The sequence below is a fragment of the Coloeus monedula genome, assembly GCF_965178545.1.
Source record: "Coloeus monedula genome assembly, chromosome: 5".
Lineage (NCBI taxonomy): Eukaryota > Metazoa > Chordata > Aves > Passeriformes > Corvidae > Coloeus > Coloeus monedula.
Genome location: NC_138785.1, coordinates 30,672,958 through 30,745,046, shown reverse-complemented (window position 1 = coordinate 30,745,046; position 72,089 = coordinate 30,672,958). Strand labels below are relative to the sequence as shown.

Genomic DNA, 72,089 nt, shown 5'->3' with positions numbered 1-72,089 from the left:
TAAAGAATATTACCTGTGATGAGAGAGGTACCAATTTGGAGAAATCTGCTTTGCCATAATGGGTTCTCAGAGCTGCTTTAATGGAGAGTCTAAGATTACTCCTTTAAAACATATAGAGTTTATTACTACCTGGCTTTTATTTATGCTTTTGGCATAAAAATGCTAATGCACAAACTGTAAGAAATCCTATTTTTGTCCAAAAAGAGCCTGAGCAACAGTGAACTCTTCTCAGCAAATAGGCCCATACACCACTCCTGACTATAAAAACAGCCATGAACAGCAGGCAGTTGGCCATAGTTTATTCTTCAATAGATTGTATCTGGGAACAAATGGCTTTTCAAAAAGCAGGAGTTTCAGGAAACTTAAAAGTCTTTTAAAGCAGGATTTTCTATTTTCCATCTTTCCAGCACTGCATTCCTGCTCAAAAACTTGTTAGCACAGCTGAGAAAACATGCTTGTTAAAAAGGCATAACCCATCAACTCTAAAGATGGGATCAGGTCTTAGCATACGGAAGTGAATTAAGAAAAAAGCTTCCAAAAATATTTGTGGGAGACACTGACTTTCTGTTTCTAATCTTCTTTCAAGGCTTATCATGAATCTCTTCTTTCTTGCTTATTTGCATGTCTTTCAGTAATTACCTCTTTCCATCATATAGTTTATTGCTAAGCTCCATATTATTTGATATTATTTCCCCCTATTATTCGATATAATTTCCTCTTATTATTCACCTAGCTTTTATTCTTCATTTCCACCTTGTGCCTGCATTTTTAAATGTCCTTAGGATTCCTTGAGGGTTTATTCTTCCAGGCTGCTCACACCCTGAAATGTTAGACCTGACAGTTCAATGTGCCTGTGATCATTCTTCGCTGAGACAAGATGTCTTTTCTTATCTTCCCAGCTTCCCCACAGATGCAGAACATCGTGTGTCTTTCCTTATTCCCCTTCAGAGAAGAGGCAAAACAGAGTGCTTTTTTTTCTTTTTTTTGAAAGAGGGAGAGAGAGCGAACAGGTACTGTTCGTGTTTCTTCAGCTACCTCTCCTTCTCCTGAAGTGATGAGCATCTCGGCCAGGCCCCAAATCCTTGCCATTTCCTTGTAGTCTCTACTGCTGGTAAATCTTCCCGTTTCAGCACTGAGGAAAGGAACACTTCTGTTCACAGATGGTCAGACAAAAAAAAAAAAAAACAAACCACAGTAGGATTAAATCTACTGCTTCTTAATTATTTTAAGATTTGAGCAGTTGGTGCTGCAAGAAATCAGCCACATGACCTCTTGCCTCCAAAAGAGCCTCTTGCTTCCAAAAGAGTTTCCGCTTGAGTGCTGAGCACAACTTCATCTTCAAGCAGGAGTCTGACTTGTCAGGTTTCAGAGGAATAAAATACTTTAAAAGTCTCCTTTCTACCTCCTAGACTGTCAGGTAACAGCATTTTGCAGAGGTAGGTGCAGAAACAAGCAAAAGAAGCAGCCATTGAGTGGCTTTGTACTGCGCCATTGTGAAAGAACAAACAGCTTTTTTCGAACAGACTTCCTGATCTGTGAGTCTCTCTCGCCACACACAGACACACATGAGAAATGCCTGTAGGCTGCCATCACTCCTGGTAACACAAGGCAAATGTATTTATGCTTGCACTGTTGGACAGCGTGTTATGCATCGTGACACCATACACATGCCTGGGAGAAGAGTTTAGAGCAAGGAACATTTTGCTATGGAAACTTGTTTCAGTTGAAATGGCAGAGCAGAGAGATCAGCAGAGCAGTGCAGTTGGATGTAGCTGCAGAGATTACTTGTGACCCCTGTGACTGGTCAATCAGGCAAATTCCTGCAGCACTCAGTGAGGGACAGCCACCACATCTCCTGCAATGCCTAGCAGGAAGCATTTTGTTACAGTGACAGTGCAACTCTTCTGGTATAACATTCTCCCCCTCTGCTTCAATGAAATACATCACTGGCGGCTTTTACATAGAGAGATGTGTTCTCTCCCACCTTGCCTTCTACTTAATTTCCCCACTAATATCAACCTGGAGACTTCTTATTCATAGGTACTTATATTCCAGGTCCAGAAGAAGTCTTAAAGCTAAAACTTTATGTCCAAGATTAAACTACCGAGATGAAAGTAACCAGTCCAAAAGTCCTATGTAGCATCTCAAACCAAAAGTCAGTAGGTAACTTCAAAAGACCAAGAACTGAAAACATTATTGTGGTGGGAAAGGGCGGGAAAAGTTAAAAGTGGAAGAAGAGCTCAGGGCACAGGCCAGCAAATACATATTCTTACTTTAAAGTCATTCCCACCTTAGGCATACTGAGATATATGTTACTTAATACAGTGTCATGAGGATGGATGCACACCTAACTCCTTCCAAACTTTTTGCTTCCTGTTGCTAAGTGGTTACTTGTTATTAAAGACAAACAAAACACATTAGCAGTATTTGCAATGCAATACAGTCATGATCTGTTAAGTGAGGTAGGGTCTGGAATGTTCTGCTGGCTTTGCAGTTGCCACAGTGTCACCCCTGAGGCTTTGCTGTACCTTTCATAATGTCACAACTGCCTACTTGCAGACAGAGAGCACTGAGGAAAAGGATGATCCATGACCTTGTCTCACATCAGCTGCTTTCTATCTAGCACAATGTAGGCCTTCTCTTACTTGAGAACTCCTGGTATTCCTGGAGAAAATTGAACCAGAAATAGTTATAATTCTGAAAATCTCCAGACTTCAGGGCTGCTTTTGCTGGATTCAGAACACTAGGGTTAAGGCAGACCTAGCAGGGGAATGAAACCATCTGTGTATTGACTGAAGAGTGTATTTTACATCATCCCTGAAATTAAGGATTATGAAACTGACAGGAGAGGGAAATCCATGGTGTTAAAAATAGGATATTCATTAACGTTTGAAAAGCAAAAAAATATCTAAGCTCATGATTTCCCCTCTCCATCTGTAATTCCTATTGTTTATAGACTATCTTAATTAATTTTTTTAAATCTTGCAACCTTATGAACATAACTGAATCTAAAGTCAGTCTTTGGAGACTTTACTAGCACCTAAATGCTTCTGAATCTCAAGAGACTTCCAGATGAAACACTTCATCTATGTCACCATATTTTTATTTTCCTGAAAGTGGGGCTGATATTTTTTCCCTGTGATAGATACCAACAATTATCTTTAAGAGAAAGATTGTTCCATGGTTAAAAGTGTGGCCCAGGACTCTGGAAACCTACATTTCCATTTGTATTCTGCTCTACTACAGGTGATCCTTATGATGTTGGGCTATTCATTTGATCATTTCTTGGCCCATTTTCCCTTCTCTAAACTGAAGAAAAGAATATTTCCATGCTTCATGGAAGAGTTATGAGCATAAATTAATTCATATTTATGAGGTACTAAAGGGATACTGATGAGTACCATTAAAAGGCTGACTTAAAAATAAAACCCTCTCTGTGTTCTGCATTTCCCCTGATATAGCTGTTTTTCTTTACTTCTTAAAGCAAGGACTTTTTTTTTCAGAGTAGTATTTTTTACTTGTGACATTTCTTGACTTGACTTTGGAACAATAAGTACTTGTACATTGCAGTTCCAGCAATTATTTTTATGCATGATATGCTATATATGAAACTTCCAGTGTCCTTTATAGCCAAATAGAGTAGAATAGTTTCTTTTAAGATTTCTTTTTAAAGCCCGTGAAAAAGCACCAGACTTGCAGCTGACAAGGCAGAAGCATAGCACCTTTACACAAAAAGCAGAGGGAGGATAGGAAGCAGAGAGAAGAGCATCTTTTATGATTATCATTCCATCCTCGGGAGGGCTGACTCATGGGTGAAACTGCAGAATAAAACCCAGTATGTATAAACTCCTCTTTCTTACTCCATCTGCACAGTAGAGGTTTGCAAGGTGCCACCCAAGATGTTTTCAATTTTGGTGACAACCAAAAAATAAATCAGGCTGAAGTCTCTCAAAAGAAAGCAGAGGAGACTATTTTTCTGTTCTTGATAGGTAAGCTTGAACCACTTTGTTGGCATAAAACCCAGGAAACATTTAGCAGAATTTATCCCTGCTGAGAATTTAAATACCAGCTTTGCAAAGGAAATAATGTGTTCAAGTTTCTTTTGTTGACTGAATGTACTTATTTCTCTAAGTATATTTATGAAGACACACAAGCATTATGTAGAAATGAACCACGCAACACTATTCTAAAATTCACACAGGAAATAAAAGCTTTCAAAACATGCAGGGAAAGAAATCCTTTGACTACTATAAAAAGCAGTTTTAAAAGCTTGAGAAAAGAAAGCAATTCAAAATCTTTTCCTATGCTTGAGCAGTATTAGGAATAATAGGAAGCAGTGTGACACCATTCTGACAAGAAGACTGTTTAAGTAAGCTCCTAGTCAGGGGAATTCAGTCAGCCCTCCAATTATCCTTCCCTCTGAAAGTCATTGAGCTGCATGAAAAAGAGCCATAGAAGAAGGAAGCATTTTAAGCCACATAGTGCCACTTGCAGGTCAAACAGTCCACGACAGCTACATAAGGCAAGGATAGAAGCACACAAATCCATAGCTGTGTAATACAAGCTTCAGTGTGAGATTTGGTAGAGGCACTCTGGAAGAATTTACTTGACATCCTCGAGAGAGAGCAAGTTTGAACAAAGTTAGCTTTGTCACCACGGAAGAAGTTCTTAGCATGTATCTGAGAGTAACTGGGTTGCATGTCCAGGTGACTGGCAGCACAGCAGGATGTCCTGGTTTTCTCAACACAGTTGTAGCTGTACAGAACAACAGCTGTACATCAGCATGTTGAGTAAATGCTCTTGGATGACAGAAACAACCAACGACACAGCATGTTGTCAGCTTGGGACTGTACCACAGTGAGTCCTGGCCTTAGGGAAAGGCACATGTACTTTTAAACCATCTTAGTCACTCCTCAGGGTTTCTCAGGCTCTTGGTGCCAGTCCATGCTGCCTTGGAACAGGTCTACACTGCACTGGCAGCAGCATTCCCTCTGGGGTGGCTCTGTTGCATCCTGTTCTTCCCCTTTGCTGAGGGAGAAGTGTAGATTTGATCATTTAGATTTCTGTCTGCCACGAGCTATTTTTCTGTAAAAAAAAGATGTCTGTGAGGCTACTCAGGCCAAGGGCTTGACTCCTCACCTGGAGAAAAAAAGAGCAGTTCAGGCTTTAGAATTCTCCAGACATCATGTACAGAGGAATCAAGGGAGAACCAACAGTCAGGAGGGAAAGGAGGGCAGTAGACCTGCCATTCCCTGCACAATATGGTTCCTGGAGCCTCAGAAGCAGGCAGAAGAGCTGGAAGGCAGCGCAGCCATGGTGACACTAGTTCAGTGTGTTCCACTTGGCACGTTCCCCAGGCCGAGGTCCAGCAGAATTCCACCTCAGGTGGCACTTTAAAGCTGCTGGCTGCATTTGAGCAGCAGCACAGCCCGCCGCCCCCCCCCCCCCCCCCCCCCAGGGCTCCTGTGCTCTGCAAGGTTTGAAAAACGAAATACAGGAATGTTGGCCTCTGGGTCTACATCCCAATTTGTATTTGAAGGGAAGGGGATTCAGAGACTTTCTGTTGAGTTTGGAGGAGGCAGGGAGTGGAGAAAAATGAGTTCAACACATATGTAAGGGGTGGTCTTCATCTCGCAACAGAGATACATTCCTGCTGACATTTGAAATTAGTAACTTGTCAATGGCGCCTGAATTATACCCTAAATATCATATTCTGGCACATCCATATTGCGCCTGCATGAGATCATCACTATAATATCCTAGCCCCAACTTGGGCTGATATAAAAAGGAGAAGTTTTAAGAAGTCAGAGACTGTAAATATACTAATTACTTTCAATCAGTAGGGTGATAGAGCACTTCAGCGAAAGAAGACAGCCTGGGATTTGTGCTTTGGCTCATATGCTGCTGGACTCTGACCCACTCAGAGAAGTGGGAAAGAGAATTTTTGGATCTTGAAAAGGCAACAGAACCTTCTTGGTTTTGGTTTTTAGGTGCAAGGTCAGTTCATTGAATTGTTTCTATGAAGTATTATGAGTAGATGAGACGCTGGGAAGATTAAATAACAGTATTCACTAAATTAAGTGGAAATAAGAAAAATGCTGTGGAATTAATGCAACATACTCCTTGAAGTAAAACTTAATTGCTCTATTTTAGTAGTAGATTATAAACATTTCACTCATTGACAGAGAGATAATAATCATAGAACCTAAGCTCAAAGTCATTACTTACTATTTTCTGATCTTTACATTTTTGCAATTTTTGTAATCGAGTATTTTGTTTTAAGCATTCTAGAGCAGTTATAAATATACATATTCGATACATTTGTATAGGATTCTCCAAGACAAATTTGCTAACTTACAACGAGTTAAAATTCTGCTGAAAAGGTCTGAACCTAAATTATTAAAAAAAGAAAATGTGCTACATGTATATGCATACAGCATTAACTTGGGGACTCAAAGCATTGTGTATCTCCAGATTTACTTTGTTTGTTTATTATGACTGTAGTACAGTATTTAAATGTCAAATTTTGGCAAGTCTATATTAGAACAAGTACAGCAGCATTCTAGGAAAACTAACAGTGTATTAACATTGTATATTTGGGCTCTCCATCATTTTCTACCATTGGACTTTCCAGAACAAACACAAACTCGATGTCTAATTGGAATAAATGTATTAAATTATTATTTTTAAAGTCTTGCAAGAGCCTCTTCAGGCTAATTCTTGTAGTTCAGTTTCTTTTTGTAATTACAGAGTGCATTATTTTCATTCTGCATCCAGCAGGACAAGAAGACTCATTTGCAGCCCACTGCTTCTTTCTTTGGACTGACAGGGAACCAAGTCCTCTGATTTCTTCTCCTGTGCAGTTAGCACAAGAGCACAGGCCAAAGACTGAGTCTCTCTGCACCAAACCAGCTGACAGCTGGCATGGCCAGCTCCAACCCAGATGTACCACATCCATCTAGACTTGTTCTGACTTCTGAAGAGCCCTTTGGGTACAGCTCCACCATGCTCCTCCAGGTTTGAGATTATGCTCCCTTAAAGCCAGCTTTGGACCAATGCTGCTTCATTTGATCTCTGTTGAGGCTCAGCTAATATGCCTAACAGGACCTGAGCTACTCTGCACAGGTTTGCATCTCATTTATCAGTCAGGGATTTAACAACTGCAATGGAGAGCTGAGTGTCCTGGTACTAAATCTGGTCAGGTACTCAGCACCTCCTCTCTCAGACACTGTTTTTGAGGCCCCAAATATTTAGCTCCTTAAGGAACAGGACAATGTCCCATTTATTTTGTTCCTCTAGTTTTAAATCCTGTATTAAGGCTGCACTTGTTACTTGGCCAGCCAAATAAGACCGTGACTCTTATAAGTCAACGGCTCGGAAGCCTGGGGTTTAATACTTCATATAAATTCTGGCACCACTCAATTTCCTCAACAACATGTTCTCAGAGTTAACTGAAATTCCAAGGGGAAAAAAGCATTTCCATATATTAATGGGGTACAGAAAATGCTGGTTCTGCCTTTGACAAAGTTTTAAACAGATGTATAATTCTTCTCATTAACAAACTAAAAAGGTATGCATTTTCTGTCACAGATGCAAATGTAACATTTGTATGGATCAGTAAATACTTTTCCACTGCAATGTAAATAGGCTTGACAGCTTGAATCTGCCACAAATCTCAGTGATAATTATGCAAATGTCATACAATACCAAAGGAAAACAGTTTCTTAAATATTCATGTAGGAATATTTGTGCTTATAGCAAGATACATAATATTCAAAGTGTACTGACCAAAAAATATCTGTGACAGCTCTATTGTGCATGAACAGTAAGGAATACTCAGTGCCATCCTTCATACTTGTGGTCACAATAATTATTACAAATCTTTCTTGCTAATCTGCCTCCAGGGGTATGGCTGTGTAGTCCACCCACAAGAGATCCAACAGCTAAGTATGCACTGCCACATAGACTGCCAGAATATGCCACTATGTCACCACACTGTATGCCACAGAGGGCTGCTTGAGGACATGCTCGCTGTCATATGAAGGAAGAGGCATTATCTGTGACAAAAGCATCTTTCTTTTACTGGGCCTTTCAGAGTTCTCGGGAAAATTCTCACCTCATTTGTATGTCTGCAGATTAGCAGCAATTACTATCTTCAAGGGAATTCCATATATAAAGTTTCACTTTGGAGGGTGATGAAATCCACTCAGTCCAGTATTAGAATTGTAGCATTTTTGCTATTGTAACAGTAGGCCTTCAGACTCACTCTCTTAGAAGTTTGTATCTTACATGACCACCAGGTCTAGACTGGTATTGGGCACAGCATTAACCACTTCTGCCTTTGCACTATTGGGAAACCCAGTGTCTTCAACTGGCAATATCTGGGGATACACAAGAACTCTGCTCAGTCCTTTGTGACACAGGACCCTTGGCAAAATGGATTCCTGGCATTTCGACAATTAAAAAAGTATCTTCTTGACAATGCACCATCAGTTGTTGGCTCCCCTTTGGTGTTCAAAGGGCCTGGATCTTTCCTAGTAAGGTCACAGTGCTGCCTATTTCAATGAGATCTCAGTATGAGTCCATCTGGAACACCTACTAAAGATATGGAAGCCTAGGAGATGCTAATAACCCCTTTGAAGATAAGGAGAGTATTTTTCTCTGAGGTCTGTGGAAACACATGCAAAAATATACCTGTAATTCCTTTTCTGACCCTTTCACACCACTATGATCAGGATTCCAGGTTTTAAGATTAACCCATGATGGACAATAAGAAGGCTGGCCTCTACACCAGGCCATGACCACAAAGAAAGTGGCTATAAAATGAGTGATGTGAATGAAACTTGTGCAAGCCCTTGGACTGCAAAATCAGTGATTGGTAAGAAGAAAGTGGATTGAAAAAGAAATAGACCCTTGCCTCAGAATATTTCCTGCAATATTCCTCTTTTATCTAAATTGGTCTTCACCAGTGGAAATTGGTTAAAGGTTGTCACACTAGGGGAAGAGTAATAAAGTAGCATATAAATGGTATCATCTTTATTGCATTCATCCTGTTAATGATTATCTCCCTGCCAGCTGATGTCAGCAGCAAATTACAGTACAGATGAAATCTCCAATTTCTGATCTGATCTCACCATTTCCTCTTTATTTCATAGTGTTACAATAGTACAGGCTATACCTGAGATGAACTTCCTGCACTTCTGTTAAAGTTTTTATATCTGTGTTTAAATTTTGAAAGACTAACCTGTGTTACCAATAATAATGATCTTTAACACAAGGATATATAAGAAATGGGATATACTCTGACTGAATTAAACATCACTGCATCCTTTCAGCCTAGAATACATCTTGGTTTAGACAGTACAGAAAAATTGACTTGATGCTATGAGTATATATCTTCCCTCCTACCGTACAGAAAATATTCTTCTGCATCTCCAAATATCTCTGTACTTATTGTGCTGTAAGAGTGTCTAAAGAATCTAACAATAAGCCTTAGCATGGCAACAACTGTACAAATTCAAAGCTCTGCCTCCAGAAGGTCTTCTCGCTACCCATTTGGATTCAGGGTTAACATTTCCCTCAGCTGGTCTAGTGTAAGAGGGAGGGTAGTGTTCAAGAGGAACACAACGTACAGACAAGGGCAATAGGTTATTTTGATCTCTTGAGGAAGCCCCTGTTTCACCTTTTCCAAAGGAGCACATTCAGTGCTACTCCACAGCCATACTAATAATCAGCAAGTCAGTTTTGTTGGCAAGAAGGAAAAATCCCCTGTACCTCTGTGGCATCCACCTCTATTCAGAGATCATCCTCCCCTCTGGATAGTGACCTGCACCAGCAAAGAGTCTCCTCAGCCCCTTCTCAGCCACACAAACAAACTCAGTACTCATCTTCTGCTGTTCAGATTGTCAGCAAAGCACACAATTCAACTCTTAGGCAGGCAGCAAAGGTCAAATAAGAACCCTTAGGATCATGCAGGATCCTCTTCTTCCCTCTTCTTGTTTTCCTCTTCTTCCCTCTGCTACTGCATTTGGGTGTTAGAAATCACAGCCCCCAGAGAGCTCCTTTAAAAGAAATGATCCATGTAGTCCTTTCTTCCCACATGTAGCAAGAGCCGAACAATTCCCTCCTCTCCAGGTCATGTTGTTAATACTGTGTGTGCAGTATAGTTCCCCAAAAGGTGTCCCCCACACATAGAATTCAACAGGTCTTACTGTACCTGTGCAGCCTTTTTTCCTGTGGCCCTGAAGTCTTAACATACTCTAGAGATTAAAAAGTGTTCTTCTCCACAGAACAGATGTCTCTAGTTATGTGGTGTACTCACAGAAGCTCTGCAGTAGTTATGTCTTCCACATGCTTTCAACATCCTCACAACTTCCCAGGCTCCCTGATGAGACATACCCTGTGAGCAGCCCTCGGCCAATCCAGACACTTCTGCAGCCCAACAGAAATTGTGGTGTGAATTTACACACTTTTCAGCTTCACTGATAGGAAAAGCAGAGTTGGTACCAAAACTGGGAAGTCAGTTTCTCAGCTGCTGTATCCAACTCTTTGTACTTTCCTACAGAATCAAAGCCAAACCACACTTCATGGCGATTTCTAGATCTACAAAGATCACAAGGCTACAAAGAGGGAATCCTGAATTCTTATTTTCACTCTGACACATCTCTCCTGGCTGCATTGTTATGCCATAATCAAGTAGTTAATTTGAAACATATTACTGTTTTAACTAATACACTACGTGTAATAATAATAATAGTAATAAAAATAACAAATACAGCAATGTTAACTAATAGGGCATATTAGGCAGGTGATTCTGACCACCACACTATTCAGAACTGGCTTGAGTGTCCCTATGCAGCTGTGTCCAACCCACCACAAATTATCACTAAAGTGGGAGTGCTAGGTTCCCAAGTCACAGTGTCAATAGGGAGCTGAATCCTTTTGCAATGTTGTTCCATATATACAATAACCATGCTATAACTATCATATATTTTTCAAACAGTTAACTAAGTAATTTGCTTATCATGTCTTTTACTATCCTTGCTTTTTGTTATCTTTGGTGTGTGTCTCATCTATAATTTAGATCTTGGCAGGTGCTGCCTGGCTAAAGGTACTTTGAGTTTCTTAGGTGAATCTCTTCCTAAACACATTCTTATTTGCAATTTTTTACCTTCCTTGTTTAGAAGCCACTGCTGCTGATCATAATAATTTTGGCAAAGCTTCTCTTCTTATTCTTCCTCAAAGAAAGTCCTCCTCATTCAAGACCTCATAGCACTGTTAGAAATGTTGAGTCTCACCTGCTTTGCCATGCCATGCTATAACACACACTAGCCATTTCAATACTTTTCAAGACACAAAAGCCCTTTTTTCACCTCTATGTCAGCTCCTGAGTGCATTATCTGGCCTTTAAGGCCCTGACCAGCCTCACCTCAGATCCTCATCCATCCCTACCTGCTGGGGCCTTTTTAGGGTCAGGTTGTGTTTTTCCCTTATTCCCTTTTTCAAGCTCTGTCATAGTCTATGCTTGGCCAAGGACTCTCAAACTCTGGACTGACTTCCCAGCTAGACCCTAGCCCTGCCTCACCCATGTGGTATCCTGGTGCTCTGTCAGGAATCTCAAACCTTTTAAGGGTGAGGACTTTCCTCAAGGGATGGTAAGTTTTTGGTCCTATAACCAGGAAGTCTGTGACTTTCATTGTGAGGAATGACAGCTTCTTCCTTGACATCAAAACCAGCCTACACTGAAGACCAAAACTGTAGCAAAGGAAATAACTAGGGTTTGAGGAAAAACTGCTAGTCCTGCAGTGAGCTAAATATCTGTTCTGTGGCCATGCAAAGTTTTGCAAATCTTCTAGTAGAGATGGAGTAGGGACAGAGATTTCAATCTTAAATCTAAGGTGCTTCCAGGATGAAGAAATGTTTCCAGGAATACTTAACATGTAGTCAAACTCCAAGGCTACGCTCTGTTTTATTGTACAATATAACATTTTATTGCCTTGTCTTCAGTTGACACTACTTAAGAATTTGGAGCTGTCATTGGCTTGCTTGTTTTTAAGTACCTTGCATAAAAGTATCTCATCTCAGCACAAGTTTTCATCTTCTGAGCTGTAAGATGCCAGTAGTGGTGTGACATCTCATGATGCTACCACATACATACTACGGAAAGACATAGTAATTCAAAAGTCACATCGCTGCACCAATTTTACAAATGGCTCAAAGCATGTTGACTCCTCTGTTTATAATGTTAATGGGAGCTCTTATACCCTTCTTTTTGACAGAAAGTTATCCATTGAAGGATATTGGGATGAGGTTAAATACTAATCCAGTTACCTTCTCATCACGGAAACGGAAGTCTTGTAATATCTGTCTTGCACCCACGCATAGTAAGAACAGGAGAATATCTTATGGGAGCACTGGATTTGATTTTTTGTTAAGAGGTTACGGTATTCAGGTCTCCTGAATTGTGAATGTTTTTCTAATAACTGTCAATATACTTATGGCAAACTCATTCTTTTTGCACTGAAACTTGCAGAATACGAAAAATAAGCATGGTTCTAATCACCATTAGCATGACTTTAGAAAAAAATGGCATGTCAAGTCATTTCATTATTTCTTTAAAGCAGCGCAAGACGTTGCTTCTATGAAAGGTACATTGCCTTGTTCATGGCACTCTTTCCTTCTGCTCATTGCTCAGACTATATTCTCATTCAGTGTCCTATTATCTGGTCAATATGAACATGAGTCTTTCTTGATTTGACATCCTTCTTCTCCCAGTAGAAAATTAATCTACTTATGATATTTCTGATTTGCTAATCCAGAGGAACAGCACACTTTGCCAGCTTGGAACCCAGCATTTCATGTCAGGGCAAGCTGTACTACCTCCTGTGTTGCCTGATATAAAAAGCCTGCAGGCTCTTCCTATTAACTGCTCCCTAACGAATGAGAGCTTAATCATTGTACTGCTCACCAGTCAGAAACTGCCACTAAAGACAATACTTTAGCCCTGGGCATGGTCAAAGGCTTCTAAGCATCCCCACTAAACAACTCGCTTCTGCAACTGCTCCCTCCTGAAAGCTCATGCAAGAAGCACTAACACTGCCTACTGGAAAACACACAAAAAAAGACAAAATTAAGACCTTCACAATAAGTACTGTACAGGTATATTATTGACCAGGACTCAGAGGTTGAACAAAGGCAGCCATGGCATAACAGAATTGAGGAAAACTGCTTCAGATGACATAAGAAAGCAACTGACTAAGTTGCTCACTCTCACTGCTTTGTAAAAATGACCACAACAGGAACAGTGTCAGCAAAGTGTGAACTGGAACCTCACAGTCCTATGCTAGGAAGTGCAGCACTTCTCTTAGATAGCACCAGAATAAGTACTGAGGCTCTGAACAGCTAAACTTTGGGTGCCTATATATTGTCTTGTAAATTGCCACAGCCTGTGGCGTAAATCAAATCTCTCCTGATGGGAGAGAGTTTTTAAAGTCCTTGCCAGGAGTTAGTTCGAGAGACAAACGGAGACTTTGAGCCTTCACTGCTGCTAGATAGTTGTTTATTAAGTCTTATCAGAGAAACAGAGTCACTAGCATCACCCAGACACAGCAGAGCAGAGAATGCAGGAGAAAGCCCAATTATCAAGATTTACACAGCCTTTTAAAGATAATTTAACAAATGGTTACTAAAAATGTTCATTATTTTTACTTTTCCACCAATTATTCAGTAACACAGCCAGGAACTGCGAAATTTTTTGTCCAATCATCCCAAATTACTTTTACTGCAGAATATGGAGTAGTAGAAGAAGAAGAAGAAGGTTTGGAGAACAACAACAATCCTCCATTTTGATGTTTTTTTGTTCTTACCTATTTACTACAAAGAGAAGCCCAAAACCTGTAAATTTTTCACCCTGTGACAATCTTACATAGTAGTCTATCAGCTAATTCACACCATTGTATTTTCTAGTTCTTGTCTGATAGCTGGCAATTTTTTCCATGGATGAAGGTCAAAACAGTGTTGTTCAGGGGGGTAAAAACCCTTCAAAACAGGCATAGAAATATTCTCTACATTCTGGGTTGCCACAGTAAATGATTCCTGTGTACATCAGGTTTTTGAGAATTTTAATAGAATACGTTCCTTCTTCATTACAGCAAAATAACTTGCAGATATCAGGCACAAGCAATGGTGCAGTTCAAGTTATGTAGTAATGAAATGTTGGAGTCTGGCTCTAAAAACAGCTAGGTAAAAAGAAGTACCATAGTTCACTTCATAAAAAGTACATATGGGAACGAGAATGACTGAGTGCACCTAAAGTATTAGCACGATTAAACGCCTAAATTCAGAATGGGATGGCAGGGAAACATAATTCTGCTGTTTATATGAGAACATGAGTTACAGGAGAGGTCACATAGATGCAGTAAGAGCCTGTCCTTTTAGCCTGTTGGGGTTTTTTTTGGAAAAAAGAACTCCTGAAGGATGTACCTAAAACACAAAAGTTATCAGGCACGTGCTGGGCAATCTCCCAAACAAAACAGCATTCGAAACTTGGGGCCTCGTTCCTACAACTTCGAGATTATTTAGCTGAAGGTTACTTTCCAAAATCTTTCTGTGGTAATAAATTCATATCAGTCTATTTTTTATACTAGCTCATTTTTCCATATGTGAAATGCTCTAATTGCTCTAATGCTCTTTCTGTGCAATTTGACAACCATTAAAGCCACTCCTGATGAAAGAATAAAGTCCAACTAGATGTAATATCATAGAACCATTTCTAGCATTTCAGAATGTACTGCTGAATCCTGAGTAAACTATTAACCTGTTTAACTGGAAAACTAATTGCAATAGCATAGTACAGGGATCCCTCTGAAAATGAACACCCAGTTTCCATCCAAGCAATGTGCTGCACTTAGAGCCAACAGCTGTGGCTACCTATACTCAAAATACTTCAAATCTATCAGCCCAATCTAAAACAGGACAGTACCTTGTAACTCTTTGCATAACCAGACCCACTGATTAGGGTTCCCTCACTGCCACCTTCATACAGCTGCAGACTCATCTGTTCTGTACTTCTGGGCACGAGAACAGGAGAGTTAAATCCAGATGTCCTCAGGGCAACATGGACAGGAGGGAGCACAGACTGGCTTTTCCACTCCAGTCTGAGTGACTGGCCAACAGTGGAGTGGATTATCTTCACAGTGAAGCTAGTGTGAAGAAAGAAAAACAATACTGAATCAGGAGGAAATAATTTTATTCTCCACACCTGTTCTTCATTGGGATGAAAGTGAAACATCTGTTCCTATTTATATATGAGCAATGAAGCTGCCACAGAGTAAGACAATGGAAGCTTGTCCTCATGAGATAGCAAAAGTACCTTTTCAAGATAGGCAGCTCAGGAAAGCAGCATGCTTTCCACATTCTGGAACAGGAAGGTAAATCATAATCTGATATAAAAATCCCTCAGAGCCGTATTTCCAACACTGCTGGGTTACTTAACTCACAACTTTAGGAATTCCATTATATAAGTTGTCGAAATAATCACACAGCTCTAGGGACAGGCATAAACACAGGTCTGGTCCTGGCTGCTCTTACATTGATGGGAGATGGACACAAGAGGCTGCACATGGAAGAGGAGATTGAATCAGAGGTGTTATACATCTGTCATTGAGTCATGAGGGTGCCAAAAATAAACTAACCAAAGCCAACCAGATTTCTTCATTAACTGCCCAACCAGGGAAATATTTTTAGATATATCCATTCTCCACAGCATAAATACAGAAATCTTAGTCATCACACCTCACCTTAGAAAGCAAGTTCCTTTAGCCATCACCTCCTTTGACCACTCTCTTCCCAGCGCTTTTATTCAGAGCAGTTGAGGCCATTTCCTCTGCTCCCTGGTCATTGCCTGGCTTCACCTCTTTCTTTCTGGGTGAGGTCGTAAATCCCAGCAGATCAAGGGATTTAGAACTGTATTTAAGAGACTAGCTCATGCTGTTCCCAGGCGGACGGCGGCTTTAGTGATTTGCTGAATAAAAGCACTTTCTTTCCCTTGCTACAATGATTTCTGACACTACTAAAGCTGTGAACCTGTGCTGGAAAACACCTGAGAAGGTGAATTTTATAAAGTTTCTCCTGATAAAAGGCACTGAAGTGTGAGGGGCTTTACTGGCCACAAAAGAGAAATCCAAATGCTTTGAGAAGACATCATATTTAGTGTTGCAGAAGCAACTCAGAGACAGTAGAAACGATGGTCTGTCTGAATTGAGCTAGTTCCCTTGACTAGCAAAGAGTATGACCAGACTATCCCTTACTGGGACAGACAGGAGCCCATTTAGCTGCTCAGAGGGGCTGAGATATAGGGCTGAATGTGGGATCAGCACTGCTTGGAAGAACCACTCTAATCCCTGCTACACTGGGTGCTCTGCCCTGGGTGAGGCTGTGGGATTAGTGCTAAATTTTATTTTCTAGAGGAATGAGAGAGCCCTGCATTTACACTCATCAGATAAAAGGCGCTAGGCCATAGAGAGAATCTGCTTGGACACCACTGCTGGTCACGTGCATGACCTGGAACAACATAACAACTCCCTTTTTCTTCAGGACTTTTTCAGTATATTTCAGGAGACAAAAAGTCCTGAGTCTTACTACACTGCAGGAAAGGGCTGGCACAAGGTGACTGCAGACACCTAGCTCAGTGTGGCAGTGCCAATGATCCAAATGATCAGAGGAGCATAACCAGAATATTTCTGTTAAAATGAGGCTGCAAGCCTGCAAGCCTAGATCTAGTCAAGGGTTTAACACAAGGTTTAATTTCGTAGGATTCCAGGAGTGAAGAGCTGCAGCACATAATACATACAAGCTTTCAGGATAACCCTGAAAAGCATGTACTGATTTTTCTTTCTACTACTTACATTTTCTCGTAAATTAAATTACAATTTTACTGGTTTGGTGGTTGGATGTTTTGGTTTTGGTTGGGGTTTTTTTTTTTGTTTTGTTTGGTTTTTTGTTTGTTGGGGGTGGGGTTATTATTTAATTTTTTTTCCTGGAGATTCAGTGCTGAATTGGATGCTTGAGTTCACTAGGAAGCACTTGAAAAACTGGGCTGCTTGTTAAAACGGTTCATGTGAATCTGGGAGTCTCAGATGAGTGTGTGCCAAAATAGTGCCACAGGACAATAGGGAACAGCTTGTGCAGCATGTTAAACTCCAGTGAGTCTGTCTGAAGGCAAGGCTCTCCAGTACTAAATGTGCAGCTGTCTCTTACAGGAAGATAAGAAAACCAAACTCCATCTTGGCAAAGCAGAAAAAGGCCTTTCTATTTCTCTGTCTTGAACATTTGGAGGTTTTTACCTGGTATAGATAAAACAGAACTACCAAAATATTCCACATAGTCAGAAGCATTCCTTTGTAATCTAGGTGAAATATCCCCAGAATATCAGCAATTCAGATACCTGTCCTGCACTGGGACAATGGACAATTGGAAAATTAAGAAGGAAGGACTGGGGGATGGAAACAGAGTTCACTGTGCTTTTACATTAACAACTTTGTTACAAAGACAGTACAAAGACAGTTTTCTTTTGAGCCACTCCATATCTTGTGATTAGCTTTAGTTTCTTTTCCCGTTTTTCTCTCCTGTGGTCCATGTGTGAATATTTGAACATCTTCGTCAATAACAGAGATATTACAGACCAAGTTACATGGAAGGAAGAGGGTGGCGTAGCTTTAGAAAGAAAACAGCTGACCCTCTGGCTAGAGTAGACAGACTCAGATCTTGTACAGAGATGCTCTTATAGTCAGCTTGATGTACAAATTTTTATATAAAATTAAGAAAATTGTTGCAGTTTTGTCTTTGAGCTAGCTTTTGTTGACGTGTACCACTGTAGTAGTGTATCTTCCTCAAAAAACTTATTTCCATTCTAAAGGTCATATTGAACTTAAAGGTGTGAGAAGGATTTCAATAGATTGCACTTTGCTTTATTGTTATCCTAAGTATGTGCTTCAGAAACAACCTTCTAATCTTGGAAAAGTATGATATGGACATTGTAAAACTATGCTGAACAACTTGTCCTTTGACTTTTAATCTTTAGACTGATTCATCAGTATTGAAAAACATTTTTGACTGCATAGATACGAGTTCTGATCATTCAGTTGGGGATTGCTTTGACTGAGAGTCCAGTGCTCTTCTCGGCTGAACAGACATTTTAATTTAATTTAAAATAACTTCATTTGAAGTTGTGTCATTATGAGAAGGAAGGCAACAGAATGAGAGCCTGTCATATAATATGAATTATGTGTAATCCAAATGACATATGTTGGATTACAAATAATCACAGTGAATAGCACATACCTACCTGCCCACATGGCTCTGCTGATAGAAGTGTCCTTACACAACATTTCATACTCCCCCTTTCATTTTTTAGTGCCCTACTCTTCTGTATCTAAAACCAGCAGATACAGTCTCTGGGCAAGGACCAAGCCTCTGCTCTGTCTAAAACCATTAGGCTGCTCTTGAATGTACATAAATAAATAGGAAAATGTTCTGTGAGGAAGAAGCATCAAACATTCTATGTCTAAACATTGCCTTTAGATCTAGTAATATCTAGAGGCATGCAATTCTATGCTCTACTTCTTGGTCCCTCTGCAGTGAATAGAAATGATATTATTGACTTCAGAAAGAACCAGAAATACCCTAAAAACAGCATATACAAACTATGGTATGTGTTTGTAAAAGACATTAGGACAGAGGCTGAAGAGTTGGCTTTTTTATTCATATATATCATGGATATTAATCATGGATAGATATCTATAATTCATATTATTTTGTTGTGTAATTTCTGTTTCTTGGTATTTTTGTGGTTTGTTTTGCCAGAAGCTCTTGGAAGGAATTTCTCTATAGTAAAGGTAGGTTCCTCTTAAAGTCTATAATAGAGATTTGAGGAAAAGAAAAATAAAAATGTGAATTAAAGTAAGAAAGGAAAGAAGGCCCTGCAGGAAATACCTGGCTGTAAAATACCCCATCCTGTAGTTTATCCTGTAAAACACCAGTATTTAAACTTCTCCATGGACAGCAGAGGCAGCAATCCTACAAAATTAAAAGTGAATTGGTGCATATGATCCAATCTCATTTGGCATCTGACTATCAGTGGAGAAAGTCTTGGACAAGAGGTTAAAACCTTGAATAGAATCCAGATAGCCCAAGACACTATTTGGTTATTTTCCCAATGGTAAGCCTCCTTGGCTCCATTTGGTGTTGGATATAAAGGATGCAACTCCGCATTTGGTTTTAGAAGGAAGATGAAATACTCAACATCTGTAAGATCTCAAATTCCTGTGTTTCTTTGATTTTGCTTCTACTACTTTTTCTTCAGTGCAATCTTTACCAAGTGCTAATTTTTGCTGGTCTGTTCATTTATGTCCTTGGCAACTTTTCTGCTGCACACAAGCTCAAGTTATATACCTGAAGAGTAAAGATGTCCTCATCTTTGTGTGGGAGCACCTATTATTTTGAATGCTGCTGGTCATATTAAAAATTAATTTAGATATGAGGACTTTCTGTTGGCCAAAAAAATGTACTCCCAGATCAGCTTGGCTTTGCTAAAATAGAAAAGAATACTATCCTTTCTGTGTGAAAGCATTTGGCTGATTCTTGCTCTGAAGCACTGCTTTTTTCCTTTAAAAGCAGGGGGAAGTTCAGAGGCAAAAAAATAAAAATGAGGCACTAGTCAGGCCAGTAAGAGTGTCTGCTCAGCCTGCAGTGAAGGACACGACTCCCAAATGATATCAAATAAATACTGTTCACTTCACAGCCCTCTTCCTAATGTGACACCTCTTTCAAGCAAATGTGCTATCTGGTACTCCCAGTGCATACACCTCGCCACCCCTCACATACACCCCTGCTTGTGAAAGTGTGTGTGAGGAGCAATTTAGGGACTTGCCTGGGAATCAGTCCACTGATCGCTGTCTATCTCCTGCTCTACCCCATCACTGCAGCATCTCTTGCCAGTGGGCATGGGAAGGTAAGGACTGATGAAAACAGAGCTAGTCCGAGAGAGAGACATATTGTATGCAGGGCAAAAGAGATGAAGCAAATGCGGTGAAAGTCCCAAAGACATAGCTTGTTCTATTTCCATTTTGCACTCAGAGAGATTCAGCTGGGAGGGAGGAAGGGAAGAGAGCCAGATCTATAATTGTTGACTTTCTTTCATCCCCCAATCTCTTGATTCATTTTGAAATGCCTTAATACAACAACAATCCTGTTTGCAAAGGGGGGAAAAGAGGGTTTTTTTATATAATAGTAAATGAAACAGTTTATGCAACTGCAATTGTATTCTTTTTCATCAGCTTCATCACCCTGGCCAAGAAAATGAAACAGGTAACAGACTTGGAAGTAACTTAAATACATGCTGACAGACAATTGCCCTGAGATTACATCTCCAACCAAGCAAAAATGTTAAACTATTGTATCCTCTTTCACTAACTTGGTTTCATTTAAGAGACTTTTCTAGTGCTGGAAATGACACAAGCAATTATTTAGCTGCAACTTGGAATAACTTCTGCTGCAGCTTCAGCAGTAAAAGATCATGTGAATTTATACAGCAGAAGAGATAAGAAATCTTCTTGGTCTGCTGTTCTGCTTCTAAGTGGCTGGCATTAGATGCTTCATAAACAGCATCTATGGCCCTTCACTATGAATGCTACCATGAATGAGATATATGTGATATTAGCATGAAAGGTTTCCTTCTAATTTGTGCCAAATTTCCTATCTTTGAAAGTCCTGTAAGTTTCCTTGCTATTATATTATGGCATAGTCAAGCTATCTTAACCTAAGCTACATATTATTTTTACACTGTTATTATTTATCATTGCTCTTTTTTCAGATTCTCAAGCACTTTGCTACTGACTGTTATGGAATTACCCCCAGTCCACACAGTTGTAAGATTCAGTGTCTTAATCTCTTTTAGTAATTAAAAGGATTATTGATCCTCCCATTCTGCCTTGCCAGTTGGTTTGATGACTTCTTTTATTTCCACTGTACCTACTCTAGTAAGATGAGAAACCCACAATTTACTGTAAATGAAAACATGCGTTCAACTGAAAATACTGTTTTCCACAGTAATCTCCATTACCTGCTCAATGAAGCCAGTATCATACTTGGATTTAGTACTGTCTACTCCATGCTGAGCAGACACCACTGCTGAGCTGACTGATGATTGGTTTTCACTCATTTGGCCACTGAACTTCCCCTGACTTTCAAAGGAGAAGGCAAGTACAAATAAGTTTGCCCTGTAGGTTAACAGTTTCAGGCTGGGGCCAGTCAAAGTAGGAAGGAAATTTTACATGTCTCCTGCATCAAAATGCTTTCCTTCTTGTGCTCTGCTTTCTAGACATAGAAACGGATCAATATAACTGCATACTGAGTGATACAGTCGTGCTCGAGGGCAAAGGTGGCACCTCAGGGAACTGCAACTCATATCATGTAGATTAAAAGTAGTGTCCTGAATTGCAAGTGGAGAGAGGAGGCCTTGTAAGACATCACCCTCACTCACAAAATGAAGTGAAGAGAGTGGAAAGCAAGTTTTTTATTCTATGAGGATAAAATGCATCCAAAAGTTCATCAAGGAATTTCACATGGAATTTCTAAAATGCTGTTATTTCATTTTTCCTGTGAATCTGCTAGTATGCCAACGCATCTTGGAAGTCACATCGTAAGAGCTTGTTTCTCACGTTTGTTTAGGAATTTGTTAAACAAGATGCATGTTGAGTGATGAGGAAAAATTTTCTGTATAAGTTAAATCATGTTTTGTTGATACAGTGGAATTCCCCTCAGGCATGTTTTTAAAGACACTGGAAGGTGAAGAGTGCATAGCCATAAACTGTAACTATTTTAATGACCAATGTTGAAAGAAAAAGGGTACCAAGAAAAAGGATACAAAAATGTAAAAATAATATAACATGGTAGAATTGGAAAGTTGGAACTGTATTCACCAGGATGCAGACTATTCTGGTTTTGTATTAAAGGCTAGTAATTAGAATGAAAGAACACACAGAATCTCATCCTGGTAGCAATGCAGTGGAAGATGAAGTTATATAATAGAATATCATACAATTTCACATCTAACGGTATCATCATGATTAAGCTGCAGAGGAACATCTTACAGGGGCATATAGGGATAGGATAAGGGGTAATGGTTTTAAACTGGCAGGGTATGCTCAGATTAGATACTCGAAATTCTCCACTGTGAGGGTGGTGAGACACGCCCTGTTCCTGCAAGTGTTCAAGGCCAGGTTGGATGGGGCTTTGAGCAACCTGATCTAGTGAAAAATGTGCCTGGCCATGGCAGGAAGGTTGGGACTAGATGATCCTTAAGATCCTTTCTAACCCAAGCCATTCTATGATTTTATGATAATTGTTCATTTGATAAGATACATGACATGATCTTATCATGGACGTGATATGATAGAGCAAATCAAATGAATGCAATTTGACTTACTTTGTTTACATAAATGGTATAAGAGATGGCACTCACATTTCAAGGCACAGAATCTACATCCAGGAATTTGAAACATGAAAAAAAGAAAGGAAGAAAACAAAGCCTCTACTAATGGCTTGACTGAGAACAGGCTTTGAGGTAACTCCCCTCAGCCTCAGTCCTAGTGATAAATACAACATCTAGCACTGACCTGCTGAGGGAATACAGAAGAATAAGTTGTAGGGCTGCACTGCATTTCAACTGGTGCATTACAGACTTGTAATGCAACTTGTCAGTCTGCAGCAGGAAATAATGCAGTCCTGCCAAGGCACTGCATCCAACAGTATCCTACAAACTGAATCCAGATTTTAAAGACCTAAATGGGAAAACAATTATGGATGAACAAATCCTGAGTGTCTTTCCTGATTGTCTCAAGTCAATTCAAAACATTTGCACTTTCAAACAACAGAAACCCAAAAGAACTTGTTTTGGAGTTAAAAACTGTCATAAAAAAGATTGTGAGTGGAACAAGTACCACTGCAAGCCAGTAATTACTAATACTTGTGAACTCTAGGGGATTAGTGATTACTAGAGGATTAAAAGCCAAAAGATGGAGACAAAATCAGTCATTACAGACACAGGAAAACACTGGACAAGGGAATTATTTCTGACAACATTCATTTCTGACCTGGTGGAGCAACACTCTAACCAGTTTCATATTTCTCAAATTAATGTCCTAAAGATTTTTTTGGTAGGGGGCCACAGGGGAGAAATCTACACGTGCAGCTCTGCCAGAAAGCAGTCAGTACAACAGATTGCTTCATGTCTTCTTATTTTGCAATGAAAAATCGAAGGAGTGTTATTTTAGCATAAGGAGAGACAAATTCCTCCTCATGGAGGCAGAGAGGATCCATTTATTATTCCAAAAGCTTGCAGCAAGGGCAGCTCAGAGAGCAGAAGGGAATCAGAGGTCCTCAGACTCTGCTGCCCTCATGTTGCCTTAAAGTCCCTGGACACAGGGAGACAAAGAGCTCCTTGGCATAGACCCAGTAAGTGTTTCATGTTATTCCAAGGATGACTTGGCTCAGAGGAGTTTCATTTGTTGTGAGTGGCAGTGGAGTTTTTTTGTTTTTTTGGTTTTTTTTGTTTTTTTTTTAATATACTTAATTTATTTTCATGTCCTTGATGCTTTCCAGAGCAGTTCTTTTCTCATTGTCAGCTTCAATTAAGGACATCCTGGGAGTATGTGACATCTCCCTGTGGGCCTGGAGCAGGCCTTTCCTAGTGTTGATCCTGGCTGTCACTTGCAGAAATTTTATTCCACTTTCCATAGTTAAGATTGGAAATTACATTGGAAATGAATGGCTGACAATTTGTGGATAAAAATTAGCATTCATTACATTCCTGGTAGTTGTCTGAAAAGTTATCTGGATATTGTTCCTACAAGCATGTACATGTCCACACCAGCAATGTCATGGCAGAGCACGGTGATTCCATACCCCCCAGCATTTTAGGTATCCAAAGGGGCAGGGTTAAGCTAGTTGTGGTAACTGGTGCAAACTGGGAACTAAAGCCTAGCTTGAAGTGAAATTGATTGGATAAAAAAAATCAACACCAAACAAATTATAACAGGTGCTAGCATTGCCCAGGTGACTGCAAAGACTGTTTAAATCTCTTTCTAGGAGCTGAACTAAAGCAATCTAATCCAATCCAAGCTTGGCCAACATTTGCCTGCAGTGGTGCTTGTAGTTTGTGCTGGAGCAGCTTGGCTGGGGGCTTTCTGTGACTTTCCAGACGGTTATCCACAATCTTATGTGGGTGGGGAGAGTGTAAACACAGTGTCATAGGTTAGCAAGCATAGTCCCGGAAGGGACGTCCTTGCTAAGGGGTGCTTACAGCTTCCTCTGGGAACTGATAGAACCTATCAGCTGGCCAGTTTGAATATGGACAATTCTCTAAGCCACTTAAAGTTGTGAACACCTCTGTGATCCACATTTAAGAATAGGCAAACTCCCCCTCCAAGCTCTCTCTCGTTTCCGGCGCTGGCACAGGTGGCTGCAGGCCCCGTGTGGGGGCCAGCGGGCCCGGCCAGGCCCTGCTTGGGCCAGGCCGGGCCGGGCCACGGCCATCCTGGAGCCATGGACCTGTTCCAGCCGTGGAACCCCCCCACTGCCTTGCCGTGGGCAGCCGGAGCGGCTCGGCTCTCCCCCCTCTCCACTTCGATAAGAAACATTCAACATTCCAGCTGCAAAGCTGCAAGGCCGAGGTGAGATTAACCCTTTTACTGCTGTGAAGAGCTGAAAACCTGAGGGAAGAGAGAGAGAGGAGATGCTTAAAGCTGAAATTCTCTTGTGAAGCTATGATATATCCGAGTATCCTGTTGTAATTTCATGAAGATATGGGGGGTGGAGTGTTCAACTCGTAAGCAAAAGCACCTGCGCCGAGATAGGCAGATGCTGACACAGCTGTAATTTCATGAGAAGTTTGGACAGGGAAAGGAGAAAACCTCAGTCCCTAGAGATGAACCAGATGAGGACTTTTGCTCCAAACGGGAAAGGAGAAAACCTCAGTACCTAGAGATGCTCCCAGAGATAGTCTTAACAATGAAGATGATGAAGACCCTTCGCTCCCAGGGAAGGAGAAGGGCCTCTGTTTTTGTTTCTGAACGGCTCAACCTTAAAATTGTACCCCAAAAAACTTCAAGAGTGGACCCTCGAAAGCAGTTGCGGGAAAAGCTGCAAGTCGGGGGAAAGGACTCACACGCAGGCAGAGAGACTCCTCTTCCTAAATGGACTGAACGATATTTGGAAGTGGGCGGCTGTCTCGTTGTGATAATGTTTTCATAGCATGAGCAAGAAGAGACTTCTCTTTCTAAATGGACTAAACAAGGTTATTATGGAAGTGGTAAACAGACTGAACATCTTAAGGGTTGTCTATTTACATTGTCAGTGGGAGAAGGGAGGAAGGTGGGGGGAGGAGGAGAGTTCTGAAGGTGGTATAATTTTTTTTTCTCCCCTCTTTTAGGTCTGTTAATAAACTTTATATTCTTTCAAGTTTGGTGCCTGCTTTGCATTTCTCCTAATTCTTATCTCACAGCAGATAAACAGTAATGAGTATTTTGGACCAAACCACTACACTAAATTGGTGTTTCCGCCCGGTTACAAACCGAACCCGCGACACACAGTATCTATACTTTGCCCACGAGGATCATGGTGCTCTCCCCTCTGGGGAGGCAGATTCTGTTCCCTGCCCTTTCTGCATGGGGACAGCCAAACAAGGGGAGTGCTGGCATTCCTTTTGGGAGCTCTGCCCTCCTGCATTGCTCCTGTGTAGAGGAATTAATAGTTTGGGCCCTGTTTATCCTTGGACATGTATATTGGGCCACTGGCAGCTGGGAGGCTTGTTAGCACTGCAGGCTGACTGCAGGAGTGTCAGTAACCACGCACGTTTCACATGTGGGAGGAGTAAGTCTGCTCTTAGCTACCCATACCAGAAATATATTACATTTCATTTTGGCTGCAACTAGGTTAGAACCTCAGTTATTACAATGAGAAGATAAATGCCAGAACTTGTGTATAATTACACTACTGCTCTTGACTGACAGCTTGTAATACACTTTACTACTAGTATTGTCTTCAAGGCTTAGGATAAGAAATACATATATATCTGCTGTTTAGGACTAGCTCATTCACATTTGTTTTCCAGCTCTTCTTGAAAGAGGTAATTGTTACCAGTGAAGAAATCTTCAAGTCTCTTCAAAGCTACAGTAAATAACCTGCTCTGCAGACTGTAAGCTCAAACAGCATTTTTCATCTTCAGATTAAAAATGTAACAAAAGATTGTGGCTAAGGAAAATGAAAATGGGAGTGATGTAAAAACCATATCTGAAATGAAGACAATATTTACTAGCTCATCACTTAGGGCCTGTTTTGGCTAAAGATGTCTTTTTTTAAGTCTACTGTAACTTTTTTTCTTTGTCTTGCCCAATCAGAACAAAAGAAAAGATGAAATGGTTTTAAATGTTAAGACTATGATCTTTGGTGCTGGCTCTATTGCTAGAAGTTGAATTCTTACTCAATCCATTAAAGGGCACTGGTTTCCCATGTCATATCTAGTTTTGATCACAGCAGAGAAATGGGAAACAATAAAAACAGGCATAATGTGAAACAGATTTTTAGCTTTCTGCTTGATTTTTTTTTTTTTTTGCATCAGTTTCTCACTTTTGAAAATATGTAAGAGTTAATGTGATGATCTGCAAAAAAAAAAAAAAAAGCCTTTTTATTTCTCTGTTCCTGTAGGAAAGCCTTTCCTTTAAAACAAAATAATATATAAATAGCAGTGTGCTGGAAGAGTGCTGATGCAAACTGGGTAGCTGAAGTTCCCTGTGGTGACTGACAGTATTTTGAAGTGTGGCTTATGAACAGATCCATTTCTAAACAGACTGGGTGAAATTCCCCAGTTTAGTAGTTTAGTGCATCTCACTTTCTCACTTGAAGCATGTGTCAATCCATTCAGGTGAAACTTCATCCATCTGAAAAAAAGGGAAAGGAAAGGGAAAAGAAGGGCATGGCTAAGTAGTCAGAGTTGTAGTGTAAACAACTTTGGAGGTTTGATGTAGAGAGTGATAATAATCTGTCTCCTAATAAACTAAATCAGGAGGCATAAAACCCCACTGATGAGCCTGATTAAAAAATCTCCTCAGCTAGACTACATAAGTAGAGAAATAGGGTTAAAAGATGCAGGGACTCACATTTCTATTCTACACTATTTTCCTTTGGTCCAGTTTCAAACAAGGTCAAGACTACTGCTGTGCTCAGTTTCATACTGCATTAGCAACATCTTGCTTGCAGGCTTAGCAAGGCCTTACTTACAATAAGTTCCCTCAAGCAGAATCAGGCTCTATTCAGTTAATTTGCTTCAATGAAGTGCCACATTGTGATGACAAGCAATAAATGCTAAATTAGATCTTTAGTGCATAAATCATACTTAGAAGTGTCCCTCACAGCAAGGGTTCACAGGCAGCACTGTAATTGTGCTGACCAACAAAGCAACGCTATCCCAGGCTACCAGCTTGCATGCATGGTTATGGTCAATCTCCTGGAAAACTGGCCCTGTGAGGGGGAGAGGAATTAGACAACTTTTGAAGTTTGAAGCAGTGATCAAAAATTATTGTTCCACTGTGCATTCATCTGTCTGTGAGTGCCTTGAGTTACTCGGCAAAGGTAAATGAGCCCAGAAAAAGAGAGGAAACAACTGAAAGATATATGTGATCTTTGCAAGTTTTGAGATGTCATTTCACAAACTATAGGGTGGAAGTTCAAGGAAGTCTTTGTTAGTAAGAGGAAGGGAAAAAACCCAACCCAAACCTCAAAAACCTAAACAAGACACAGCAGAGGAAAAAAAGGAAGAGGTAGTGGTGAAGGTTGAAGGTTTGGAGCAGTTACACCTCTATCTGCAAGCTCCTTCTGAAAGCTGCTGACAGAGCTTTGGCATCCGATCATCTCCTGACTGCTGATTAACATAGCACTGTTTTATATTTAACTCAGGCCAGAACAGGAGGGGCTGGGGGGTGGGGTTGCACTGCTTATAAGGGGAGCACGGCAGAAACAATGTTCTTCTGTGTCAGTTCCCTCTGACTCCCAGCCCAGCTGCACTTCTTTTGATCATTCAGATTTCCTCCAAATGCATGTTGTCTTTAATTAATTGAGTGTCCTGTGGAAAGCGAGGTGCAGGAGACAGGCAGAGAACAGCTATAGCTACACAATTAAAATACAAACCAAGACTGCTGAATTTACTGAATGCAAGTGCTGAAGTGACTAATAACCTTTTTTGTGGTTAATGTTTTGCTCTGAGAACAGACCCAGGAGCAGAGATGGAGGGCATGGATTTTGAAGATGAAAAGTCCAAGAGGTACTGCATGAAGACAAAGCACGTGGCTATCATCTGTGGAGTTGTGGTCATTGTAGGACTTGCTGTGGGGCTTGGTGTGGGATTGAGCAGACCTAAACCTCCAAAGGCAACAGAGCAACCAACAACAGATCAGGCGACAACAAAAGATCAGACGACAACAAAAGATCAGACGACAACAACAGATCAGCCTCCTCCCCCAGTGGATTTGGGCCCCTGTCCTTCCAAGAATGATGAGACTGGAGACTGGAGAGATTTTAGGCTGCCCACTTATGTCAAGCCTGTCCACTACGATCTGGAAATCAAGCCTGAAATGGAGAAAGACACTTACACTGGGACAGTCAATATATCTATTGCTTTGGAAAAACCAACCAGCTCCCTGTGGCTTCACCTGCGAGAGACCAAGGTTACAGAAATACCCACACTCCAGAAATCTTCAGGACAGCAGATTGTTCTGAATGACTGCTTTGAGTACAAGCCACAAGAATACATAGTGATGAAGGCAGCAGCAGAGCTCCCTGTCACTGATGAAAATGATCCCTATGTACTCACCCTGAAGTTTCAAGGCTGGCTGAATGGTTCCCTGGTTGGGTTTTATAGGACCACCTATACTGAGAACGGAACGATCAAGTAAAGCCATTTTATTTATTAAACTTCCTTCTCTATTTTTACTTCCTGAGGCCTGCTCTATTCCTGTTTCAGCTTTTCAGTCTTGTCTCACCAACTTGCTGACATTTCTGGGCTGTTCTTTAGTTTTCTTATCCCCCTAAGGAAGATGCTGTATTCAAAACCCTTTGGCTGCTGACTAGTGAATGTGGGGTGGAGGGATGAGGGGTTTGTTATTATTATTATTTTTATTCTGGAAAACCTTTTCAAACTCTCCTGGTACGAGCTTTGAACTGAACAGCTACCTCAAAGAGCCGGAAGGATCAAGGTCTGTTTTTATCTCTATAGTACAATAAATAGCATACAACCATCACCACTCTCTTATGTTATCTCCAAAGTAACAGTTTTGGTGTAAAATGTTCTTCTGATAGTTTTCCTGATAACATACCTCCTTGATGTTGTAAGCCTGAGGAATATTCAAACCAGAGCTTCCCTGTCTCTCTTGCAGCTGGTTTAAATTATATGTAGGAAAGTCCAAACAATTAAGGTTATCTTTTACTTTTTTTTGTGCTCTATCTCTTCCTTATTAATACAGCAACAGTTATTGAAAGATTGCAAAGTCTCTACCAATTCAGCTAACCCATTTCACTTGCCAGGTTTGCACTGCTTCAAGGTGGAAGCTTGAAAAAGCCATTGCCCACTGCTGAAAGGCTTTTCTTTTCAGTTAATGTATGAAGAGGACACTCACCCATTTTCTGATATTTACATTTCTGAAGTGACTCATTCCAGCCTTTACAGCTGGGAGATAAACTTGGCTAGACTTTTACAAGGTCTGTAGCAGGAACATGGAGACAAACACTGATGCGTTTTTATGGCATTTCTTTGCCCTTCTGGGACAATGGTGTCATGAGTGAGAGTCTCATCAGCTCCATTCAACCACTGACAGGCAATGCCAGGAGTAGCAGCAGTGACAGGCACCACCAGCAGCAAATCCAAGAGGTAGAGGATAAAGCAAGCATTGATTTTTCCTGCGGAGAACAGCAGGGAACAGCTCAAACACCAGGCAGCTCTTTTCCTCTTGTTTTCCTCCATCTATGACCTCACCATTGCTCTGACTTGAAAGGTGCTTTGGTTTTACACTTCGAGCAGCTTTGATTTCATACTCAGAGCATCTGACATCTCCACAGCAGTTTTAATGTTCAACCTCCTAGCATCCTTCTAAGTTGAGGTGTGTTACTTCCTTTTCATTGGTGAAGGATATCTAGATATTAAATTTTTAGCCCCAGGTCTGTCACAACACCAGAACAGCAGGATCAGAACACAGGTCTTCTGAGTTGCAGAGCAGGAGAGGTGCGAGCCTGTCCCTCAAATCCAGACAGTATAGGTAGACAAGGGCCAAGCATGTGATGCCAGGAAGAAAGGTGAACTTTAAAGAAAGCATAAAATGTGAGCTCACTTTGACTGTTCCTACTTCTTGAATTGGATGCTGGAAGCTACAATTGCAAGGATGATCCTAGCCAGCAATCTGAAAACTCTCAATGCAGGAAGGAACTTGAGGGTGTGAGTTTGTTAGGCTTGAGATGGGATTTAGTAAGAATGAGTGAATGGTAAATTCTCAAGTATTTTTCATGTGATTGAGTTTGGGAAGATTGTTTGTGGGGGTGGCTGAGGTGGTATACATGATAGTGGTAAGTACAGCTTTGAAAGTAAAGCAACCACCAGCCAAGTTGCTGCTGTACAGCAGAGGAGAGGGGATAGGATGGGGTGAGGAAGCACAGTGAGGGAAGGGTTTCATTACTTATTAAACATGCATTTTCCCCTGGCTTTCTACTCAAAAACAATGCTGACTGGAATTAGATTTTTATTTTGCCTTTGTCTGAGGTAGACACCACTTTTGGAAAATTTCAACCCAAATAGTTCTGTTTTTGTGATGTTGCAAGTAAATACAAATCAGACTAGGTAATAGCAATGATCAAACAAGTCTGTTAATAGTGGATGTTAAAGAGAAGGGGGACGAGGTGAAAAGGAGGTCCAATATGTAATTAACCTACTCTGTTATCCTTTCTGTACAGTGCTAGAAGCAGCAGGACCTTTTGAGAGACTTAATAACATTGGAGAGTCAGCTCCTAGGGGTGAGCTGCTCCCCAGCTGTTTATCTGTGAAGGCAAGGGTTTGCCAAAGCATTGCTATAAGGCCTTTTGTTTACAAACTGGGCATATGTCCAGGCTCTGCTGTTGCTTAGATTAAAATCTCCACCACACTTTGTGGAAAACAGGTAGATCTGTGCTGAACATGCCTCTAAGTCTGGGATCCTTGAGAGGCTTAGGGAGAAGGATGCCTCATTTGGGAATCCTGTTCAGACAGATCACACAACCCCCATGAGGAAAAAGGTACTTTTGGACATGCCCTGAAGCAGATCTTGAGATACCTTGGAACCATGACTATTTAAATTGATGTGCACATGCAGGTACAAGAAAGCAGAAACTTTGAAAATGTAGATTTTAGACATAGACCTGCCTAGATGCTCCTGTGGGTTCCCAGATCTAGCTGTAAGCAATTAAGTCCTTTGGTAAAACTATTCCTCTGTCTGTGCATTTCATTTCCCCATTGATGAAAAAGGAGTAACAGTCCTTCCCTACTTTGCATGATGCAGTGAGCATAACTACATTACACTTGTATTGTTTTCAGATATTATGGAAAGGAGCAAAAGAAGAGCCCTTGCCTGGTGTAATGGGTTATTCAAGTCATTAGTTTCTGTCAAGGAATGTGCTAAAGCCCCCTTGTATTTTTTCCTTAATATTACAAATAATACAAACATGTCACTGCAGCTGGCTTGGATTTTGCACTACTACTAGTGACAAGGTATGGGTTTCCTTTTGTAGGAATTCTCTCTGTTGTCTGTAAGAGAACAAGAGGCTGGGACATGGCTAACAGGGATGTATTTAGGATTTTCTTGAATACAGTAGGGCAAAATTTTCTTCTGTGTACAAAAGTAACACTCCTGATTTTCTTCCTCAATAAGAAAGTTTTCTCAGAAGAAGAAACAAATTGGAATTTAAAGACTAGGAGAAAATGCTTTAATTAGTTCAGGGAGGAAGGCTTTGACACTAATGCCTTGTACTTTGGGGGAGGGGAAAAAAATGAAAATTCATCATGGTTCTAAATACATCGCTGTTTTATTTTGGGAACAGCTGGATGCAGTCTCAGCCAGATCTCCACTTCTTATTACTATGATGTTTACAACTGCCATATTTAAAGGTCTGGACATCAACTTCAAGAGGAGAAGCCACCAAGAAGCGAAGAAAATCTTATCTAAAAACTACATTATGCAGCTTGAAAGTGAATTACCACATTTCATGTTTCTACTGCCACTTCTATGCATGCCAGGAGTTCTCATCATCTAGCCTGTAGGAAGGGTAGTGCTAAGGTTTTTCACTCCTAATGTCTGTCTGCCCCCACAAACATATGAGGATAGATGGATTATCACTTTATAAATCAACCGATATATCACAATGTTATCAGTCTGTAGGAACAAGACGTAAATGTGTCAAAATATATAGCCAAGTTTTTAACCAATAGCTGTGAAGCATTGCCCTGGAGGCTTGGAGTTAACTCAATTGTGAAATAGCTTTCAAATCCTATGAAAAGTAGAGAGTGACAGCAAAGAATGCACCAAGCAAAAGAAACTCAATATTGAGTCTAAAATTATGTTAAGGTGAATGTTCATTATGCTTTCTGCCCATGAACCTTTGAGCTCCTATTCCAAGGAACATGAATGGAGAGAACCCAGACATATTACCTCCGTCAGGCTTCTAAATGACCCTTGCTGCTACAAGTTCCTAATGACCAGTTTAGTATTTAACCGTCACAGGGAAATGCCAAGGGCAACAGAAGCATTGAAAAATTGGTTGTCAAGTGAGCTTGTAGGATTGCTGCAGATCTGTAATTTATGATGTACACTTTTAATTACTTTTTGGAAAGAAAAACTACCTTAATGTAGTTGGAGCAGCTGTAGAAGTGCTGTCAGAAAATGCTCAACATTCCAGATTAATTGAAGGAGCATCTGTGATCCCTTTCACCATCAATCACTGGAGAATATGCTCTGCCACTGTGTGGGTCATTAATGGGGGAGCCCGATGTCACTGAGAGAAGCAAGCACAATATGAACACTCACAACCTTCACCTTATGTTTTTACATGACCCCTATTGTCTAGCTCCTCCAGTTGGTTTTGCGAAACTGAGATAACTTTCTAGCCATCTCAACACAGCTTGCATAGCATGAGTTATGTACTGGGGTGTTCACCTGAACTTTCTATGCTTTCTCCAGCAGTTTCACTAATGGAATCAGGGGAGCATAACAGCACCAGGAGAAAACTGTATGTGGTAAATGCAGAAAAAGAAACACACAAGCAGGATGAGATTTATTGGCATTTACACAATTTCAAGGTGTTGCTTCAGGAGATGTTCAAGACCCTAATACCAATATATGCTGTAGTGGGTAAACAACTCTTGGAGTGACTTGTTCCTTTCAGGTGATATCATCAGTTCTTTATTTTAGGGGCATAAACCAATGGGAAGGCTCAGCAGGAGGATGAGCAGAATTTTCACTATCCATGAGGGGTCATGCCTATCTTATTGCCTGGCTTCTAAAAATGTTTGATGATAAGCAATTTGCATTAGCTTTTGCTCTGAAACATAGAGGATGTTGATGACAGACTGACTGTGATGTCAGCTCATGCATCTCTGATGTCACCTGCTCTTATGAATGGAAAAATACGCACAAATATTTGTAGTTGAATTTAGTTTGTGAAATCATTAACAAAATATGCTTAGAAATTATAGACAAGATTTCAAAGCTATGTAATGAAGTCTTGCCAATGTGTCGTTTGTTTCAGGAGCATTGCAGCTACTGATCATGAGCCAACAGATGCACGGAAATCATTTCCCTGCTTTGACGAGCCAAACAAAAAGGCAACTTACAACATATCCATCATCCATCAAGATGTGTACCATGCACTTTCAAACATGCCGGTACAGGTATGTCTTTCCCAACTGCTGCCTAAGTGGAATGGTTCTGTAGAGCCACTGAAAAGTAGTGTGGGTCACCAGGTTCTTGCACATTCACAGACTCTGCCACTCAGGCACTGTAAAACTCATGGTTAATAAATATTCCATGAACAGAACTGCTTGGCTGGTTAGGACTTGAAGTGCTCCACCAACACACAATATGGCAGCACACAGTCAAATCCAAAGCAAAAATGAAACATCTCCTCTATCATTAGCCCGCTGACCCTCTGTTCAGATATTCTGGGTGAGTAGCCCCTGCTAACTATAAATAGATATTGGCATGTTTTTCAGTCAAATTGGGTAGGCTTGGAGAATGGGTACTCTGAAAGACAGCTCTTTCCCAGATGGAAAGTCTAAAATAATCATTAAAACTGCATACTGGTCCAAAATGAGGATCTACTGATCACAATTTAATGGCAAAGAATCCTGCTAGCCAGAAAGACTAGGATTATGATTTTTAATAATGGAGGATCTGAAACCCCATCTGTCAGCTCACGGGTGTGGACATTTGTCATTCCACCATGTCTATAATTTCCTAAATAATCCATTTCTAGACCTAGTGTGTCAAATTCCAAGTTTTGTATGAAATTCAATGGCATCAATTATCTACCTCTAGACCTTCTGGAAGAAGACTGAATGGCTTTCAGATGAGAGAGTTTCTACTGATTAGTTCAACTGAATGTGTAGTCTATTGTATAATTTCTACTAATAAGTTCTGAAATGGGAAATAAAGTGCCAAGTTTACAACAAAGAAAAAAGAACTTCCAGCCTCCAGGCTGCTGGCATTTGCATTTTTCCAACCACTCCCCCACCCAGAAAACAAAGTGTGTACTGTTTAGAGTGTTTACTGTGTACTGTTTAGAGTCCCCCAAACTTATTCTCCTAGCAATGCAGCTGAGATATCTATTACCAAGCTGATACAGATGCATCCATACCCTTTGCACATTTAAAGCTCTGACCCACTGTTATTAAAAATGTTTCTATGATACCTGGAAGAGCACCAGGCACTTTGATGAACAACACATGAAAGGAGAGTGCTGTACCTTTCCTCACAGACCTCAGATAAGTGAGGGTACAAACAAGGAAGTAAGGGGATAACACTGTATGTTATCAAGATTTATTGTGTTTTGAGGTTTACTTTACACCTTGACATGTGGACCTTGCCTCTAGTATGGACCTCCAATAATAAGCTTGCAAAGGGCTAACTACTGCTTCTTAATTGATTTGCTAAAAAGCAAGTACAGATAAGAAAATGTAGATTATGCTGAATTCATATTGAGGTTTGACTAAGGGATTATAGCAAGGCACTTTTTTATCTGGTCAAGGTCAGTAGCTCTGTTCTTAGTAGGGAAAGAACTTTGGGAAAAATCTTTTTCCACAGATGGAAATGTAACAGTTTCTAAAAGCAAGACACATTGTATGTTATATGTCCTGTAGTAGTTTGGGTGGTGTGGAGCTTTATAATCAACATGGCAAAATAAGATCAGCAAAATCAGAATCTTGTACATTTCATTTGCATTTTTCACTGGAGTTGAGTTTTTTCAGGTTTTTTTCCACTCAAGTCCTGACTTTGTTGAAATAACAAATGATATCAAAATAGAGTCAAAATGGGTAAAATAATGGAAAATTAGATTGTGAATACCTTTGTGAAAAGGGGTTATGAATATATCTGTGAAAAGGTTTGTTTGCTCATGGAATCATACTACCTGTAACATTAACTGTCTGTGCTTTATTGTGTTTATAACAAACAAGCCTCATAGAACCCCTGTATCTCTAGAAGGCTAATGTCTTTTATATGATTTTGGCTTGTGTTCTATTTAAGTTAGTCATCCAGTCAGAAGCACAAAAAATATCAGACTGTAGCAGAAAAGGAATAGAAGAAATATATATTTAGAAGAGAATAATAGAATAAGCTGAGTTGTAAGGGACCCATCAATATCATTAAGTCCAACTCCTGGCCTTGCACAGGATACCCCAAGAATCACACCCTGTGCCTGAGAGCATTGTCCAGATGCTTCTGGAACTCTGTCAGGCTTGGTGTTGTGACCACTTCCCTGGGGAACATGTTCTGGTTTTCACCCTCTGGGTGAAAACCCTTTTCCTAAAATCAAACCTAAACTTCCCCTGACTCAACTTCATGCCATTTCCTTGAGTCCTGTCACCGGTCATGGGAAAGAAGAGGTCAGTGTCTGCCCCTTCCTATTTAGTGTTGTCAGCAAACTTAGAGAGAAAACCATCTGGGAAAATCAGGAATGTTTCTTAATTGATTTGCAAAATAAAAACTATGATCAGCACTAAATTTTATCTACATTTAAGCAATCTACCAGTTAGCAGTGCTCATTTGTATTTGAATGAGTTCAGGATAGATTCATTAGACTGGTCTTTATCCCAGGTAGCATCCCTGCTTCATGACTTAAATACGTGATGCATGTATTTAAGAGAGGAGAGAATTTAGTCTCTTCTCTGCTCTGTCCAAAGTAATGTTATTTTATGCTACTATTGCAAGAACAAAACACAGCATACACCAGAAAATTCCTGTTGGCAAAATTCCTGTTCATGTGAACGATTTCAAATCCCTGATGAAATTAGAACAAGGTAAACGTGTTAAGTGCCAAAAAAGCAAAGTACCATTTTATGTATTGCAGAAGAAAACTATCTTGTCTGTTCTCATGCCTTCAGTAATGAAATGCCAGAAGACGCAGACCTGGAGAGGTGATTTGTTTTTCCTATGCAGTTGCAGCCTTCATACAAATGTTGTACTTTTATGTGTGTGTTTGCAATTTCAAAAATCAGTTTGATTACTTCTGTATTTCCACAGAAAACTGTGCGGCTTGGCGATGGCTGGAATCGAACAACTTTTGAGAAGTCAGTCCCCATGAGCACTTACTTGGTATGCTTTGCGGTGCACCAGTTTGACTGGGTAGAGAGAATATCCGCTAGTGGAAAACCTGTAAGTCCTTCTGCAGCCTGAACATGGTTCAGATAACACATGTGCCTTGATTTGCTTTTTTTTTTTAATCTCCTTTTATACAAACAGGGACATATTTTTTCTTCTTCTCCTATAGCTTATTTTATGCAGCCTGTTTTATCAGATTAGGTGTTCACAGTGGTCCTTCTGACCTTGACTACATACAGTGTTTTGCAGTCCTTCCCTGTCTCCCATCTTTCTGAGATCCCAGTCAGTACCTCTCACACGAGCACACAGGTGAGAAAGGAGCACTCTTTCTCCAAACTGATCCCTGACTCGAAGCCCAGTGACTGAAGGAATGTACAAGTTAGGGGGTACAGGAGAGTCACAGGCCATGAATACAAATACTTTATAGTTTTCTGTGGGTTAAAAAGTGTGAATCTAAGCACTTGGTGTTATTACAACCGTTGAGACATAGGACTGCAGTGCTGTGTGCTATTATGTACTGGCTTGCTTTATTTTACAACAGTGGCAACAGGCAACTGCCCAGTGTAAGTTCTGTAGAAATAAGTATAGAAGTGATAGTGTCTGCCTAAACAGATGGATATTTGGTAGATGCCCTAAAGAAGAGAATAGGTTTGAATCTGAATCCATTAAATTAAAATAGCTCCTTCACTTAGATGCAGTGGGCAGGCCAATCCACTTCTTGCTTAGATTCAAATCTCCTGAAGGTGTAAAGAGATCACAAGACATTATATTGAATTACAAGCTGAAATCCAAAATACAACTTGCCCCTCAGCAGAAACTCCTCATTTAGCCTAAACCTAATTTGGGATACTCAACCTGCTGTTAATTATTTATTGGTTTAGATCTTTTTCTCATCTGATAAAGACAGTGGTCCCTAGGGCTGTATGCCCTTGCTTCTTCCTCTTCCTTTCCCCTTATGTAACACATAGTCATCTTGTTCATATGAGCTGGCAGTGCTTTCCTCATTTTCTGGAGACAGTGTCACAAATGGACAGGGAACCTAGAATAAAACCCCAGCCAGGCCACTGTTCCCTTAGCAAGTTAGCTGTTCCTTAGTTTCTTTAACTGAAAAAGCTCATCAAATCCTTCCCTACTTAAGGCTGTTCACTGATGTTAAAATCTGTCTTGTAGAAATCTCCAAAGTTCTGATTCAGCTCTTAGCAAAGACTTCCTGTCAAAGCACTGTGCTGAGGCCTCCCTCTGTGCCCTCGCTAGTGTCATGCTGTATGCTTATATTATTACTTGACAAATAACTAAAGATAAATTACACTTGGACAAGCAAATGGAGCCTGGTTTGAGATAGAGATGTAATATTCTTAGTTCCCTGCTGTTTGGCTCAGTAATTCACAGGAGTACATTTTTAGGCCACCCAGTCACACAATTTTGTTAACCAATTGCTCTTCAACATAGCTGATACACTCATTATCAGGGACAGGACTTTGACTATTTGGTCTCAATAGATATTCTCTAGAGTTTAGTTTCTTTAAAAATCAGATTTTGTCTAGATTTTTGTGCAGAACATAGTGTGGTAGGGAAAAAAGTGTACTGAAGAAGTGTGTAACACTTTTTTCTACATGCAGAAGTTAAACATTCACTACTTATCCATGCCACGCTCCAGAATATGGCCCCGAGGTCACTATTTGTTTTTTTTCCCCAAGCAAAACAGTACAGCCCACAATGTTCCTGACTGGTTGTAGCTTTTCTAAATAGAAGGGAGTGTTCACTGAAACATGGTAATTAAAGTGTGTGTGTGTGGAAGCAGGGGTATTCGTGTCAGTACAGAGGTTGCCTGAAGAAACATCTTCTAATTCAGGCATTGGTTACTACATATTTTGTTAATGCTGTTCACTAAACAATGTCTGAGGACTTGCCTGCACTAGAAAACTTGGGGTTTAAGTGAGGTTAAAATCATAACTGTTTCCTTTTGTCTAACATGAACATAGCTGTACCAATATAAAATACATGTGTAAGATCCATCATTAAAAATTATCTTTTCCCCAGGAAAACCAGACTATCTTTAGGGTTTTTAATCACATATATAGAAAGTTTTTCTTCTAACCTTTCCAAGGCTTGCTGTCCGAGAACTTGGAAGACCAGCTGAACAATGAGGTATTTAGATTCAACCAGGTACTGAAAAGAACATTGCATAGTTTGCTGTGTAAATTTCTAACAATAAATCCCTCATCTGACAGAAAGTATCCACATGATCCATAAATTACTTTCATAAACAACAGCAAGAGCATACAGTTCACATGACATATTAAATTACTTGAAAACTCTGCCATTCACTCTGAAAGCCCTAATGAAGACATTCATGGAATCAATGGTGGGAAATGTGCCTACAGCTGGAAACAATGCTCCTGAGCTGATTACCTGTCAGGTACCACATGTCTGGTTTGGAAAATCACAGAGGAGATTATACAAATGAAAACCAAAGTCAGTTCTAGTGCGGGCTGAAGGTTTTGGAAACCATTAACATGGATCAGCTAGGGGACTGAAAACTGCTAAATTGGGTAAAGAGCTTACAGAAGTGGAAATTGCAGACTGTAATTGCAAACTGACCCTGGGGGAAAATCCCCTGGCTGGAATGGATTCCCAATTGAATTTCATAAGCTTTTTTTGGTTTAGTTTTTTTTTGTTCCAGCTTTATTTCTGACCGCTTTCCCATCCTCCCCTCTCACTGGAGGAAGTGTAATTTCATGGTATTGAAATTAATGTGTTGTCAGACTCCAGAAGAGTTCTTGGAATAGACCAGCTCCTTTGCTCAGCTTGGGCCCTGAACTGTAAGACAGCACTGAAGGAGTAAACAAGCCACACCAGCATAGCCAGATGAATGTGGCCCATTCATAAGAGTCATGGAGCTGGCAAAACAAGATGGATTGGTTTTCCTAAAACCAGGAACTTCACACCGTATAGAAATCTCATCTGCATTGGAGATTTTTGGGGATAGGGAAGAGAACAGGTTACATACAGCTCCAGCAGGCTTTGGGACAAAGAGATTGAGGGAAAGATCCCCAAAAGACTCCATGAATTCTGAACTCAAACTTTGTCTTCACAATGTGAAGATAACTTCTCAAAAGGTTTTGTCAAACTGCAGGCCTCCTCATTGTGGGCATGGGTGCCATAAAGACTCTAGTCCTCTAGAGCTTGTTTCCTACTGTTGACACCAATAGCCAAATTGGTCCCAGACACCAAGCTTCAGGGATAGAAAGGTCAGCATTCAACATATCATTTTTTTACATTCAGATATGAAGAGGAGCACAGAAATGGTCACTCATCAACACACAGGGCTACCAAATGTGCCATTTTTCCTGGACATGCTTGGCTATAAAAGAGAGAGCTGATTTTTGCCTATGATTTCCTGGGGCACAGCAACCCAGAAAGCAGCAGAGCAGTGACTGGGTGGCTGTGTGGCCCAAGGTCCTGGTCAAACAGCCACTCACCTGCATGGGCCAGCATGTCTGGGAAGAGTCACAGATCTGGTAAATGCGCTGTCTTCAATGGGTTTGAGATCTTCAAACATACAAGGACAAGAGGAAACTATGATGATAATACGTAGGAAAGGTAGGAAGAAGTTGAATAAAATAAGGTGCTATGGACTTCTGACACATTTCAATACAGATGTGCTCCTAAAGATTGATCTGATTGGATCAGTCAAGATCATTGAACTGCTCAGAACAAGTGGATCCCCTTTGACTGTGCTTGCTCAGGTCTCCTTCTGGAGAAAACCAGGCAGTGAGGAAGTAGGGGCTGGCCTGCATTCCAGTCCTGCTCCAGGCTTGGCCACCTTGAGCTTCTGGACATGGGTCTTGCCAGTTTTACACTTCAGACAAACAGTGGAAAGTGGGCACAGATTATGTTGACTTGGTTTCTCTTACGTACAACATTTGAAAAACTTTGTTGAATAAATGTGATAGGGAACAGAATTCAGTGTTCAGACCAGTCTCAGAGAAAACCTGCAGTGTTATAGATATGCATGCTAAATGCCTTTTCAATGTTTGACAGTTGTCTCTCTGTATTTTACAGCTAAGAGTTTACGCCCAGCCACAGCAAATACACACGGCACAATATGCAGCAAATGTAACAAAAATTGTATTCGACTTCTTTGAACAGTACTTTGATTTGAACTATTCTCTTCCAAAACTAGGTGATTATTAACATTTATATTTTTCGTTTTGTTAATTCAGTGTCATGGTTATGTTGCTCCTACAGATCTCTGTCCTTTGGTGGAAAACAGCATGGAAGCATTTGGTTGCTAACTGCTGATACTTATGTCAGGATGTTTTAAAACTGTACCAATGTAGTTCAAGATGTTTCCAAATGTCATGATGGATGAGTTGGTCTCAGTTACTGTTTAGTTACCAGTTCTTACAGTTCAGTTTGCTGAACTGAAGAATTGGTCCTGGCATGTTTATTTTAAAGTGTCTTGTGGAAAATCAAAGGAAGCATTGGTGTCATCAGCAAAGAACCATCATGATTTGAAACAGAGCCAGAAGTTTCAGAAAAATATGTACCACTTCCATGTGAACTTCTGGACAAAAAGTCAGCAGTGAGATAAGTGAAGATGTAAACTGCCAGAGAGTATGTCATATTGTTTATTAACCTTAGCTCAAAGTGGGTGTGCATCCACTTCCTAGAAAGATGAATGTGGTCCAGCATATAATTTGTAGTTTCTACTGCTGGGCTAAATAAAGATCTGGGACTAAATAAGAGCAGGCACACTCTCAGTTTTTGCCCACAAAATTTGCCCACTTTGTTACAAAACAAGCAAAGAGAAAGTAGTGCATTTGGGCATCCTTTAGCTTGGAATATCTGGACTCTGGATCTGATTCACACAGTTTAAAATGCACAATAATCAAGCTGGGAATGCAATCAGAGTTTTGGAAATTCTCGCCCCTAAGATGTTCAGAGAGGTAATTCAGTTAGGTTCCTGAACCTAAAAAGATGGTAAATACTAGCTGCAAACAAGTTGAAACAATATAATGGGGGAAAAAAATCCCCAAAACTGTGAAGATAATAATGCTGTGCAAACCTCTTGTTGGCTATTTATACCTGTACCTATCAGGCTAACTTATATTACTTTAACGAAAGATTTTTACCTCCTCCTTTCTAAACAGCACCTGAGTTTACTGTAAATATCTGATTGCATTTCAATGACAACTGAATTAGGGAAACCAGTACAGTATGTTTTTCTTTCACACACTGGTCCCCAGTAATAATAGGTACTCACCTGTGCTTTATATTCAAACTTTTATTGTCATGAAAGCCTGATGACTTTGCCATGGCAGCATCTGGATAAAGGCTTGTCTGTGTGACAGGGTGGACTAGTATCTTCAGGTCAGCAGTGTCAGAGGATAGATGCTTTTGTAGATTCTATACTGTTTTTCACAGAATGTCTATTTGTTGGATCACTAGTCTTGACTTACCATGTTGTTCCCTCATTATTAAGATTATCCAGGTCAAACCTGATGAATCAAATATGTTTCTGCATAATGGTTTATTTAAATATTGTTTTTCACATTGATTTATGGGTTCTGGCATTATCTTTCTCCTTGCATCCTCATTTTGACTGTCAGTGAAGCCCTTGCGAAACTATCAGCTTTGATTCTGTAATTAAGTTGTTTAATTTAAAATAAGTAATTCCTATCTTCTGTTGGTGTGGGGCACGGGTTTTTCATTCTATTCAGTTTTAAATCCATCTGTACTTTTTCACTAACCCACATAGAAAGCCTGTGGTCATTATTTGCAGAAGAAAATGCCAGTTCAATTGAGTTTGCAATTCTCATTTAAACCTGTATTGATTACTGACCATAAATGAGTGACCCCCACAAATTGCCAGGCGTAGAAGCAGATGTTGTTCACTGCATGGGGGATTTACTTCAGTTAACATGTCAATAAATATTTTTAATATGACAGTGTGACAAACAATGTCATGCCTCATTATGCTACAAATAGTTTCAGGAGGTTTACTGCCTACAGCACATCACCAGACAACAGTATTAATTTCTGGAGCCAAAATTAAGTAATGATACATACGTTCCCAGGAGATGGCACAGCATCACCTCCCAGGACAGATCCTCATCTAGTGCAACTGATCCTACCTCTGTTAATCTGAGCAGAGCCAGGGCACTTGCTATCAGCTGCTGTAGGCCAGTTCTCTTCTTAAACACAGATCATAGCCTGCAGTCCACAGAAGTAAGCCCAAATCACAAATGGTAAGCAAAACAGGCTGTAAATACACAGAGAGAGGACAAGCTAATTGATTTAAAGGATACAGTAGTAATCATTGTCTCTTTTTTTCAATGCAGATAAAATAGCTATTCCAGATTTCGGAACAGGTGCTATGGAGAACTGGGGGCTGATCACATACCGAGAAACAAACCTGCTCTATGATCCCGAGGAGTCAGCCTCATCCAACAAGCAGAGAGTAGCTGCTGTGATAGCCCATGAGCTCGTTCATCAGGTATATTTTAGGACATGAGTCACTTTTACAGTGTTTCAAATATATAGTCACCACAGTTTAATCTTGAAAATACTGTCATTAACTTTGTCTCAGGATCTTCTACACGTGCTCAAAATCTGATTGCAAAATACCATGTTAAAACTGATCCCCATCAGAACTTTAAAATACCATTACTACTGCATTGGAATTTTTCTCAAGAAGCTAGATGCTTGGGCCCAGACTGTCAGCCAGCTTATGAAAATCTCTCTAAAATGTCTTAGAGAAACTAATTTACGTATGCAGATGTCTCTTTTGGGCAGGCAAACAGGGACAGCTATACACTGTGGAGGCTGTCTGAAAACATATCCTTAAAAACACAAATCATCAAATCAAGGGGAAGAAGCTAAAAATATTTTCAGTGGCACATGAATCATTAACAATCTCCCTGGTAATATGTAATTTTATAATAAAAGTGATGTGTTAACACAAGGCAAGGCCTTAATTCCTATTCAAACCCCAGAATTATGATAATTTTCATCTGGCAGCAGGAAAAAAGTAAGCAAATGAATGTTCTATATGGAGACGTGAGATACTGAAATGTACATGTACTATTTATCTAAATTTACATCTTTATGTTTATAATTGTAGTGGTTTGGAAATATTGTAACCATGGACTGGTGGGATGACTTGTGGTTAAATGAAGGATTTGCCAGTTATTTTGAGTTCCTGGGAACAAATGTATCAGAACCAGAGTGGCAAATGGTAATTATTTCTGCCTTGTGGAGGGTTGGCGGGGCTGGGAGGAATGTTTTGGAAGGGAGTAAAATTTATACAAGGATGATAAAACCTTAAAGTATATTTATAGAAAACTAACATAGTGTGGTGCAACATAAAGAAAAAGTTGGTTTAAGTTTTTCTCCTACCTATATTATGGTCTGGAACTAGTCAAAGTAAACTTTATGAAGTTTTAGTCTACAGGGAAGAGTTATTATTTTTTAACAAGTGAATCAAGTGTTTGGTTATTATGGCAAAATAACACCTAGGTGGGTTCTGGACCGAACCTTAACAATTTTGCAGAGTTGCTGAAAGGTCTAACTCTGAAAGATGGAGATTATCCTGTATTTATTTAGTTGGGCTGTACTTTCTTCATGGGACTTAGGATCATTATCTGCTCTGGTAAGGGTTGGGAACCTGGGCCTGTCTCCACATCTTGAGCTATTATCAAGGAAAATACTGGACTCCCATTCAGCTTCTGCCAGCATTGTGTCATTTCAAATGCTCCAACTCAGACAATCTCTACTCTGTGCAGTGCAAAAATAGGTAGTGACAGTGGATGGCCGAAGTGCTAACTGTGCCAACTCCAGAGGCTTTAAGGGTGTTACAAAGAAGTAAGCCTTTAATTTGCATTATACTCTGTGAATAAAGGCAGTTTTCTTGCTCCTTCCTTCCTCCCCTCCCAAACAGATGTGATGGCACGTAGCACGCATATTTTCCCCCAGCTGTCCAGGTGCTGTGAGGTTCTGGGTACTGGGAGATACACACCATATGCCAGTGGAAGGGAGCAGAGTGGGTTTTGCATAGGTTGAGCCTGTTGAAATCTGCTATCCCCTGAGCCTGGTGACTTCAGAAGCAGGCAGTGCCTATTTGCTGCTTTCCCTGCCTCTCTCCCTGCAGACAGGCTGAGAACAGAATCATTCCTGGGTCACTTTTACACTTTAAAGTAGAAGATCTGTGGTCCTAACTATGTAAGAAAAATTCTAATTACTGAGTTTAAAATTTAAAAGACGTTTTTGTATCTAGATACTATGTTCATCTAAGATCTAAGACATTTCAATGTTATCCTAGTGAGTATTAGAAGAGGAAAGCTAAATGGAATTTTAGTCTTTTTTGGTCAATATCGATTAGGAAGTAAGGGGATTTTGACTGCTGGCTACTTAATCTTTTTTTAAAAAATTTAAATCGCTTAAAAAAACATTATAAGCCTTGGGATGGGGAATGCTGCCTCCTTCTTCCCTCCCTCCCTTCCTACCCAGTTCCATTTTTGCAAGAGGAGATCATAATGCTTTGTGAATATTGTCACATTTCTGAAATTGGTAACACAGGCTACTCTTTTTGCCTACTGGGGGCAAGGGAGGGTGGGATGGATGCGTCTGTGTTATGATACACAGGAAAACAGGATCTGCAGAAGGCAATTTATCTTAGTTAAGGAAAAATTGTATCCTTCTCCTCTTAGATGTAAAGAGTTTGCAAGTCCTTCTCTAAAGGGCATGCAATTTCATTCCATTTCAAATTGCCTAGAGATGTACAGTTCAAGCTACTTATTTGAGAAATACACATATACTCCTGCCTTTGTTTCTATTCTAATGTCTTCTCTTTCTCAGCTTGACCAGGTTTTAATTGATGACGTGTTTCCTGTACTGAAGGATGACTCTTTGCTGTCTTCCCACCCAGTTGTAGTCGAGGTGTCATCTCCAGCTGAAATTACCTCTGTGTTTGATGGGATATCCTACAGTAAGGTAGGATATCCTCCCATTGTGACTTTGGATGCAAAGGAAGTGGCGACTTTGGAGAGGAGATAAAAGTCAGGGGTGCTCATAATTAGGACTCCTAATTCACTTGAGCTGTGTCTGTGCAGATCTTTGTTCTAGGACATTCCCAGCTGTTGTCAGGGCACACAGAGGCCTTCTGGAGCCCATGGCGTCTGGCAGTACTTGCTGTGCGGGGTGGCAGCCTGGAGCTCAGCACTTGTGGGAAAGTGCTGTGAGGTCCAGAGCGTGAGGGACACCAGCAGCTATGCTGAGGATCACCACTTTGAAGACCCAGCCTATGGTCTCCCTCCATATCAGATGTAGCCAAAGCCACTTTGTCCTTAGAAAAGCCTTAGACATGGAACAAAGCAGGTGTCCCCCTGTATCTAACCAGGGAGTCTCTTGACTCAAGGGCCCCAACAGCACTGTTCCCTTCCAGTTATTTTCTGCAGTACATCAAGAGACAAGTCCAAAGGAGCACAGGAGGAGCCCTGTCCCTCTTCCCTCTCACCACCACACCAAAGCAAGGAAGGAGCTGGGCCTTTGTTCACTCTTCTCCTCAAACAGCCATCTCCCATGCTGCTTCTGAACCTGATACACAATATTTTTATTGGCAGCTTTTTGTATGACACTGTCAGTATTCCCTCTATGATGCCATAACACGCTTCCACTGAACACACAAAGTCCACCATTATTAAATACAGCTTGTTGCTTTCCCTCCAAGCTCCCATTATCAGCTAAACATAAAGTATACATTGCATTGAGTTTAGCTTTAGCTGTGCTACAGTCTGTAACCGTAGATACTACTTTTATTAGCTAGACTTTATCCATCCATTTCCATCAGTTTTCTGTTTTCAATTGTTAAATCCTCTATCCAACAATACGAGCAGTATTTATTGCATCATAAATGCCTCACAGTCAAATCATAAACCATGTAAAAACCTGCATTGTGTAACACTGTTTTTAAATCAAAGTAACAAAAGTCATGAAATATACAGAGCTAAATCAAGTACTCTGGATCAAAATGTATTTTAGTGGTGAGCTAAGCGAGAGACATACTTTTGCAGGGTCTGAAAAACAATGGAGAAAAAAAAATCCTAGCTTTTACTCATCTCTTTGTGCCCAGATAATTGCTACATGAACTCATTTTTTTAAGGGAAAACACTTGAGGACTTGTGCATTGTTTGGGAACAGTTTGCTTGGGATATAATTTGGCTTGGGTTATAATTTGGCTTGAAAGAGAAAGTCTTTGCGTAGATTTAGCTCAAATTACTGTTGGTATTTATATATAAGTGCGTGACAAAATTAACTTGTTTCTTTTTGGCTTTATTTTGGCTTCTCTTTTGCATTTTTCTTATAAAAACAATCTTCTCATGATAATATTCATCACTAAACAAATAAAGCATAATTTGGAATGCTCTTTGTTAGTCTTACCAGAACAACCAGAGGGCTTATACAATCCTAAAACTCTAATGAATTGCCTAAGGGTCTATGGAGTCATTGCAGCATATTTTGTAAGAGATCCTCTAACTGCTGTGTGATTGGTAGGGCATTACATGCCTAGGAAAGCTCTACTAGAGCAGAGCTGGTGAGTAAACAATTAATGTATATAATTGTTTTAATCTGCTTTTAAAAAGTATTTGCATTTCATCTCTTTAATCCTCTGTCTTAATTTGAAAGGTTTTATTAAAGTAGTAGTGATACTTTTTGTCTTAAATAAGTTCTGTTAGAAATTTTCTCTTGGACCCCCACATTTTTTGAACTTCCCAGCTACAGAAGTTTAGGATTCATGTTCCACATTTCTGCCGCAAACAAATCTTGTCATGTACTTGGCAATTGCTATGAAATTATGTGGGTGTTGATAAAAGACTCCCCCCTATACCCCTCTCAGAGAACGTCAGCTATTCAAATTAAGGTCACTTTCCTGAGCCTCCCCAAGTAGCTGTAAGAAAAGAAAGTTATTAAAGCAGTGGCATTCCTATAATCAGTGATTTTTGTTAGGATGAGTTTTTCTCAAACAAAGTCCATCACAGACTACAGAGGAATGACAGGAGTAGGGGGAGAGACTGAAAAACAATAGTAGAAGGTGCAAGTGACTAACTATACATTACAATTTAAAGCAAGAGAATTCTCCACTGTCACCAAATGCATGTATAAGTGTGTATTTCTACTTTGGCTTTTAATATAAATGGGAGGGGATGGTTTATGTGAAGTGATACCAGATAAGAAATGGCTGATAGACAAAGCTGAGGAACTGAGGTTCCCTCGTGCATACATGTGGCTGCATGATCACCATTGAACATAAGCAGCCTTATGACTACCACTAATGGGTATCTGTTCTAAATATTACTGAATTGTATTTGAACATATTCCATGGCAAATATATCAGATTTCTGTATCAGAAAACAGTCATCTGCTGACCACCTTGACTCTCCAACAATAGCCTGGAAAGCAGTTTGAGGCATATCTGTTCAAACAGTCCCTCTGCCATGACTCATCTAGTCATTATTCTCAGACACATAAATAGAGGAAACAGGATTTACTGAGAATTCAGATAACATTCTTGTTTTCATGGGACAACTGGATTTTTAAACCTTCATAGCATTAGGCTCTCAACTGTCTCTTGATTTAGTTCAGAAAATGAAAACATGCTAATCCTAAAATCGTATTTTGAATCTTAGATTGAGTTTGCACTGCTTCTTTTTTTTCTTCATCATTTTATGCACACTCTGTTCTTTGTTGTACATGGCTCTTCTCTCTCCTGTCTTTCTTTTCTTTCTTTCTTCCTTCTTTTGAAGTCCTAATTGTTTGGTTTTCTTCTGTGACAGCCAAGTAACTTCTCTGATCCCAGTTCTACCCTGCTTCAGAGGCCAGAGCTCTTACACCAGTGCTCAGCAAATCTCATTCCTTGAGATGGCATTGTAAAGCCCCAGACTTGTAGCAATTTTAGAGTTCCCTTCCTGTTGTGTGGTCAGCTGAAGTCACTGCCTCTCTCAGGCTGTTCCCCTAACAGGAGTAGTCCCCAGCTGCCTTCACCCCCGTCCTGTTCAACATGAAACAGGGAGCCCTGCTCACACAAACTGGTAGAGTGGCAGGATGTAACCTGCAGCAGCAGGGCTCAGGAGCTGAACACAGAAACAAGTGTCTGATCACAACTAAAGACTGATTCTCACACCCGGATTTAAGCTCCACCAGATAGGCATGCCATCCCACAAAGGAATTAGAAGAAACACTTCCTTAGTCTGATGAATGGTATCAATTTTTGCCTTATAAAATACTCATTCACATGTTGCTTTTTAGATGAACAGAAATCCGTGTTAGAGCGGTGTGGGTTGACCTTCTCCCCTTTCCCTTTATCCTCAGGGTGCATCGATCCTCAGAATGATTCGAGACTGGATTACACCAGACGTCTTCCAGAAAGGCTGTCAGGTAAAGGTGGCACCAAAACCCACCAGAACTACAGCCCATCTTCATGTGACAGTAGCAAAACCATTATTCAAAAAGTAAATATCAGAGATCCTAGTATTGGTAGCAAAAGTACTTAGTGCATTTCAGTACTGAGTGGACAACATGGAGGTGAAGAAGTTCCATGCTCCCACAGAAGCAGGAATGTGAACTGCATTAAGATTTGATAGCAGGACAGTGAGGACCTAAATTCCTGACAGCTTTTAGTGGCAAAAACCTCCTCCACCCCACTGTTATCCTGTTGTCAGCTGGGATCCCCTCATTCCACTGTAAAGTGTGTCTGCAGCTTCCTATTGCCAGGATCTTCCAACTCAGCCTGCTATGTAGGGACACTCTGAGAGGCATAAGCTCATTTGTTCCCTGATGCAGAGACACCCAGCCTTAGAAAGCCAAGGTAATAGGGAGAAGAAAAGGGACATATATTGCACAGTTTATAGTCCTTTCTTGTGGAGGAAAAACATGTTCTACAAAATTACAGAAAGACAAATGGAAGAAAGGAGGCCTCCCGGAAGGAGAACGATTGTCTGTCCTTTCCTCTGAACTGACATTGGTTACAAGAGTTGTAGTGCAGGCTTACCACATTTGTTCTTACTTCCCTCCCTCATGAAGAGCACATTTATGGGCTGCTACAAGACAGTTGTATTTTCCTGTACTTTCCCTTCCATATATTCAATCAGAACAGTTACCCGAGATGGGAAAATACAGCCACATCGACCCCAAGAGCCTAACCCTTCCCTTGTGCTCAGAGCCTTCAAGAGCACTAACGTAGGCAGCTGTGGCCAACAGCGAAACAAACAGCACCATCTACTGACTGAACATCACCAGGAGCAGGTGACAGGGGAGGAAAACACCCGCCAAGCAGCCAGGGAAGATGCAGGATGGGAATAAGGTTTAGGCGTTGCAAACTCTTTACGGAACACCATTACTCCTTGTAACAGTCGTTTTGATCAAAACTTAGAGGTTACTATGAGTCCACAGGTAGTGAAATTTCATTAAGTATCTTCTTCCTGCTAAACAACCTCTTACATTAGTCAGAAATTTGCAACAGGGTATAGTGGTGTCCATTCAAACAAAACACAAAGAGCTCTTCAAGTACAAATTTATTTCATACTAACAAGTCACTCTGGGAAAGGCTGACTTTTGGTGTTATGGGATGCACTGGACAGCAAAAGAACTTCGTCAGCTGAATGCTGATCTGTTTTATCTCCCACTCACAATGCTACCGCCCACGTGTGGGTACCTTGTGCAACTGAGACGTGCTCTCTGTAACCCTGTAAAACTGGATATGTGTATTGTTTTCATAGGCAAAGAAGAGACACTGGTAGTATTTTCACAGTCTTCCATCTCTCTCTAGGCATATTTGAAGAAACACCATTTCCAGAATGCCAAGACACAACAATTTTGGGAAGCTCTGGAAGAGGTATGTTTTGCATCCACCCAAACCCTTGCTAAAAAATGTTTTGTATCTCTCACCCACTGATTTCAGTTTCTCAAACTTTTTATATTCTGTAGCTCTTCTGTCAATGAGAGATCACAAGCTAGGCAGCTTCCCAGTATATTCCAATATCTCTTATTTCTAGCAAATATATATTATTTTCTCTTTTTTTCTTTTTTTTTTTTTTTTTGGCATGAGACTGTGGGAGTGAAAAAGGAAACAAGAAAGGCGGTCTTGCTAACAAATAGCCTGCTACTGAAACAGTCCCCCGCAACTCAAACTCATTTCATGTGTGAAAACACCTCTCATCCACCATACACAGGCACCCTGTTCTCTTTCTTCTCTCTCCAGATTCAGGTGTTTGAAAGCTCTCAGAAGTATCAATTCCCGAGTAATTTTTGTGCTTATCTCCCTCTCTAGCTTCTGAGTCCCAGTTGGGTCATCATCTGTGCCATCACTTTCTGATCTTTCCTTGAGGCTGGACTATTTTTTTCCATCTGTCTCATTATCCCCAAAAGTCCACCTGCATACTGCCAGGTTCTTCCCTGATATTATTTCATTTTCTTCCAACCCTGTGGACACTCACACAGCCTAAATTGTGCTTTTGTGTCTCTTTTCTAGTTCCTGTCTTCCCCTTGGTTTCAGACTTCTTGTTCAGCAGAACTTCCTACTTTTTCTCTTTAGTCTTCTGCATCTTTACATCATCTATCTCATCTGGAGAAGGAAACATTGCAGGTGACCCTAGCTCACTTCTCTCACAGGTGGCATCCTGGGGAGGTAGTGACAGCTTTCTCCAGCTCCAGTTCCTAGGACAGATGTTCATGGTTCACAGAACAAATCAAATTTTACATTGGTGCAGCTGCTGGTGGTTATTAGTGACTTCCTTCACACTCAAAACAGGACACACTGCAAGAAGGCTTCTGGCTTTGAAAAATCTCCCTGTGTCCTTTCTGTCCTGTTCAGTTTTTCTGTCAGAAAAAAATAGAGAGATCTTAGAGCATGCAAGGGACTTCAAAGGTTCCTCAGTATTTCTTGTCCATATTACTGGCCAGTCACCTGCCTACATATTTCTCATTTCTTCTGTCGGTGCCCAAGTTTCCAACTCATTTCTTTCTTCAATAACAGGTGCTATAAAAGGATTTAATGGAGGAATTTTAGTTCTGAACCAGCTCTTTCCTCTGCCCCTTTCTGCTCTTCTTTTTCTTGATACCAGAGATACTTTTTTCCTCTTAGGACTGAATTTCCATTTTCACTGCAACCTGTTCCATCATTCATAGGCAAGTAATAAACCTGTGAAAGAAATCATGGACACATGGACTAGGCAGATGGGCTACCCTGTTTTGGAGATGGGAAATAATTCAGTATTGACACAGAAACGTTTTCTTTTGGATCCCAATGCAAATGCTTCTCATCCTCCTTCTGATCTTGGGTAAGTTCCTACTGCAAATGTCGATTCAAACCAGGTAGAAACACTGTACATTTACCCTCTTCATCTCACATATGCATAGGTAGTATTTTACTCATTCTTGCTAAACTTATTCTCAGCTTTTTTTTTTTTTTAAGGAAGCCAGGAGGAAGTTAGACACAAATATTGCAAATTTAAAACAACATCAGCCCTTTGTCTCAGGGTTTCTTTCTCTAACAGAGTAGAATAAAATTGGACAGGATCTCTCAGGAAACCTGATTTCCACACACAGTTCAGATTGTTGGAAGTCATCTGTTGCATCACCGCAAATTATAGTCTCTCAGACTAAGAAAACTGCCACAAAATTGTCCAGAAATCAGAAACTGTGATCCAAGTATTTTATACCACAGTAGTTTATTCCTTTCCTATATGGCCTAGGATCTATAACATATCACAGGGTCTTCACATACAATACAGGGTCTTCTCTGCATGTCTTAAAACCATGAATTACTGGGAAGTAGATGGTCATGTATAAATGTCATTTTAATCCTCATCACGAACTATTTTTTCCCTGTTTTACTTAGGATCATATTGCTTAATTTTAACCATTTAGAAGATAGTTATCCAGGCAAAATAAGCCATCTTGGGCTGTTATGTGGCCTGTTTAAGACAGGTGGGATACTGTATTGGAGCATATTTGTTAAGTAACAGGTGACTAACCTGAAGGGAAATGAACTTTACCTGCGGGTTGGTGGAACTGCACAGAAAAATAGCTTGGCTGCACCATGGCATTAACCAGCTGATTAACTTTTCAGACCTGCTATTCTGCAATTTCTTAGCCAGCCCCAATTCTGAGGCAGTACAACTTTGCTAACATTTCAGTGAAAGAGATTCCAATTAACCCATATTAAGAAGGTTTTGCTCCTTGAACTGGACCAATAACTTAATCAGTAAAACTTGCCAGTATGAACCACAACTAAATCAACCCAAATGCATTTTTTTCATTAACTTCTACTAGCTCTTTTAATACAAAAGGCAAGAAAGAGCAGGGAGAAAATGAAGAAAGAAGAAAACAGTTGTGACCACTCTATTTCCCTCTGATTAAAAAGAAAAAAGAAATGAGCAATGAGAAGGCTCAGCTATCGGTAGTTTTGAATAGGCATCAAAAGAATTGGAATTAGATAACTACCCGTGTATTTGCAACATTACATTTCTCCCAACCTAAGCAGAAAATTTCACAGACAAAAAGTACAGCACTGTGCCATCTGAAGGATGGAGTTACAAACTATTTAGGCAAAATAACTTCTTTGTGTTAAAAAATTTGCTTTATTGCACTATGTGCTGAGGTAGCAGACTCAGGGATCCTACTTTTTAGTGACTTCAGTTTTAACAGTACATTGCCACTTGTAATTTCTTGAGTAGAAATCCCACTGTTCCTACCTTAATCTGTCAAGAAGCTGAGCTGTGTACTGTCCCTGCCATTGCTAAAGCAAAAGGAGAATTTGTTTCTGAACATTTCGTTTTTATAAATGACTCAAAAATAAGATGTCATAATATGTATTATAATGCTGATATTATCTATCCTGGGACACACTTACTCCCTTGCCCAGAAGTCAATTCACTGAACATCAATATCTCCTCTTTTGATTTAAGTAGTGAAACCTCCAGGTCTTGTGTATGCTTTATTCTCTGAATAGTCTCCTGAGCTGCTGGCTTGTTCCAAGTTTGTTCGGCTTTAAGGAGTCCTCTCCTGCATGCCAGCACTCCAAAGAAATGGAAGTTCAAAAACCTGTGCTCCTAAAGTAGTGCTGCTGGGCAAATGTGCAGCTGCAGCATAGTGCATTAGGAACACATACTCAGTATGCATGGTTAACAGGACACAGCTATTGTATCTTATGCTCAGGAGGAGTAATTATGAATGGAATCTCAGGAACATGAAAACGAAATAAAATCTACCTCATTAAATGCATTTACAAAAACAAGTAAAAAAAATTCCAAACAAAAACCAAAACATATATGGTTTTGCTCTTGGGAAACACAATGCCTGTCTAAATTCCATCGTAGTAAGCTCCATAAGAGAACTAATAAAACTAGAAGTGTATAAATCTGTTAAGATATTTTGTTTAGGAGATACAAAACAATAAATCTTTCTTCCTGGAGGTAGGAGGAGATACCATAACCTCAATTTTTTTTTATTTTCTGGAAGTTAATGAACATTCACTTAACCCAGGGTTATAAAGATGGCTCCTATTTTCCCATAGCACTTGTCACCAAGGGAGAATCCCCCTGGGATGAACTATAATGTACTACTATGGAACAGAAGCTGACTGCTAAAAAGGGCTTAATAATTTTAGCAGCCCTATGCAGGTGGCTGACATAATGCTCACAGCATGCTCTGCTGTCCCACTTCCCTGATAGCCTGGTCACAGTCTTGGTCAGGCTGTGCCGTGGCTCCATTCCTGCCCAAACTTCTCAGCTTTGTCCTGGGCACGCCCTGGACTGAGGAATCTGCACCTACCCAATAACGTATACAAGGAGCTGAAGAGCAAGAGGTAAGGTTGTATTTGGCTCCCAGTGTTTTATAATGAAGGAATTAGATCTGTCTTGGAGAGGAAAAACAGGCTGGAAAAGGCAAGAGGTCCTATTAACTGTATCACAGTGGTTGTTTAAACTCTCACATTTTTTCAGTCTGTAAAAAATTTTTGTAATACTTAACACTTATTTCAAGTCAGCATTGCAAAAGATTAACTAATGTCTTCACAAAGCCCTAGACACATCAACATTAACACTGACACCAATTAGTCACATATAATCATCTTTTACTAAATTAATTGCTTTGTATTCTGCTAGATTATTGCCTGACATAATTTATTAAATGTATATGTACATAACCACACAGTTGGCTTCATAAAACAAGATGCAAGAGCATTGAAACAAACAAACAAACTAACAAACAAAGACATAATGGAGGGGGGTTTGTACCATTTGGTTTCAGATGTCATTTGATTTTCTTTCCCATTAAATAATTTCAGTTATAAATGGAATATACCAGTCAAATGGAGGCTTGGGGATTCATCAGGTTATACTTTATACAACGCATCAAATTCTACAGGTAAATGTCTTCCTCTCTTTTAAGGATAATGAATGGATAAAACTTTTCAATATACCTTACAAGAAATAGAACACAGAATGAACTTTCATACTTTCCAGTTTTCAGATCTGGGAGCTAGCACACAGCTTGGCTGTACTGAAGTTACTAGTAATTTCAGTGATAAGATTACTATTTCCCCTATACAAACATTATGTCAATTTAGGCTCAGTTTCAGCATAGTGCTTAAGCATCTGTTTAAATACAGTCCTATTCAAGCAAACATCTATGCATACTCTTATCTATAATGTGCTAAAATCAATTTGGCTTAGACATGGCTGTTGTCCAGTCCAAGAAAAGAGGTGAAGTGGGAGGCTGTTGAAGGCTTCTGTGGCATGGTAAACTGGCAATTTGAGTTCAATTAAAGAAAAATAATTAGAAATGATTAATCACCTTTTCTAATGCTGATTTCAGAACTGAGAAAATTCCTAATGGGTTTTTTGATCATTATTCTATTATGCAGTCAAATCTGAATTTCTTGTTCTACACCTCCAGTAGACAAAAATGTGGGGAAAAATTACTGACCTTTTTCAGATTTTAAATTACATCCCATTAAACTTGAGAAATATTACAATCACCCCATCTTTTCTTGTACTTGTTTGTTACTTATTTAAAATGTAATTTGTCTTTTGTTCTGTTTTTTTTTTTTTTTTTAACCTGGTTGCTTTTAGTATTCATGCAAAAGCAAACAAAAAACATCTTATGTCATGATACAATTCAGAAGTTAACATAAAGACATTTTCTTTCTCTGATTTCCACATGACCTTAGGGTGGGCTGCAAGGGGCTATTAACTTCACAAAGCCTGCAAAGTCTTGATTAGGTGCTTAGTTCTACATCCACAAAATTTCTGTCTTGCAGGGCAAACAGCAACTGTAGGGAAAAATGCCTTTAGAAATACTTTGTATGCATCATCCAAACAGAAACGTGCTTTTAATTACAGCCACCCTCAAACCACAAGATTGAAGACCACTGTTTTCAATGGGTAATAGAAAAATTTTCATAAGTAGCATCACCAACTGGACCAGGCCAAGCTTCTGAGAAAGGAACATTTTTCAAGTATTCATTTTAAATGGGAAAATCCTTAAACATGAATGCTTGAATAAAGTCTCAGCCTATTTTGTAAATCCTTTATCAATAGCTACAAAAATAGAATCAAAGAAAAGTACAGGACAGAAAAGTTAAATAGTTGAAACAAACTGAAGAATGAAACTAATGGACGATAAAATATGAGAACTTTAATAGTGCACATGAGGATGAAAAACCTTTAAAAAATATATTTGCAAGAACTGCTTCTTTGCAATTTTTACTTCTTACAATGACACTAAATCTCAGCATCCTCACCCTACTCACAATGATCTCCGTTTTAAGTTTAACAAACTAGCTTGCCCAAGTAATTACCACAATTCATTGTTCTAAGACAAGTGCTGACATTAATCGAAATCTATAAAAACTCATCTTTACTCCGAGCCATTTAGAAATAAATAATGAAATAAATAAAATTAAGGTTTGGATCTTATTTTGATATCCATTAAAACCAAATAATACTTTTGGAGTCAAGGAATCTCCAGTGAGTTCCATGTCATATAAGGCGCACAAACCAATCACTGTTTGTTTGTTTTGTAGGAATTACAATACCAGCTTCTCCTGATACTTTTCTGAACATTAATCCAAATCACACTGGATTCTTTCGGGTGAATTATGATAGTCAAAACTGGGCCAGGTTAAGCACTCTTTTGGTCCAAAACCACGAAGTAAGTGGCATAATGTCTAACCTGTCTGGTGGGTCTCTTATAAGAGGTCTGTAGAGGCAGGGGTTTTTCTGCAAATAATCTGTACATCCTTGATCCCTCTTTTCCTCTTTTCACACAGAGTTTTTCAGTTGCTGATCGTGCAGGGATTTTGGATGATGCTTTTTCTTTAGCAAGGTAAACTATTTTCCTGCAGAGATTTCAACACAAGTTTTTCACTTTCTGTTGCCTAGTAATTAGTATTCATGCAACTCAGGTGGTTGAAAGAAATTATCTGAATTTGGTGCGAGCCTTAATTCTTTGTTGCTTTATCTTGTCCTCCAAAAGAGGTGCATTTAAGTATGCATTGGCAACTTGCATTACCAATGCAATCAAGAGAAATGCTCCCTTTCAGTACCATGGCAAGAAAAAAAGCCGGCTTTAATTGCACAGGTCTTAGAAAGGGGTGTTTTCTCTACATAATTAACAATAATAGTAGCACTCCAGAAGAAGTTAGGTATCCAGAAAAGTAGAGGCATGCCTAATGCATACTAAGGCATTGGGTAGCTCCCACCTCAGCTGCTTTCTCTAGAAACTTGATTGGGAACTTCTGGATCTTGTGCCCAGCCATGCTGACAGATAATTTTAGGTGACCTGTAACAGCCTCTAAGTCTCCTTAGCCTTTCAGAATGTCTCCAACTAGCAAGTCCTTTCTTTTTCATAGTATTAATGTAGTCAGTTAAGGGCTGCCCACTTCTAGGCACACTGGGCTGGCTGCAAAATATGAACAGGATTCTCACAACAGCACAGTAGTGCATGCCTACAATTAGGCATAGACCAACAGTGATCCTTGGTTATCTCTTTGGAAAACACCTCCCAAGTTACATTCCAGACTACTTTCTCCCTCACAAACTTTACTATTTCAGGCCTTCTAAAATAAATAGTAAATCTAATATCTTTGAATAAGCAAGTTCTTCAAATTCATTAAAATAACAGAAATTATGTTTTCTCCTTCCACAGACCTGGACTTGTGAATTACTCTGTTCCCCTGGAGCTCACAAAATACCTAAGAAATGAAACAGAGTATTTACCTTGGCATACAGCTATATCAGCTGTAACTTACCTCACAAACATGCTCGAAGATGATACAAATGTCTATTCCCTGTTTCAGGTGATGAAGCAAAATAAAAGCCAATCCAGCTTGGGACCACTGAATCTGATAGTTCGGAATCTTTAACAAGAATAATGCTGAAGTTAAAGTGATTTTCAGTGCTGCTGAACTATTAATATTTACTTTCCATTACTGTTCTCGTAAAAAAAAAAAAAAAAAAACAAACCCAAAAACCACTAAACACTGTTTAGTAGTGGTATCTGAATTACCTGGATTCTGCATTCAGGACCATGCACTTGGAGAAAATAAATTATGCCTAATTATTCTTATAATCTGTCACCATAAGGCATGTTACAGACATTTATTAGTAAAGGCTGTCCTGCATTCAATAAAGAAGTATTTATAGGGCAGCAAAATCTCTGATACCTGTCCTCAGCACCAAGGATGGCTATATTTCTATGTGGCAGTGAGCAGGTTTGTTAGTTGACCTAAAATACTGAACGTGATTTAATGGTCACTAAATTAAGTATGTCCTGAACTCTCTATCATCTCTGGCAGTTGGGGCAGTGTGTCCTTGCTGTACCCCAGCCTTCATCTGGCAGCACACACAAGGTTGGAGAGAAGCAGGTTGGCTTTGTTCTATCTGCACATCAGTATTGCAAGCACTCAGACTTGGCATGCTCTTGGTATCTGGAAAGATTGTGTGTGTGCCTGTTCATATTACTTTCAGAGATACTAGTTCTGGGAAAAAATTAAGGAGAATAAACTATAAAATTAAATATATTATTGTTTAAAGAAATCTACACAAGTAACAACACCCTTTTTCTACCTCAGGGATATTTTCGCAATCTGGTAAAACCAATTGTGGATCAACTGCGCTGGGAGGATACTGGAAGCCATTTACAGAGGTGGGACGATCTTTATTTTTTCCATCTCACGTTATTGATGCATTCAAAGAATAGTTAGCAATAGGAAGACATCTCTCTCCCTCCTTCTCTCTCTTTCCAAGGCTTCTTCGTGCATCTGTTCTAGACTTTGCCTGCAGTATGGGTGACCCAGAAGCTTTGAACAACGCCTCTCAACTCTTCAATAGATGGTTACAGGGAGAAACGTGAGTGCTCACATCTTTTGTGGTTTGTGAATAACACAGCATGTAACTGGGTCACTGATCTCAAGTAGGAAAGGGGGAAGAATATTTAAGTACTCTTTCTTTATTTTAGTATTGCTGCAAATCTCCGACTCATAGTATATCGCTATGGGATGCAGAACTCAGGCAATGAAACATCATGGAATTACATGTTCAGGAAATACCAAGAAACTTCATTAGCTCAAGAAAAAGAAAAGCTGCTATATGGCCTGGCATCAGTGAGGAACATCACCCTTTTGGACAGGTGATTTAAACACACATAGATCTCTCTTTTCCTACAGAAGCAGTTGGTCACTGTTTGCTCATTCCCCACTTCCTCTCTTCTGTGCTGTCATTTTGGTCAGATTACAGCATGAGGTATGCAACACATTTTCAAGACCAGTTATCAAACACGCCCCTTTGAGATTGTACCACAGCGGGTAAAAAGCCTTGTTCTTTTAGTGGAAAGATATTGAAGACATGGTAGTTGCTGCACACAATCAACAACCTTCAGCTCTTCCAACAGTGCATTTACCCTGTGCAATTTTAGTTGCTTAATAGTTAAGCATCAGGAGTAAATTAGTCATCCATTTCCTCTTTAATCAGTGAAGGGAGGCCAGACCTACAAAGCACTGCTTATCCCAGACCAGGAAAGGGGCTTAAAATTGATGGAAAGAATTGCTTTTGGGTGTTGTCAGTCACTCTCCATTGGCTCCAGTTTGATTAGCCTAGATGTCTACCTTCCACATAGCTAAAATTAGGCAAACAACCTTGAGCAACTGTTATTAACAGTCCTATGAAGGCATCCATGTGAACTTGCAAATGCTCCCTGTGTTGCTGTGCAGAAGTACTCAAGCTAGAACCAAAAATGTTGAATTCATGCTGCTATGGCAATGATCAGGAGTCTGGATACTGCCCCAGACTGGTCCAGCTGTCAAATTGGTCAAGTATCTCACCATCTCTGCATAAGTGCACCAGCTACTTTAAGCTTACCTGATAACTTTGCATGTTGTTGTATCATGTAGCAGACATGCAAGCAAACATCTACACCAGGGCCATTCACCACTCTACTGGAGCCCTATCTAAATATCATAACATGGAGCAGTCTCTGCTTGAAAGAGTTCCAAGTTTAAAGGAGGTGAACCAAGGAAGTGTAGGAGATTCAGGAAGAGTAAATATAGAAGTTAGAGTAATTGAAATAATGGTAGGAAGCAGCTGCATTCCTAAATTCTTGTGACCACAACAGCCATAATCTAAAGCCACTAAAGAACAAGTGGCATTAATCAATGACATGATTAAGACATTATTAGAATTAATTAGCTAGATCAGCCTATATTTGCAGAAGATAAAAAATCCCTCCTAAAGCAGGGAAAGCTTGTCTTTCAATTTACTATTAAAATAACAAGCAAGGAGGAAAGAGCAAACAGATTGAAAAAAAATGTCCACTACCTATAGAAAAAAAAAAGACAATCTTTAATCCCAACACAGAACAGCTTGAAAGGGTGTTCTTCTGCAGCTGGTGCTGTGAATCCATGACCATGCTACTCATCTCCCTGCAAACATGTGTGCTTCACCCTGTCAGTCAAAACCATCTGTGCCATAACTGGAAGTATAACTGCAGCACTTGCAGGCATGCTCTGCCTAAATGAATTTTAATTTTGTATGGATAAAAGTTTCCAAACCAGCAGCACAGATGTCAATGTGAGCAAGCCACCTGTGCTATTCATGATCCCTGTAAGATCTTTCTTTAAAGTCTGGATTACTACTTTTTTTGGTGCTTGGCTGAACTATTAACTGATCCAATCTTGTTTTCTCTACTTCATTAAAATATAGGAATAATAATGGGGTTTGGCTATTTTCAAGTAGAGACATAAACCCTACCTATTTTCCTAAAGAGATTCCTAACTAAGATTTCTTTCAATACATTTATCTCTTGACACAGTTATGTTTTAGGTCTGTGTTCTTTACCTTTAAAATGCTGTAGGAAAAAAATAATATTCCAGTTTGGAAATGGCTCTCATTGATTCTTATGGCATTTCCCTTAGGTATCTGAAATATATTTACAACACCAGCCTCATCAAAAGCCAAGATGTGTTCACAGTCCTGAGATACATCTCATATAACATCTATGGGAAAACAATGGCCTGGGACTGGATACGACTGAACTGGGAGTACTTAGTTGACAGGTACTCCAATGAACTCATTGGAAACCACATCCACCTGTAAATCTTGTTACATGCCATGCTTTTCTGTGTTTTCATTATACAGCTATAATTACTGGCCTTTGCAAAATGAAAACTGAAAGCTTATTCAACACAATTATATCCATTTGCTGTGGAAAAAGTACTTTATTGCTAACTTGAAAACCATTCTTTCCCTAAATGATCACTACCAGTAAGTGGTGATCAAGTAGAGAAAGTTTACCAAGGCCATAGAAATCTGGTTATTGCATGGAAATTAGTGAATCAAGTCTCCACTCTTGCGACTGATTTCATAACAAGAAGACAGAGTATAGAATTGGTTTTTCTTTTATTTTATTCTAATGGTAACAGCAAGCAGCAGACATACAGTGGCAGTAATAGCAAACCTTTTAGCTTTGCTCCTCACTATTTGAGTGACTTCTCTCTCCTTCCATCTCCTTTCTAAGTGCTTGGTGAGGGCACAGAAGGAAAGCACACCTGCAAGCCTAGAGCTGTGAACTGGACAGTTTTTGTATTGCCAAACAGCAATATTCCTAATTTCCAGCTTGAGACAATCAGTAATTACTTAAAAAAAAAATTATTCCACCATAAGAGGTCACTCCATTAGTAAACATATTTAAGAACAGCTCAGATATTATGTAGGGGTGCTATTTTTCAACTATTTTTTAAAACACTGAAATTTGAGTGTATCTGCTATATTGTAACACAATTAGAAGTTTAAGTTTCAGATAATTACAGTTTTGCATCAAACATCATTATTAAATTGTTTTTCTAGATTCACTATAAATGACAGAACCCTTGGTCGAATAGTAACTATCACCCAAACCTACAACACTGAACTCCAGCTTTGGCAGGTATGGTGACATCAATTCTCTTGGGTTTAAGTCAATATACTTAACAATCTTCTGGCCAGGAAATTTTTTTTTTTTTTTTTTTTGTCTTCTAAATGCATAAAGCAGCAGCAGTTAACTGTAAAACTATTCCAGTGCTACTAGCATGATCTTATAGATCTCTCCCAGCCAAATTTACCCTTGACTGTGTCTTTGTAAAAAGCCACTTGCCCGATAGCAGCATTATTTACTTCACATAATTATTCTTCTCTTTTCCAGATGGAAAATTTCTTTGAAAAATATCCTAATGCTGGGGCAGGAGAATTGCCCAGGAGTCAGTCACTGGAGCAAGTGAAGAGCAACATTGAATGGCTAAAAGAAAACAAGGAGGAAATACAAACATGGCTGAAAGCACAGTAAGGCTTCAAAGTCTTACTTTGTGAAAAAGATCAGGCACTCAGATCTTCAAAGATGTTTAGCAATGTGGATTTCTCACCTAGGTATCTTAGAGGACCAAGACCTAACATTTTTTTTCTACAAACACTCAGGAGACCACTGCCAGAGCAATGTTTGTGTAATTGCTTAGCAGGAATAGCTTTATATGTTGAGAGCTGAATTTGCCTGAACAAACAGGACAAGGATTTAAAGTCACTCAAGGCAGAAGTGATGGCAGAACTGGAGTCCTCGCTGATCACTCTGGTCTCACTCCTTACGCACACCACTCTGAAAAGCTACTTCTTGGTTCACACAGAAGTATATCTAGTACACTCAGGGATTCCTTTCCAAGTGCACCTCATAGGAGCTTTCTCCTGAAGGAAAGGGAATTAAACAGTAATTTTAACATTGTCTGAAGATCATCCCCTATATTTATAGCTGTAAAAATTCTACATCTGGGATTTAGGTTTGCTTTTTGATACTACAGAAAGGCCAGTTAAGCTTTCCTCTCAATTGATTTTTGAAGTTTAACTACCAGTACACAAGGGATCAATATTATCAACTTCTTTTTCAATGTTATTAGTTGTGATTCTGTAGCTTAGGGTAGGGGTTGTCTTGGTTATTTTTGTCTTATTTCTAAATCTTTTCCAAAAAAAAAAAGTTCTTGTGGCAGCCAATACGACAAAAAAGACAAGCTTTACTTACTGTTTGTTTGCTTATAGAAAAATAAAATGTAAAAGTCTACCTGAAATCTCAGTCTCTTTCTCATGAAATGATGAAACTTCCTGGGGTATAGAAAAACAGCTGTTACATAGCTCAGCTGTGCTGTACATAATAGCCTCAGTGACTTCTGAGGGGGGAAAAATCTATTAACTCCTCTGAGAAAACACAGAAAAAACAGCAACTGCACCCAGAGGGATCAGATGAGTCCCACTGCTGCAATTCAGTCTATTGCAGGAATACAGACAGCAAAGAAAGAATTCTCAGTCCCAAATCCCTCTGCCCTCATGATGCTGGAGAAAGCATCGGGCCTACTCTGCCCGCCTCTCCCAAGCTGGAAGCTGGGGGGCTTTGGAGCTTCCAGATTTCCATGTGCTGTGTCCTGACATGGTATGAGCAGCAAATGTGAGCACCTTCTCACTGGTTTCCTGAGCAGAGGCCATAACCAGCTAGAACCAGTGTCTGCCCAGATGTCCTGGGAGCAGGATCACAGAGCACCTCAGAGTAGGTAGCCCTGTGAGATTTCATGCACAGCTGTCAGGAAACTCTGCAGTTGGATCAGAGGACAGAAGCATGGAAAAGCACTTCTCTTACCTTCATCCTGCAATGCTATTCAGAGGGAAGAGGAGATGACTCTAAGGTACAGAAATTTCGTACAGACTATGTGCCCGACTCTGGGCCTCGGTATAGCACAGAGGACTCCAGAACAACTTATATAGTCCCAGATGGAAACACTTTACCCCACTTCCACACTTCATTCAAGGCTGGTACTGTTTTGGCCCTCTCTCTAGACACCTAAATAGCCGTGACAAGACCAGACAAATCCAGTGACAAAGTCAGTTGTCCTGTTGTACTGCTTTTGGCTGGGATAGAGTTAATTTTTTTCACAGTAGCTGGTGTGGGCTATGTTTTTTATTTGTGCTGGAAACTGTGTTGATAAAACAGGGATGTTTTCATTACTGCTGAGCAGTGCTTACACAGTGTCAGGGCCTTTTCTGCCTCGCACACCACCCCACCAGCAAGCAAACTGAGTGTGCACAAACTGGGAGGGGACACAGCTGAGACAGCTGATCCCAACTCACCCAAGGGACATTCCACACCATACTGCATCATGCTCAGTATATAGAGCTGGGTGAGGGAGAAGAAGGAAGGGAGGGATGTTCAGAGTGATGGCCATTTTTGTTTGCAAGTAACCATTACATGTGATGGAGCCCTGCTTTCGTAGAGATGGCTGAACACCATACCAGCTCATCAGAAGTGGTGAAGGAATTCCTTGTTTTGCTTTACTTGCATCCACAGCTTTTACTTTAATTATTAAACTATCTCAACCCATGAGTTTTCTTGGTTTTACATGCTCAGTTCTCTCCCCTATCCCACCAAGAGAGAGTCAGTGAGTAGCTGTGTGAGGCTGAGATGCCAGCTGGGGTTAAAACATAAGACCTGTCAAAGGAAAATGTCTGCAAACAAAACATGGCAGGATTTTGCCTAACAGGGGTTACAACTTGCTACAGACACCAGCTGCTCTTCAAGGTGAGGAGGTGACAAAGAGCCAGGCAATTTCTTCCGGTTTTTCTTGTTGCTCAGATCCACACACAGAGGACAGTGAAAGTGAAGCAGCTGCCCACACCCAAAACTACCAGCAGCACATGGTAGTCTTGTCTTTGGGCAGCTGCCAACTCAGTACAACATATGACAACTCACCTTCACTATTTTACACTTTTGATGAACTGAAGGAGTAGAAGTCAAACAAAAACTCTCTTGGTTTCAAGGTCACAAACAGGTTTGGTAGCATCACACAGTAATGCTATCAGCACATTGTATCACTGAGACCATCAACAGTACAAATTTCTGTGCGCTGTCAGTATGTTTTGATTGAAGGTTTTCAACTTCAGCTGGCCATGTTGTGCAACACTGCAAAACCAATATGAAGATGTTCAGGCACACAGCTCAGTAGTTTTCCCTTTCCAAGATGATTTAATGAAATTTTGGCAAAAAAGAACTGATTTTATTATTCATACATTTCTAACACAAGTCGCTGTAGAAATAGAAGTATGACTATTATGGGAATGGTACAAGATTAAGAAGTTACTTTAAGATATTTTTATCCCTTGTTACATGTAGCCCCTACTACCATCAAGTGGGACCAGGCCGGCCAACGTTGTCAGCTACAGTAGTAGGCTTTCATCAAGGAAAACATAGGAAATAATGAAGATTTTCTAAGATGCTGGAAAGCTACAGTGAAAGCAGCCTTCATCCAAATCACACAGACAATACCACTGTTTCAGACAAGACACATATTGGTAGCATTGTGTATCCCTGTAGTAGAAAGAATAAAAAAGCTTAGTCAGAGACAGAGAACAGAAACATACCACTGAAGCACAGAGAGAAAGAGAAGCCAAGGACAAGCCTGAACAACTACTGAGCTCATGATCCTGGGTGAATGAGGGAGACAGGAGATTTAAAGAGTGAACCAAGCAATTGCCACCTGTCATTTGATTCTCATTCTGTTCAGGAAGTTGTGACCAAGTGCAGCTTTTGTGCCTGAGCCACACTGGATCAGAGAGAGTTTCGACTAGTGCTTGGATACTTCTGATGTTACAGAAAGGTTAGCTGGATTTCTACACTGATCTTAAGTGGGTAGAGGAACATGGAAGTAAGTCCAAAAGCCCCAGAAGGCAGCTGCTTTTATGATAGGGTAAAGGTTCTGTCAATTTTAAATAATGTTCTCTAGATTATGCGGTGCTCTTGCTACCTTTAAATGGCTCATGGAGAATGTACTGTATGGCATGTGCCTCTTTCAGTCTGTTTGTCCGAGGAGGATAACAAATCTGCTACATGCTAAATCTTTCAGTCAGGAACTAGTGCATTTATAAATGGTCTGCGATAAGCTTAAGAATGCCAATTTGAAACTGAATCCAAAGAAATGTGAACTGTTTTAAAAAGAGATAATTTTCCCTTGGTCATTCGATCAGCAAGGAAGGAATTTCTACTGATAAAGCCGAGTGAGGGAGTGCAGAGCCAGCTGGCCCCTTAGATCCACACAGCTTTTTGAGGCTCTGCAGTTCCTATTGTACCACACCAAAAGCTATTACATGCAGTGAGGCAGAGAAATGTCCTGAGTAATCGAAGTGCAATGTGGCAGAGTTAGAGGGGCCACTTACAACTTTTGCAGTGTTGCCTTACACCAGCTCTGCAAATCTGTCTCATATCAGCTACAGCGGTGCGTCCTATAGAGCCTGAGCCCATGGGTCCCAGGAGGCTGTCAGCCTGATAGGCACATGAAAATGCTTTATCTTGATAATTCAGGTAAAGAAACAACTGAAGACATTGTCTTACTGCACAGAGCAAAAAAATGAATAGCACCAATGGGAACACCAAGGCGTCTACAATTCCCCAACTGAGCCAGTTTCTAAACCAGCAGTTAGGATCACTGTGAGTATGCAGGCATAAAAAAAAGACCTCCACCTTACACATAAGGTATGTCTGTTGAAATAGAACGTGACTGGGAAGTATCCCTCCAGTCCTCTCACAGTAACCAGTGCCATTTCTTGGCATTTTGTGTGATGGCATCTTCCAGCAGCTTTTGGGACTCAAGGTGAGAGGGAAAAAACTAGCCTGTGCTGGGCACAGGAAAGCCTAGATAAGCAGGGTCTGAAGGATAGGACCTTATCCTCTTGTTAGCAACAATGATACCATACTGCCAGATTAAAACTTTGTCTGTGTTATATGTATCCAGTTATGAAAATTAGTCAAACAAGGTTGAGTTTGCTTTCCCAAGTGTTTGCACAGAATCCAGTTGACCCAGAGGTATTCCATTAGAAGTCAGTTGTCCTGGAGGTATTTCAACTTCACATCCACACCTATGGCAGTTGAATGTATGCCTGTATGTGGAAAACTGGTACAGAAAGATATAGGTATATGAGACTAAGGAAATATTCTCTAGCTCACAGGGACCACAGTGATTCACAAGGCTGCCCAGATACCTGAATTTTTCCAAGATGTGCTTCAGAAAAAAACCCTACAAATATATTTATAAAGCATCTGAAACGTATATGGTTCAGGTAAGTCTGAGAATTTCTGGCTTCCCCGTGTACATTCTGAAGAGTCAGGAGGGAAGAGAAAATCCTGAAAATATGACCACAATATAATATCTAAGAAATACCATTAGTAAGTAGCACTCGCTAGTTGTTTCAGTAATCCGTCACTTGCAGAAAACCTTTCCATATCAACTCTCCCTTCCTCACAAATTGATGTCCAGAGACTGGTACCAAGCTGACATCTGCTTGCTGATGGCTTAATGATGCTGAAACAACATGTATGGATGGTCTCAAGAACCAGATAGTCAGGGAAAGGAAGACATTCAGGCATGAGAGAGAACTGGAGCCTAACTCTTCAAAAGGAAGGCTGGAGGTACATGGTCATTATTTTAGCAAAAAGCAAAAGTTAATTTGAAATAGATGTTGCAGTTATAAATGTTACATCCACCACACAATCTTCACCCAGCTTAAACCCTGAATGTTCATTTTCCTTTGGAGATGGATGAGATGGCCAGCTGAGTTCTAAATATCCTCCCCAATATTTTCTTTAACTGCTTGCAGTGAACAAGGAACTGGTCACTGATATGATTTCTTCCAAGGAGTGCAAGGCCAGATGTGGGTGATGAGGTTCTGCTGTTCCAGAGTTCCTATTCTGTTTTTCCTACTGTCAAATGCATTTGTACACCACAGGTCAGCAAAGAAGCCTCTCCAACCAGGAACTGCAAACCCCTGAGCTACAGAGCTTATATCTGTAGCAGCTCTGCAACTTAGGGCTGGTTTTTATGTTTTTCTCAGAGGGATCCTGAAACCAAAAACTGCAGGATGCACTCCAGAGGGTAGCTAACATAGCTATTAGCCAGAGCAAAAGTTGCGGAATTTCATGCCAAAAAAGGCGTTAAGCTGTAGGTCAAGTTCTCATAAGCCAAAGGTGTTACTGTGGCAGCCTAAGAGAAAGATTTTCCAGGTGTCTGGTGGGCAGCCAAAAACTGATTGGATTCATTTATTTTAGCAAATAGTCACTTTCAGCAAACTGATATTATGGCCCACCCAGGTTCCTTAAGCAAATTCAGCTGGAGAAAACACTACGGACCTGAAGTTACATAAACCCTGATGAAAAGTCATCATCCCTGCTTTTTCTTGGGCTGGAGCACTTGCAAAGAAAGCAAACAGATCAAGGCTCAGTTCTGCCTCCTCCAAAGAGATGCACGTGAACTCTTCCACATGACTCTGCTGGGCCTGGTCTTTCAAGTTTTCCCATGGTACTTAAATAATAGCCAGAATCAAAAGTAGTTAGTAACTTCCTAGTTTGTTTCTTCACATGAGCACATGAGAACACTGGATTGCCAGACTTTTTTATTAGTATTTTATTACAGAGTATTTTTATCATTACTTTAAGTAAAGATGGATATCCTCAACAGAGGCTGCTAATAAGCTTAGATCTGTATCAATATGCCCTAAGTAATTAGAAATGTAGAGGAGCATCATTCCATAGTACAGTGGTTTGAGTAATAGCCTGAAAGGGCAGACTTGGTTTAAAATTCTCTCCAGCAGAAATAATAATTCATGAAGTCTTCCACTTTCCACACAAGATCTCCAGCTACTGCATGTAAGGGGCATTCCTCTCCTCCAGTGCTCTTGTAAATGCAACCCTTCTTTTACTCTACCACCTCAAGGACTCCAAACCAAAATGCTCAGTCCTGTGAAAGGCAATGTTTCTGTGTCAGGCAAGACAAGTTTTCTGCTGAGGAAATGAAAAGCTGAAGTCAAAACTTCATTCAAGCTGCACAGACACACTCTCCTTCTCCTGGTTCAGGAGAAAAAACAAAAAAATGTGCTCCTCCAGTGAATGCCCCAAAATAACTTGGCTGTTCAGCTCCCTGGCCCAACTGCAACAGAGGAAAGACAAGCTCCAGGTATGAAAGACAACCAGTGCAAACTACGAGGTGAACCAGAGCCAACTGCCCCCTCAGGTATCACCTTAACCACAAAGCAGAAGCACACAGTTGAGCAATTTGAGAAGGGCTGATGCAAACTGCGGCTGGTTTTAATGAATATTGAGTCAGTCACCAAGTATTACAAAAAAGAACAGCCAGCAGAGCCAACACCACATAGTTAACATTGAAGTGCCACAACCAACGGCAAGGTCAGCCGTGGCTAAAATCAGATTGTAGGAAGGGGAAATCAGGTACCACACCAAAGGCCACATCTTAGCTGGCACTAGCGTGGCCCAGTCAGAAAGTCAGGGCTAGGCCTAAGAATGGCATTCATGCAAGCAAGGTGCTACACTAACACGCCAATAGGGCGCCTTCTGCTCTGCGCCCCGGACAGACCCTCCTCATATCCCCTACTCATGGCTGCAGATGCACAGCTAGGAGAAAACTGAGCAGAGCAAGAAAGGTTTGGGCATCTATGCATTTTGAATGAATGGAGAACAATTCATTTGGCCAAACCTGCTCATTCTGCTCTAATGGATGGGTGGGTTTACTCAGGAAAAAGACATTTTTGGGGTACCTTCTGGCCTGCCCAGGTGAACTGGAAACAGTGCGCAGGACAGGGAAACAGAGAGGAAGTTAAATTACCAAAGCAAGCTGACACCCATGTCCTAGTGACACACACAGCTTGTGTTTTGTTTATTTAAACACACTTGGCTTAGGGATTAACAGTTCTGCAGAAAATATTTAAGAGTTCTTTGCAAAATATTGAAGGTATTTTTATTCTTTAGTCAGAACTCCTTGTATAGGAGATTAATGCAATCTGCCCAAGACAAATCAGGTGGGGAAAATTAGGGAGAGAAAAAAAGAAAGCTTCAGAAAACATATCAGTGAAGTATCATTAAGTTTTTACTATGGGAAATACGTTATTCCAAAAACATATGTTAAAGCAAAACATAAATTTCCTACTATAATTAAGAGTTATTGCTCAAATACTTCTTAAAATTTAACACAAAAATTTCGATCTATTTTCTGTGTTCTCTAGAAAAACAATGAGTATTGATGGTCCGGGAAACATGGTTTGTCCTTGTACTGGGCTGTAATAGCTAGAGTGATTTTATGGTTAAACAAATCTTGAGCAATGGAAGTAAATAGGACAATAATGAAGATGCATCATGGAGATGAACTTATTTTCCTCTTAAAGAAAGAAAAAAAATCTACTTTATGGGAGATAGAGGACGTGTAGTGATTTTCCCCAGTTTTACTTCTTCACAGTGTATTAAGAGCAGCCTCTAGTGACAGTTGGTAGCCATTACATTTAATTATACTGGCTTTAACGCAGCGTGAAGGAACAGAAACACCTCCTTAACTATTTAAAATTAATTATTATATAATAATATATAAATAATATTTATATATTAAATATATTGTGTGATCTATAAATATATAATTGTTTATAACTATTTATAATTATAATTAATATATTTATATATTTATAATACGTCATCAAAAAATAAACAAACCAGCTCCAACCTGGTCTTAGAGACCAGCAATTAGGCACACAGGGGCTTCTAAGTAACATGGCATAAAACTACTTAACCTAGAATAAATGGCAATCATTAAGGCTAAAATTTATAGGTATAAAAAAGTAACAACCAACCCACATATTAAGCTTCTGTGTTACTTCGTAAAGTTACATTTAACCATAGAATGGCCTGAGTTGGAAGGGGCCTTAAAGATCTTCTAGTTCAACCCCCTTGCTGCAGCCAGAGACACCTTCCACTAGACCAGGTTGCTCAAAGGCCCATCCAACATGGCCTTGAACACCTGCAGAGATGGGGCACCCACAGCTTCTCTGGGCAGCCTGTGTCAGTGCCTCACCACCCTCACAATAGAGAATTTCTTCCTAATATCCAATCTAAAACCTACCCTCCTTCTGATTAAAGCCATCCCCCCTTGTCCTATCCCTACATGCCTTCATATAACGTTCCTCTCCAGCTCCCTTGTAGGCTCCCCTTAGGTACTGGAAGGTGCTATAAGGTCTCCCCAGAGCCTTCTCTTCTCCAGGCTGTATGACTCTTTCAGTCTGTCTTCATAGGTGAGGTTCTCCAACCCTCTGAGCATCTTTGTGACCCCACTCCAGTTTTGGTCCAACAGTTCCATGCCCTTCTTATACTGGGGACCCCAGAGCTGAACACAGTACTCCTGGTGGGGTCCTGTGAGAGCAGAGTAGAAGGGTAGAATCCCTTCTCTCACCCCGCTGGCCACACTGCTTTGGATGCAATCCAGGACACCGTTTGGCTTTCTGGGCTACAAACACACATTCTTGGGTCATGTTTAGCTTCTCATCCACCAACATCCCCAAGTCCTTCACCTCAGGGCTGCTCTCAATCCATTCTCTGCTCAGCCTGTATGTGTGCTTGGGATTGCCCTGACCCAGGGCAGGACCCTGGCATTTGTCCTTGCTGAACTTCATGACACTCACCCAAGACCACCTGTCAAGGTCCCACTGCATGACATCCTTTCCCCTCCAGTATGTTGACCACACCTCACAGCTTAGTGTTACTGGC

At 40.2% G+C, this 72,089-nt stretch overlaps 1 protein-coding gene across 1 annotated transcript; it reads left to right on the top strand.

The window, feature by feature from the left end:
* Positions 1-28,334: 28,334 nt before the first annotated feature.
* On the top strand, positions 28,335-62,816 carry ENPEP (glutamyl aminopeptidase; the record flags this gene model as incomplete). Its single annotated transcript, XM_082281980.1, has 20 exons — positions 28,335-28,999; positions 33,871-34,012; positions 36,861-36,992; positions 41,004-41,124; positions 43,286-43,440; positions 44,068-44,181; positions 45,801-45,935; positions 49,311-49,376; positions 50,767-50,832; positions 52,125-52,276; positions 55,285-55,364; positions 57,025-57,152; positions 57,271-57,326; positions 58,149-58,299; positions 59,074-59,147; positions 59,249-59,350; positions 59,460-59,630; positions 61,411-61,551; positions 62,342-62,420; positions 62,676-62,816. The coding sequence occupies 20 exons, from the start codon at positions 28,335-28,337 to the stop codon at positions 62,814-62,816; spliced, it is 2,871 nt and encodes a 956-aa protein (XP_082138106.1).
* Between the last annotated feature and the right edge of the window lie 9,273 nt (positions 62,817-72,089).